This window comes from Balearica regulorum, chromosome 16 (assembly GCF_011004875.1).
Source record: "Balearica regulorum gibbericeps isolate bBalReg1 chromosome 16, bBalReg1.pri, whole genome shotgun sequence".
In the NCBI taxonomy this organism is placed as follows: Eukaryota; Metazoa; Chordata; class Aves; order Gruiformes; family Gruidae; genus Balearica; species Balearica regulorum.
In genome coordinates, this window is record NC_046199.1 from 4,949,690 (window position 1) to 5,021,778 (window position 72,089).

Genomic DNA, 72,089 nt, shown 5'->3' on the forward strand with positions numbered 1-72,089 from the left:
TCTTATTACCTTCAACCCCATGCTTCTGTTCTCTGAAGTGGCTTTAGAGTTTTTTACAGATAGTGGCTCCTTTTAAAGATTTTTTTTCAAATAGTGCTGGCTGAAAAACATAAAGTGTGTTCATGTAAAAAGTTGACAATCTGCATATTTTCACTACAAAACTAAAAGCATGTTTTGAATTTTGGATTTCCCCCTCTCTTTTCAATTGCAAATGGAAAAGAAAAAGTATAGGATGATACATGATAGGGGGGAGAAGGGAGAGAGGGGAAAGACACTGGAGAAGGTCTTGAGTAGTGAAGGAAAGATACTGTGCAAAGAAAACATCCTGCTCGGCTGAGCAAAATCTGGTTTAGTAGCGTTACTGCAGGTCTAAGCTGTCTTCAACACAATCTGGGCAATCCTGAACAGCAGCTTCTCCTAAAAACTATGAGAAGTCCTAGCAGCCTTCAGTCAGACCAGAGAGTGTTTGGTCGATGGGATGTGATGTGCTGCTCTGGTGGGCTTTCACGGGCCTGTGTTTGACACCGGCACCCACCCCATCCGCTGTGCCAGACTGGCTGGGGGAAAACCAGCTTGGCTAAAGCAATTTGTATCAGTGCTTCCTTCTTGCCCAGCCACTCAAACTTTGGCAGTGTTTGAGCTGGTATTGCCATCAGAGGAAATATTTGGGAAATTATGTCCTTAACCTTGAAGTGAAGATGCAGCCTGTGTGTTGTACTGTTGGGCAGAAATAGCAATATCATTAAGCGTCAGGGCTGGTGAGATGCAGGCAGAGGGGAAGCACAGGCTCAGCACAATGACATCTTTAAAATTTGAACAAATGAAGTGAATTGGTTCTTTTTACAAAGATCTTGCTTTAGACAGAAAATTGCTCTGACTTCTAGAAGGAGCTGGATATTCCATCGCATTCCTGTGTTTCGAGAAATGGAAAATACAGTGATGATGACACTGCTTGTTTTTAAAATGAAACTGTCTGTAGTTATCTCTAGAGATAATAATCCCCTGCTGGTTTAGTTCTTCCTTGATTTTGTTCATATAAATCTGGAGGATGAGGCATCGCAAGACTGCGTCAGCTCCCCCACGCCACCTCCAAGTAACAGTGTCTCATCTCAACCACGTTTCAAAATATATCTTCTAAATCGATTCTGTAAGGCTTTGCAGGGATGCTTTTGCTCTCTTCTTTTTTAATATTGGGCCAAAAATTTGAACATAGCAATTTTTTCCCCCCACTGATTTTATCTAATTTTAGCTAATTAACTTTTCACCCTCTGATTTGCATCACCCGTGAGACCCTATGGGATGTCTGCATGTCGGGGTGTTTTAGCACCTCGGAGGAGAGATCGGATGCTGCCTGGCACCCAGGTATTCATTTACCGCTGTGCAAAGTGGGTGTGAGTGGACTCTCTGTTGCTTATAATGACACCAGATCTAAACCAAGTTTGCCTTGTTCCCACTCTTGCATAGTTACTTTGAGACAATAGTTTTATGTGAGATTTTTGTGTATTTATTTCAGGCATGCCTTGTGGTTACTCCAATTTGGTTTGGTTTTTTTGAAATCAGTATCAGCTGAATTTGCTGTTAAAAAATAATGTATAGAGCTGCTTCTAAAATGAAAGAGTTTGATCTGATTCCCACAAGTTCATGTAAAAAAACAACCAACCAAACAAAAAATCTCTCTGTGTTTGTTCACAGATTGGACGTACATTTCTAATGTTGGCAGTAGGAGACGTAACATAGCGTGATGGGCATCACATTAGGAAAACATGTGGTGTTACCCCTGTTAGGAGCTGGGCCACCAGAGGATGACAATTTGCTGCTGCCACCAGCTGATGGAGTTGGTCCTTCAGCTGAAGTGATGGATGTCGGCAGAGCTATGCTCAAACTGTGCATTCACAGGTTTCTACTGAGGCAATGTGTATTTGAAAATGAAAATTTTGTGGTTAAAAAAAGTGCAGCCATGTATAGGATGGATTAGATACTCTCTGGAATTGTACTTGTAGAGGTCAGTAGGGCTCTTTTCTCCAAATTATGTCAGTAGGACACAGCTGATTTGAGGGCCTAAATACTTCACTGCTTCACTGGAAGAAGCATTTTCTCCAAATATCAAGTTAAAAAGCTTGAAGTGTAATGGATGGGATTGGTCATGGGGAGGAAACCCCCCGGGAGCCTGACATGTGATCTTCAGGGTGTGGAAAGCCACCAAGGGGTTAATCATCCCCCACTGCATATGAAATGACAACAAGCTCTTGGCAGCTTTCCCCATTCTTTATATAACACTTCCAAGCGCTGAAGCTTGTATCCTCCTAGTAATGCTTTTAATTTGTGCTCTGTTGGGGAGAGGCCAAGATTTAATCGAAATCATTAGAATGTCTTTGCTTGAAGTAGCTGAGGGCTTGTAGTGAGCTGGAGGAGGTTACTTCAGAATAATTAAAAGAAATACATAAGGTCGTCGTTGGTGTCTGAGCTATTCCAGACACCAGGTTCAAGGGAGAAAGGTTGAGTTTAATGACGACTCCTCTTAACTGAAGTAGGATGCTTGCACGGCCGCATAGTTTTAATAATTAAACTTTGCCTTTTTCTCTTCCCACACACCTACCAAAATGGCCTGTGTTTCCAGCTCTATCTCAGCACAGTAAAGATGGGCTTGAACCAAAGTTTGAAGCCAGATTTCTCAGGGCTTTGGGGGCTCTACTGCCTAGATACAAACCTAAATTTTGTGGTTTATCTTTTTATCTCTAAAATGGGATGAATTTCAATGCGCCTACAAGCATGCAGGTGTGTGTGTGAGAATGTGGTTATGTGTCTGTGAACACTTTTGTATTTGTTTACAGTCTCAGCTGAGGTCTCGTCTTGAGTTTTGACTCCATTTATTTAAATGAGACTATCAGAATGCTGGCGCTGTTGCTTTCAGTGTGATATCGATGCCTACATATGGATTTCAGTCCTATATGTGCCTGAAAGGCAATGCTATGCTCTGGCTGTGTGCACAGGAAAATAAACTGCTCCGGTAATTTTGAGGCACGATACATCTATTAATTGCTTAGTGTAAATTAGAACGTGCACGTTCTTTGTTAGCTGTACGTTAAACGAAAAGGCACTTGAAAAAATTAATTTCATATCTTTTGCACTGTACAGTCCCAATGTTGTATAGGCAGTGATGGAGCAGACTGGCAAGCGATGAATTTGTGTGAGAGACTGTCTTCCTTGACTGACTTTTCATGCCTACATTTGAATACAGCCTCTTACAGCAGAGTAGGTTCAAATAATGAACTAATAGCGAATGTTAAAGATTTAGGGAATTGGCTGTGAACTTTTGACCCTGGGAATATAAGGAGGTTTGCTTTTCAGGAGAATTAGTCTAGCTGGGCTAATGGGTGCCAATAAGGGCTGTAAGCAGTGTGTCAGGGACCAAATCTTTTAATTAACCGCTGAGTGAAAAGTAGTTTGGGAAATGCAATAAGTCAGATTCAGGTCAGATCAAGCAGAATAATATGTGGGCAATGATGAAATTAACATACTAGGAAATGCAAGCTGAAAATCTCCAAACTTTCCTTATTAGACTGATAGAAAATGGGATTTACTTTGATTGCTTCAAGAAAACATTGCACCTACTTCTACTGACTCATTCTAGCAAGGTTTAGACTGTCCTGGCAACATTATCTGCAGATGAAAGAGATTAAACTGGAGACATACCATGGTCCAGCTTTGAAAAGCACCATGACCTACAGTACGGGCTGGCTCAGAAGCATCAGTTGTGCTCCAGTGGTTTTGCTCAAGACTGTCATGCCCACAAAGTTACACCAAGGATTAAACTGGTGTTATGCTACTATCTCTTGTCTTCTTTGACAAATAGTATTGTTTCTGAGCTTCTCTACAGTCGCAGTTTCTCTGAGTCTACTTTTGTCTGTTGCTCTGACAGTGGCATTCTAGCTTTCCAAGGAACAGAGTTTGTCTTTTGCCCTGGGCTTACATCACACCTCTCTCAGTTGTGTCCTGGTCCGAGAGGTGAGTACCGCTAAACACCAACACAACTTGGGTAATTATATTCAGTATTGTCCTTGTAGATGTAAGGATCTCAATTTTAGTTATAACTCATTAACAAAATGAGTAGGATCAGAACTACATCTAGAGAGTTTAGAAGGTAAACTTGTGCCTATCAATGTATCATTTAAATTATTAATTTAGTTCACATCTAATAGGATTTTAATCCTATTCTGATTGTTCTCTGTGCACATCAAAAAGTATGATTTTAAGGAAGACCCATGCCTTAAAGCTTTGTCCAGAGGGCTTTGAAATTAATGGAGAAACTCCAACTAAGCTTAGTGGGCTTTGAATCAATCAGGTTTGAGTCATTTGCATTGACTCTAAAATTTAAACATGCTTTGAAAACTTTGATCGTGGGTCCCTAATTTCCTAAGAATCATTATCAACAATGACATTGTGGTATCTGGTCTGCCAAATAACTAACTCAAACCTCTACTGATGTCTCAGCCATTACTAACTACTCAAGTCATTTACTTAATGGGGAAGTGCGCTAACTTCACTGTTACATGCAACACAGAGTAGTGAGGGATACCATAAGATCCGCAACAGCTTCCCGATGCCCGCTGCATTTCCTCCGTGCTTTCTGACTGGCTTGATAGTTGCAATGCTTAGCTAGAATAATATTTTCTCCTTTCATAATTGTTGCAAGGTGCACTTCTTGCCAAAAATCAAAGGGCTAAATTGCATTCGCTGACTTAAAATCAGTCCTGCTGCCAACTACGATGTATGTTTAATTGTCCTGCCTGTACATTGTTGGGCTGGAACAGTTGCAAACAATCTACCAATCATGAGCAGAAAAAAAATCATTAGAAAATCAATTTTTGCTTAATTGAAGAGCCTTCCTCCAAATGGGAATGAAGCGAGATTTATAACCTCAGATTCACTGACTGTCTACTGATGGCATTTGAGCTTGTCAAGCTTTTCATTTGGTTGCTGTGGCATGGACAGCATTTGCTTTTTCCACCCGCCGTGGGTCAACACAGCGTGGGCCCTGGGGAGCAAAGGGCTATGGTATGTACCAGGTGGAGCACAAGAGCCTGTGTTTACAAACCCAGGGTGGAAAAAAAAGGCATTATATAGGGAGGAAGCAAAGTAGTAGAAGGGAATTTCAAATGTGTTGTTTATTTATACATTTTGTCTGAATGCTGCCAGTGGAAATTACACTGACTGACTCATGGAGACATCCCTTTGGCATCTGACTGGTGATGTGAACATTGATAAAGTCCTGTGCCGTGGTGCCCCTTGGGTAGTTCGCTCTCTGCTCCCAGAACAAGGGTTCCCAAAGGTAAAATCCTGTCTCTACTCAAAACAAGGAGAGCTTTGCTGTTGATTTCGATAGGGTCACAATTTCGCTTCAGTTCTTTTAAAAGCTTGTAGCCTAATTTTCTTCTGTTGAAAATTGAGGAAATCTACTGGATCGTCATGTGGTTAAATGGTAGCAGGCAGGGAAAACATAGAGAAATAGAAAATGATAGGAAAATCAGACTTCTTATGATTATAGTCACTTCCCCCTTCTTGGTTTTTCCTGCTGTGCTGAGAAAATGCAGCACCATTCTCCTTTAAGTTCAAAATGAGTAGAAGAGGGAGTCGTGGTGTAAATATCAAGCAATAGCTAAAAGTGAATTTACCAAAGTTCAATAAACATAAAAATGATGAATTTAGATGTCATGTAATTAACTCAGAATTACACGAGCAATAACCAAGTAATTACACCTTTAATAATGCATTAAACTTGTCAGGAATACTTAGTCATTCAACTAGAATTTAACAAGATAGCCTATAGCAAGTTACAGTAATTAGATATCACCACTGAAAACATTGACAGTTCCTAATTGATACCTTTTATTATAAAGTTAAATGCCAAACATTTCTTTTGAGTGGATTAAGGAATAATATTAGCTGTGTTTAAGACCATACTGCCTACTCTTATAAATTGCACACAGGTATAAAAAAGCAGCAACGACAAAACCCTAAGAAAAAAAAGTATACCAGCTAAACCTATCAATCACTTACACAAATTTGGTTCAAGTTCTCACTCTGGTGATTTAAATTACAACCTAAGAGAGTCTGCTCCCTGGCAGGTCTGTCGGCAGGAAAGGAGAAGGGGAGGTGGAAGGGAAAACTTTGTGAACCAGGTAAAGAGAATAACAATTGCATCATTTGGAGGATGCAGGTCTTCAGTGTAAGGCAAGCCGCAGCCTTTGCAGGGGTACAGCAGGAAAAAGAAACAAGCTCAGGAGTTTGTAAATTAGATATTAAGGCAGGACTTGGGCTTGCTAACAACTAAATCAGATTGTTTAGACTGCAGGAGAAGGTTTTTTTGAGAAAGAGGGAATAGAATTGAAACTATGTGTTTACTTGCTGTTTCTAAATGTGGGAGATATTTCTGCTGGTTTTATGTTGTTTGGTCTATGCACTTGGCAAATAATTTTCTTTTTTGTTTTGTTCTTCTAAACAAACCAAAAAATTAAGTTTATTCCGCGGGAAACTGAAAGGAGAATGTAAAAAAAAAAAAAAACAACCCCAAACAAAACCCCCACACCTTTTTGTTCATCTCAAAGTATAGTTTTTCTGAAATAAAAATGTTCTGTTTAATTCTATTTTTAAAAAACTTTTGAATCATTTTCTTATTTATAACAATAATTCCCATATTTGGCCTGAATTCACAAATATTTTTGTTTTTCTAGCCTTCATCTCTTTAGCAAATTTCTTGGGGAGAAAGCGTGCAATCTTATTCTGGACATGTACTGGAATTTCCGATGCTTAGTGGAACTATCTCTACTTGAAACTCAACTAAACAGAGATTAATGCTGTCTGTATGAAACGGTAGAGATCAGCTGGAATGATCACATACATCTTTTGTCATTTTTTTTTTTCCATCTGTATAATTACAAGTCTTATCAGGCTGCATGCTGAGCTATGTCTGATTGTCAATAAGACCTCTCTTGATTGCATCTTATATAAATATTCCATGTCAATCTGTAGGATGCCATTCCGGGGTCCAAACAGCTATACCTTAGTCCACAGATACAAGGTCCTGGCCTTTTTTGGTACACTGATAATCAAATTAATTCCTAAAATGTAGGCTCCCAGCTACCGAGCAGTTAATTCCCCTGCACCTTTAATGCTAGCCCTCTGCTCTGATGTATGGTGGCTCTGCTGAGCCCTCCTCTCCAGATACCTAAGATTATTCATGAAAATGAAACTACTGCATTTATGTTTACATGATTCTCAGCCAGTTGCGTGGCAACTGGAATTGTCTTTACTTTTATGCATATTAAAACACTCAATAGATACCCTTTCAATAATTAATTGGTAATGAATGTAGAGGCTGTAGAATGCTTTATCCAATGTGTTTAGGGTTTATCCAGCGGTTAAACTGGCTAAAAGAGCCTTGTTTTTCTGCGTTAGGACTTCTTTAACAGAGGATGCTATACACTGTTGTCAAAAATAACAGGCAGTAAACAAAACCCTCGAGGAGCGGCCTGACCTGAACAGTATCAGGGCCAGCCAAATGTCTGTGTTTGTAATGCACAGGACAGAAACAGCGTATATGGCCAAGCAGACTGCAAAATATATACTGTGAGGTAGGCAGCAGCAATTTTCAATCCACTTTCAACATCTCCGATGCTCTTGATGCTCACCTGGTGTGCTCCTCCAGCACAGCTTTCTCCTCCAAAGGCTCAACAACGGAACAGCAATGCTGTGGCTTGAAATATCCCCACAGGACTTACTCCTCCCTTAGTTGACTATGAAATAAAGGGTTTCAATTGCATATAGGAAGTGAGCGTTTGTAGATTCAGTAAATATTTCTCTTGTTCCTCCTTGCTTTTTTTTCCTGGGTTGCTCGGGGCGGGGACGGGGGGGACAGGACAAAAAAGAGGCATCTCAGCTGTGGCTAGACTTCCCCATTTAATTGCATCACTTTGGCATCTCACCTCCCCATTGTACCGGTGGATACTCTCTTGATTGACAACTGGGGACTCCAAGAATAGCGGTGGCTGGGACTGGCCATCATTTCCTCCTTATTGGAAATGTGAACAGGACTTTTGATAAAGAAAAGGCAAGGAAGCAAATCTCTGTCTTCTGAATGGTTTTAAAAACTGTTTAAACACAAGATGGAGTAAGAGGTTTCTTTACTCTCCAAAAGTCTCCTTCTGACTCATTTAATTAGACTGAGCACTGATGGATCCTCATGCTTTGTAGGAAAGTTGTATACAAGCTTGTTTGGCCTTGCTCTCCTTAGCACTAGCGTTGCATGGCTGTTCATGCAAATGAGTTCATCAGTGAAGTGCAGCGCTGCATTGTTTCTCCCCTTGCCTGGAGCATATCTGGAGTTTAAGTGTCACCACTTTGTCCAAATGCCTTTCTTCTTATATATATGCATGTGATGCATGGGTGCGCAGCAGTGTCCTCGCTGACCCTCCGTGCTGTAGCAGCATGTTCAAGGTATTTTCTTGATGCTTCTTCCTTACTGGCACCACTAATGTAACAGATTAAGTCAGTCATATTGGTTTGTTTACATATGAGTATGTCTCTGTGTGTGTGTATTTTTTTATATATGTATATGTGAGGCACTCAAACCAGTTTGCTGCTGTGAAGGCTATTCTGTAGAACATGCCTTTGTCATTCAGAGTTACTTGAAACCAGGTATTCTCAGCAGCTGGGCTGGGAACTCGCGCAGCAGATACATATCTCCATATCTGTTCATGCGGTTCCGCAGGTGGGTGCACAGTTACCATGGCTGCAAGATGCAATCATGGTAAGTCATATAAATGAAGGATACTATTGATTGTTCATTTTTGCACACACCATTACATGCACACACTTTTGAAAATAAGGCTCGAGGCATAATTGGTTGCCAATGGAGCTTCACCAAGTTGGCTGCATACATTTGGTTTCCCTTATTTTTACATTTTAGAGAGGTATTCATGCTGATTCTCAGAACCTTTCTTAGCGCTTTGAATTTCCTCCTAGATGTGTCTCTCTCTCTGCGTTGCTCTTGTGTTATGCACCTGAAACAGATGATGTGTTTAACCTTTGAGATATGCTGGTTGAGTTCTGCTTTCTCGCTACAAAACGAGGAATTAAGTGTTCCCCAAAAGGCTTCCCAGGTTTGTTCCCAGAAACAAAAGTATAGGAGTTTGTTTAAAGGCTGAGACAAGAAATGTGTGGAGGCAGATTTGACAAAGGAGTTGACGAGTGTACTACTGAACAAGTTGCTGGGGAAAATCAGACAAATTGCCTCTTGAGATGCAAAGATTAGACAGTGTATTGAGGACTCTCAATATTGATCCTGAGGATGGGTGCTGCCGGTGGGTGCTTCCCTGGACTCTCCTCTGGTGTGAGCAACCTCATGCTGTTGAGCACAGAGGAGGCACCTGCGTTCTCCCAGGCTGCCAGCTAATGAAGTGACAATGGGGTGTGATAACTCACCAGCCAGTGCTGGATTATATAGAGTCACTGCAGCCCATTAACACTTCGTAAAAATCCTGTATGGCTTAGCTTTGCTGAACCTGAAAGGCATTAGAATAAAGACTGAAAAGCTGAAGCCCATATGAAGTCACAAGTGTTCCTGGGGCAGCAAAACTAGAGGCTTTCAGATGAATTTTTTTGAGCCTCGTTGAGACTGGGGGGCATACGTCTGAACAATTCTCTGTATGCGTGCCCAGTACGTTGTATTTGGGGGCTTACATGAGGGCAGCTCCTCTGGGCTGCTACACAAGTGTCCTGCTCATCTTCCCTGGTGTAGACAGGAGAAGGGCCACACTGAATTATTACTTAAGTATTTTTGTACTGACTTTCAACTTCCTAGAGAATGTGGAGTCCAGTCTGTCCTTGCAGGTCTTGATCCCGCAATGGGTCTGAACCTGGTCTGCCTTTCCACTGAATTTCCTTCAGATTCCACTTGAGGGTCATGGGCTTAGGGTACAGCTACTGAAGAAAGGGTGATCTGACCTGTTTGCCGTTGCAGAAGGAAGGAATAGGTTCCCTAGAACAGGTTGTTTTGGGCTAGTTAGCTGCTGGCGCCTGTTAGTGGGCTCAGATAGCCCAGAAGAAGGTCCCATGAGCAGCAGAGCTGGTGCAAGGGCAGGGTTGGAGTTGTGCAGCTGGGAGTGGGGAAAATGGGAGGACAGTAAAAATTCCTGCCCTGTATCAGATTTTGTGGGCTGAGTAACATCATGCACAGACCTCTCTCCTGCTCCAGCAGGCAGTCTTTCTTCTAGGTGCTGTAAGCTCTCAGGTCTGTCCTTTTCTTGTAGTAATAATTCTGTTAAAAATCATAGTTTAGTGATACTTTCTTAAATATATTTTTAAACTAAACCGCTGTTCGCTCAGAAATAATCATAAGTAACGTCTCTCCTGATTCCTACGTGCAGGCCTACACAGCTCTGCAGTGTGGGCTGTGGTGCCACAAGAGGAAGGCTTGGGTGGCTGTACTGGGAAAAGTCACGTTCCCCCAATCTGCTGCTCGTTTCCAGGCATTTGCTGCAATTGTGCTGACCCTTTGGGTTTTGGTGATACATCTGTGTGACTGTGCTGCAAATCAGGCAAGTAAACGTCTTTGAGTTGAAAATAACCCTGCAAAAAACGTTTGGTTTTAGTCCATGCTAATTAGTTGCAGGCAATTAAAGGGTCAACATGAAGAAGGGAACAATCTGAGGGAAGTAAGAGATAAATGGGGAAAGGATGTCTTAATTAAGACATTTTACCACTTCTATCATTGCAATCATGAAAATGGTGCATAGAAGAGTTTCTCTAGAGCTACAAAAGTTAGTCCATAATTTTTGTCATATATTAACTGGATTCTAGCTGCTGCATAAATTATCCTTTCATGATGTGCGCTGTATAATAACCTAGATAGATACACCTTAACTATTATCTTTCCCAAATGGTGCAGGAGCACTGGACCGGTGCATTACACCACAACTGCAAGTAATCACACTGTAGATGTTTAGTCTGGAAAGCTCCAGAGAATATATTTCTCATACCGCCTACTTGCCACAAAACATTTTCTAATGACTTATTTAAGACCTAATGAAAAAGGCCAAAAGGCTATAATACACTAGAGGAAGAGAGCAGGAGAAATTCAGGTCATCAGTGGTGTCCTAAGGTCTGGGAACTGCAGGTAACTTGCTGAAATTCCCAGGTAATCCTAGGATGCTGATGGTGTAGGCAAAAAAAATCTTCAGTGATTGCTGTCAATATGGCTTGAAAGAAAGTTCCTTCCTTTTTAATGCAGTATCTTGTGATGGATTGAATTCTGTGTACACGATTAAGACGTACCAAACAATAACCAATGGCTCTAATGCCACCGTAGTGCCTGATGTGCCCATCTTGGTGTCCCTTTTCTAGTTATGGCTGTCTTCAGTGAATTAAGGGAAAGCATTAAAAAATCCTAGTTTTTTCCTCTCTTTTGATTTATAAGGGCTCTGTGATCCTTGCGGCAAACTGGTGGAAGCCCTGAAATAGGGGATTGACACAATATGCCCGTGAGGTGGGTGTGCTGTGGGAAGATTTGAAGCAACTTATTTATTATGTCCTTATTGAAAGTATTAACCTTTTGTGACAGGATGAGGGAAAATGAAGTTAAGATGACCTGGCTGTTTTATAACCGTGTAAGTACACAGTCTGTACAGATATCTCTGTTTCAGATAGCAATGGGAGTTTTCAGTGTCCACCAAAATCTAAATTTCAGTCTTTGTCTTATTAAAGCCCTGACTCAGCAGATCCCTTCAGCATCGTTTTGCTTTCAATTACATTACACACAAACTGGCTTAAATGCTTTGGACTCCCCGGTTTGATTCCAAGTGAGAGAGAAAATGGCAAAATTTAGAACATGGAACCAATAGGTGCACTAATCCCCTGATGTTCTTGGTGCCAAGATGTGTTTCAAGTCTGGCCCATGTGCAGAAGATCCTCTTCCTTTTTTATAGTTCATTTAATCAGAGGTGTTTTTGACAGAAACCAGCAAAATATCCTGGAATTACCTTACGTGCTCCAAGTGATTGTCCAATGGTTTGTGTAGCGTTCCCATGCAGAGGTTACATAAAAACGTTCTGTTGCTATGTGAACTGGAGGTTTGTTTTGATGTAGCATCAATACCCAGGAGGGGAGAAGGGGGTGGGGGGAGGGAAGAGAAGACAAGACACTGGCATAGTGCCAACTTCTGGAGTTTTTTGCGATGATAAATGGTTCACAAGGAGTCAGCATGACCCGCCAAGTAAACCCAAATGCTCTCAAAGAGCCGTGGGCTTCAGATACTGCTGACAGACAAGTACTCCTTATCAGCTTTTTTGTTTAAACATACATGCAGAGCGTGCACATGTAGGATATCTGCTGTAGCAAAGAGGAGGCCTGCCAGCAAAGTGGACTGCACTGGCAGATAATGTCCACCCAGATGTCCAGCTCTGGGTTTTTTGGTGTTGGTGGGTTTTTTTCCTTTCCCTCCTGCCCCCCCCCCCCCTTTGACTTCTACAGAAACTTTGCATTTCCTTCAGCTAGAGGCACAGATCACAGTAGATACCCTCTGCCGTTGCATGTGATGGATGAGTTGTGGAGTACAGTGAAGGCCACATTGGTTTCTAAGGGGAGGAATTCACATTTGAAATTTTGAGTGAGCTAAAGGGACCCATGTTTCTGTTGCAGCTGGTTCAGAGGTAGAGCTTCATTTGGGTTGGGTTTTGTTTTGTCTTGCTTTTTGGTTTTTGTTGTAGTTGGCTCAGTTGAAAGGTCTGGGAATATAGCTTTGAAAATGGATTTTGTATTTATTTCCCATATTATTTTTCCCTATTCACTCTTTCCTAGAAAGTGTCAATCTTGTTCTGATGGGCAGGTCAAGGCATGAGCTCAATGGTGGTTTGGGGAATGCTTGTGCACTACTTAGAAACCCTGACTGATTTTATGGAAATGTAGCTGTAACTGCCCCTGCGATGCATTAAGCAGCCTTTTGCTAGCAGAGACTGTAAGGCACACAACTTACTCTTGCAGGAAACAACTACAGGACAATCAAAGGTATAATTAGGTGAAGTAAGTATTCCCTGGCAGAACAGACTTAGGGAACTGACCAAGCTGAAGAAAACTGCTTTTCGCCGGTTACTTTCAGAGCATAATTTTGGAGCAATGGAAAATATTCAGGAGAGTATTCAAATGTAGGAAGACACGTTGGAAACATCTTGCCTTTAACAAAAGGGAAACCATTCAAACCCTCTAAATCTAAACAAAATGAAACAAGATAGATTGAGAAATATGAGATGTAAACCAGAGAGAATTGATAAAGGGATTGAATTGTGAGTCTTCCACTGTTTGAGTGAGTTGAATCATCTCTTATCCACTTTTCCTGTGTACACAAAGGGCTGGCAAGAGGGAGGGGAAGTAAGAAGGATATTACGAAGCACAAGTAGTCACAGGACATTTGAAAATACAAAGTGTTTTAATAGTAGTAACAGTAAGCAGAGTGGATTAAATCAGTGCTTTGGTGAATAGCTGAGTTAAATGATCTGCAAGCCAGGAGCCGTGAAGATAGAGCCTGGTGTCGGCGGCAGTAAGGCTGGTGGTGAGCAGGGAGGAGACATTGCTTAGGGGAGTGAAGGGAACAGAAGAAACACTTGGAACAAGCTGTGCCGTGTATCCCTGAGACAGCTCTGAGTGGGCTGGAGTGTCTGCACTGTGCAATGAAGTGTTGGGAAGAAATGCTGGTGTGGGCTTCGGGAGTGGTGTAGCTACACTAGCTTTGTGCTGGAGATTAATAGCTCAACAAGCTAGTGAGGCTGATTAGCACCACGCTGGGAAGGCTCTTCTCTTTCTGCACTGGAATTAGTTTCTTGAGTGTTAGTGACTTCCTGTGCTGTGCTTTGCTGTAAGGTGTCGATGAGCCCTGAGGGCTTGACCATGAACTTATCTGATCAAGCTGAATCCTCTGTGGTTCCCATAAAGCGCATGGAGTTAATGGAATAATACGTTATGGTAAGCACAGTGCAGACACAAGAGTTGACACTTGCAGTCCATACCTGGCTTTCAGCTTGATTGACTTTGTCGTGATGGTTTATTTATTGCTTTATGCATCTGTAAAATGAGGAGACGTGGCAGTAGGTATCACCTTTCTGTTATGATTCAAGAGAAATGGGAATCGGATATTGAAAAGGAGAGTCTAGGAGATAGGTTGACACAAGTGGGTGCGGCTTCCAGGGATAAGGAGGTGGATTACCTGAGGGGGTAACCAATTGTTCCCTCTCTATTTTGTTATTGTTGCCATCAATGGGAAGACCCAACATCTGCCATACATACTTAATTTTGTGAGTGGGACTTAAGTGGACAGAAAATCAAACTGGTGCCAAGAAACAACCTGAAGGCAGGCACATCCTCATGCAAAATTTAAAAAAAAAAAAAAAAAGTATTTGAGCATTCCCTGTGGCACAGCTTCCCTGTCCTGCTGCCGCTGATGCAGCATGGACTGGTTTGCCCCAGTTTCCAGGAAACCAAAGAAATAAAATACTGCTCTTTCAAAACTGAAGTGCCTTGAGCAGATGAGGAGGGTTTTGGAGTTCTCTTCTATCTTTTATTGTTTTAATTTTTTTTTTTCCTTCTCCATCCTGCATTTGCACTTTAAGAAATTGTCTTTGGGGGGGAAGAAGGCAAACAAAAGTTGACTTTTGTTGAACGGCTGAGACTTGGCAGTTGTGTGGAGGTCATGGTGCTCAGTCAGTGTCAGCCTCCATTCCCCAGAGTTGTATCCTGTAATGTATTTATTTATCATTACAGACGGCCAAAATTTTTTTTTTCCCTTTCAGTTTGTTCTGTCCAAGGCCGCAGGGTTCCGACAGAGATCAACAGCGTTCCCGCAGTGATGAAGCAGCTCGTCAAAAGCTGAATTAGATGTTAAATCTTTCTGAAGTGGGGAGGAGGTGGAAGGAGGGGAATCACATTGTGCTAAGAATTTATCATGTGTTGTTTCCTGTGAGATAATGTATAGGAGAAGATTTGTTATGGTGCAAGTTTCAAACTGCTGTTTCAGGGCTACAGTGTCTGCCAAGCTTATGATGTATTTGATCTTTTCTGAAAGTCCTTCTTTTCCTTTTCTACGTTTCATTAGGCAGTCTGTCTTCCAGGAAGGTGAATACTTAAAATACTCCACCTACTGAAATGTGTACAGGTAAGCACCAAAATTTGCATGGATAAGAGGAATAAGCAGAAATCTGCTAGATTAGACTGTGAGATTCAGTGATGCTCCAGGTCCCGGACAGAAGGGTAGACACTCAAATTGTCTCTTAGCTTTGGATATGTTAGACAAGTTGTGTAGGCATGCCTTTTTGTAGAGACTGTTATGAATTTTGGCACAGACCTAGAAGAAAATAAGGCCTTACTTTTCAAAGCATGCGCCCAGCATTACTTAAAGCCAAAAGGAGCAACAACTTGACGGTGCTTCTGAAAGCGTTTATTGAACCATTCTGCATCAGTGACCAACTTTTACAGTGCAGGTCACTGTCTCGAGCTTGTGCACTTGTAATATGGTGGAAATACCCTTTGTGTTCTTTTGCTTTTTCATCACACACCTGTTTTGCTCAGAAGGAAGTATAAATGAGTCTTGTATTCATTGATGCTTTCTGATATAATTGTGTTTGCTATCTGCAGTCGTTGAAAGGGGCCCGTAGGCAACTTGTACCTTATTAATGGACTATAAAATGCATCCCTTTCAATCTAAATTGAGAGGGGGAGGGTGTCAGAAAGATGTTTGTCTCTGATCTATTGGATAAATATGTTGGTGTAAGAACTTTTTGGGTAAAATAGTTCTGCTCCAATTCTTCAATAAAATGTCAAGTGAACTGGCAATCCTGAAGTTTACTCAAGATTGTTTTGTTCTCAATATCTAGGTTAAGATATTTCTGGTTTGCTTGGATCAGACTACATTTCCACAGATCTTAAATAACACTGTTAATATTATAAGTGGTTTGGTTATTGGGCAGGAAGGAAGCTTATTGATCAGCAGGATAAGCACTGTGTGCATATGAGCCATCTTTTCCTGTCTGGCTGTAATGAATCTGAAGACCAGAAGCAGGCATGACAAGTCTGCTCTGCTGAGGGGTGTGGGAAGGAAGCAGAGCTGCTGGGGCTTAAAACGTACCTGTGTCCTTGCCTTAGCTACTTGCATGGTCTTTACTAGAGGCACCTGAAAAACCTTTATTATAACTTTTCTGTAAAGCAATCCTGGAAGTAAGCGTTACTGTGTACTTTGCAGAAGAGGCAGTGAGGGGTAGAGAGGAACTCACAGATTTACCCGCTATTGAGTGAATTTGGGGCTTGACTTTGGACTTAAACCTGATCTGCTAACTTCTCCGTACTGTCTACGTGTTGGTTTGGCATCTGGAAAAGGTTGATGTGCTTGTCAGATGCTGGTTCTCACTTGAGTTGTCCCTATGGGGAAAAGGCATGACTGGTTCAAGCCACTAAGCTCAGAAAACAAGCAGATACCAAAGGTGTCATGGGTGAGAGATGACTTTGGCACTGCAACCGCTAACTTCGTCCAGGATTTGGGACCTCAATCAGCTACCCAGGTTGCCTGATTTGAGTACAAGGAACTTAGAGGCGAAATCTTGTCTCTTCCAGAAAAAAAATGTTCTGACTTTTCTAGGTTGTTCTAAAAGGAGCTTTTGTCTATCCTTCCTTTTGGAGGTTTGTGATGTTGCCAAAGAAATCCAAGGTAACCTGCCTTTGTTCAAGCAGAAAGGTACGTAAGTTGTGACATTATCTTTCTTAGGAACGGCTCCCATCTTTCAGAAAACAGCTCATAGGGCAGTAGCAAAAATCCCTGAGTGAGCATCGTGGTCGTGAGATGAAAGATAAAATCACAGGTTTCCTCTGCCAGTCACTCAATGAAACTTGAACTCCTTCCGGGAAGTTGCAAGGCTTCGAGAAGAGGAGTTTGAGGGTACCTCCAAGAACAGCTGGTATCCGGGGAATTACAGCATCCTTCTGGGAAATGAGATGTTTATTTGAACCCCTGTGGTTGAGAAGTGGAGCTTCTGCAGGAGTGCAGGAGCTGCTGAGTAATTCAGTGAAGCAGCAGTGGCATCTACATGGTGTGGTTTGGCCTGAAAGGAGGCTCAGACAGCCCGCTTTGGGAGGAGCACGCCCCACCAAGGAGTGCTTGGCACTCACCCGCGGGTCCTGCAAGGGATTTAGGTAGATGAAAACCTGTTTTGTGAAGCCCAACCAAGGCTAGGCGTGAGCTTGGTGTGCGGCCCAGCTCAAGTGGTGACATGCGTGGATGCTGAGCTGTGTGTGGAAGGCTGCTGCTGGAAACAAAGATGCATAAAGGGTTAGGGAATTAGGGAATTAGGCACAAGACCTCTTTCAATGAAGATGCCTGAGGGGCAAGTTGTGCAAGGTGGCTGAGCTGCTCTAGCAGTTCACTCCTGCCAAAAGAGGGAAGTCTCTCTTTACCACCCAGCTCTTGTTAGATCTTTGCTGAACCAGTTGCCCACATGGACTGCAGCAGTGGTGAGCTATCAGAGCAAGTATCTTGTGGGGCTTGATCCTGTCAGGTGTTTGCAGAAGTTCACGATGAAGCAGAAAATCGAATCCTTGCATCTGGAGTACTATGCTAGTACCTTCTCTGCCAAGCAATTTTATTTATCGTGCATTCCTGTTTACAGTTTCTGAAGGACCTGGAAGCAATGACAAGAGTGACGTTTATGAGAGCGGACGTACTCCGGGTTGCCAAGATTGGTTTGTGCTTTGTTATCACATTGCTTCTTCCTAGTAAAATGGACGTGCCGATGGTATTCCCTGGCTTTCTTGAGCTCTCATGTTAACTCTGGTAAGTGTGTATAAATGGAAGAATGAACATAGTACAGCAAGTAACATTTTAGTTTTCAGTTTTTTGTAGAAGGCCTGTGTTTCAGCCTGGAAAATGCCTCTGCAGCCCACTTAGATGGGAGTGTTGCTGAATTGCTTTTCCTAGTTCTTAATTTGCTCCGTATTCCTTTACGTTGTACCAAGCTGTGCAGCCTGTGTTTCAGGGAGGATCTGATCCTCACTCTGACACTGCAGGTCACATAGCAAAGCCCCCTGGTAAAGCAGTGTATCTGTCACAATAATGTGCTTCCAGTGCACAGAAAAGAAATCCAATAGAAAAGTGACACAATAAAAGATAAGCTGCGATAAACAAAGACATTTTCTGTGTATCACACCAAAACATGGTGTATTTCATAACACAGCAGAGCACACTTCATCAGAATCCCAGGGAAGAAGCAAACCTGCTAAAAGAATAACATTTTGGTGCCAGGGAAGTTATGCATTTAATAGATCTCCATTGTATTTTGCAGAGAGATTTGCAGCTACGTTCAGCCTTGGCTAAAATGTAATGGCAGCATGTTGTAGGAGTCAGTTCTCCTTAGGGCTTCATGCTGCAACAATGGAGCTATAAATGATATTATTGAAGTGGTAAGTGTCAGAAAGCAAGCAGGATGTAATTTCAGTTGGGAGGTGCTTTTGATTAATTGTCCCATTTAAATGCTGAGCTGTCCAGGAGAAAATCTGGTCAGACTGCTTTTTAGACCCTTGAAGGGGAAGAAGTTTGACTGTGCTCTACAAGCCTGGTTGCAATGGATCCTGCTCCTTATCCAGATCCACTCTGGCTAGAGCAGAAACTCCGGGAGAGAGTTCCTTTTCCTGCCTGCAGCCTCCCCTAACCACTGGCAGCTGCTGCGGTGATGCATGCCTTGCCGAGAGGCAGGGCGGATGGATGGGACGGAGATCGTTGGTCTTAGCTCAACCTGTCTCCTGCTGGCACTTCTTGCCCAAGAGAAACCTCAGCTCTGTGTTGTAAATGGAAACCTTTCCTAATGTTGTCGGCCTCTAGTGAAAAAAAAAAATGAACCTGGTGTTTTGTGCTTGCATAGAGGATTTGGAAAATATAACCTACAGCGTGTCAGAGAATGACAATCTGTTGCAACCTTTTTTATGGGCGCTTCCTTTCTCTGCAGCATTCAAAAGAGCAAAGAGCTGATCCTTTGTTACTTTTGTGTTTACTTTGGAAGGGATCTTTCTATAGCAGAACTGAGATTGTCTCTAAAGACCAAGCTGTAATTAAAAGTCTCATGTATTCTGACTACATGAGGAGAAAAGCCAATTGTATAAAGATATGCCTCTCTTCTCTGCCATTGCCTCCCCACATCTGTCTGTCCCCACTCCAAAAGCAGATCCAAAGGGAAGAGGATGGCTGAGAGGGACAGTGAATAGTGCTCTTGGCTGGCGCCAGAGGGGACCGTGCCAGCAGTAGAAGGACAGAACTTGGTCTGCAGGGCCCTTCTACCTTGCGGTAGAAAATCCTAATAGGGATTAGTTTTGTTTTATACTTTGAAGTCCACAGGTTGGTTTTCTCTTCCCTCTCCTATTTTTGGAGTCATAAATTTACTGTTTTCTGACCATGGAAGGAGGACGTGGTTGAACGCAGCTGCTCTGTAACGTACAGGAGTGGGGGATCTCCCTGGACCTGGGGGGGGATGGCCGGGGTGCACGTGCGGCGTGTGGAGGGGAACATGGGGCAGCGGTGGGACGCGGGTCTGCAGAGTGCTGTCCGTGGAGTGATGAGTGGGAGATTTCACCATCGGCACTTAACGCTGGTGCTCCAGGACCTACGCTGTGTCTGCGGGCTTGCGGGGGAGGCTAAAATAGATTCTTGGCAAAAGGTCTTGGATCCTCTTTGCTTAATGGATTGCTCTGTCTCCCCAGTGATACCACTGCAGCTGCAAGCCACAGAGGCATTTTGGCTGAAGTCCTCTCGGTTTAAAGGAGAGAATACTGGATAGATCTCCTCGGAAGGAGGATGACTGAATGCTCTCTTTCCACTCCAGCCTGGGAGAGTCCAATTCTGTTGACCTGAGGGACAAATCTCCTCATGTCCCAGGCTCTGGAGAAGAGAGAAATAGTGTGTGCAGAAGTTTTTGGTTTATATAGAAAGATTTGAGGTCTCTGGCCAAGAGGCTTTTTTGTGCCTTCTTTGGCTTTTGGAAGTTGCTGAGTTTATTTTTGTCTGTGTGAGTTGGCCTGTTTTTTTAATATACGGCAAAGGTGGCTAGAGTCCTGGATAGACACTTTTTTATATTTCGTATAAACCTAAACAAATACATTAAATAAAGATCCTTTCACCTCCAGGTTGGTGGTTCAAATCCAGTCGTGCTTGGGAACAGAACTGTTCAAGCAGTAAAAATAAAACATCTCCTGATTTATGAATAGAAGTGTCAAGTTTTGACTTGTTCTGATTACTGGCATCACGTTATTTGTGAACATTCAGACAACTGCCAGAAATTCATGAAACACGTTTGCGAATCCCAGAAGTTTCATAAACTTCAGCCTGAGTGATTATTTGCTTTCTGGTGAGTAAGTAGGCTGGCTAAAGCGGTATAAAAAGAACAGCTAACTAATGCTCAGGTCCCATAGTAATAATAATGAGATGCAAAGGCTCTTGTTTCTGTTACACAGAAGAGGGTGGCAATTCGGCTCCAGTTTGCACCAGGCAATTGCCATTTTCTCTGGGGAACTGTTACTGGTTTGAGAAAGCCAAAGAAGAATGGATCCAGCTTGACTTTCAAATCTTACATTGTTTGCTGGGCCAGCTGTTGGGGAAGAAAAAAAAAAGTCTATTTTTTGCTTGAAAGCTGAACTGTTATATTGAAGAAACCATAGCAATAATAATGCTAGGTAGTGGTTGTGGAGTACGGGAGGTGGGGAAAAAGCGGGGCCCTGGTTCAGAGCTTCATGCAAGGTGACAGAGAGCTGCTTCCCGACGCACGAGCAGATCAGCAACTCTGTGAATTTGTACTAGCATTAAAATGCCTTAAAAAGCATGGGCATTTGTCAAATCCCTATGGATTTCACACCAGGAGTAGGGATGCCACAATTACAGCCTACATTCAAGGCAAAGCTGTGCTGAGATGACTCTCTCCCCAGCAGGCCCTGCCATACACCTATTTGTTGGGCGTTCAAAAGCTATCAGTGAATACCAGGCTGCGGGAAACTTGGCTAAAAGCGATGGCAATATGTGGCCTACAGTATTTCAGAGCTACTCTGGGACTAATTGTGTATGACATTTTAAACATTTTTTTAATATTCTTTTCCTCCCTCTATGTGAGTCTTTATATTCTCTCACTGCTTTCTCTCCATCTGCAGAAAGTAAAATTTAGAAAAGGTTATGATAGCTGCTTTTTCACAGTATGTAGTACTTGCACGGGGAAATTGCAGGATAGGGATAGCATGGCATGGTTTGCTTCTGCTGCCACTTTGCCTAAGTGTGACTTTAAGACGTGACTTGTAATTTCTATTGGTATTATAAATAATAGATCAGGTCCACAATTTATTTGCTAAGGGTTCCAATAGATGCAGTGTAATTAACAGACTGTAATCATTAGGTTTTGGAGAGAGGGTGACATATCAATTTTTTAACTGCTTTTCCACTTAGAAATACATCCAAGTAGTGATGCCTCCAGAGGGATATGCACATGGATGAATGTACTTTGTGCATGCCATTTTATATACATTCTCACTTTGCTTTCCAAGTATTAACATGTGTAAATCCCTTTGGCATGTGCAGATACGTGCAAGTGGGTTGTGCATCTGTAGCATTTATTTGCATATGGAAGAAAGCATATGTGGAATTGTGTGCGCTGAGTTATGCTTGCACTGAAGTCCTTTGAACGTTTGACCTCATGTAGTATCTCCTCAAATCTGCAACTCGGTCATACAGTTCCTTTTGCCTTAAAAATAATGCATGGTGACTTTGGGTGGAGTAATAACAACGTTATTTTAGGAAATAAACCTTTGAGGCATATTGTCCAGTTACATCTCCTTTAATGTAGTAACATGCAAACCACAGAGACGGAGAAACTAGTTTTGGTGGATGAATACAGGTGTAGCTCAGTTTGAGGCATCAAGCTGATACCCAAGCCTCCAGCGAGCACATCCCATTACGGCCAGGGAGATTGTTCTTTCTACCCACAAAAAGCATAACCCTGTGGCTGCAGCACAACTCCACAACCTCTTCGTTCTTGTAGGTCCCACCTGTCCAACCGCCTTGTTGAATAAGTTGTGTTTAGCTCATGGGGTCCTTGAGCAGGAGGGAGACTGCTGTGCTGTGATGCCCGTTCCCCAGAGGAGTGCAGGATGTGGCCCAGAGGAGTGAATCTTGTGCAGGTGATTTGGGGTAGTAATTGTAATTAGCTGCTCATAATGTTAACGTGTGCATTTGAGTTTTGAGAGTGGTTGAAATGTGGAAAAAAAGTTCTGGGGAGAACTGCTTTTCCTTTACATTTTGGGATGGCTTCTAATGTTTTTGTCCAGTAGCTCCTAATTTCTGCTAATAAATTCTATTCTTTGTGCATGGAAGTAAAGATGATGGTAATATTTGAAAGCATTTCCTTGCAATGCCTGTTAAAACCTAGGAAATTTTACCAGGGAAGCAGGTGAGAGCCTTGTGACAAACTGTCGGGTTGTCCACCTCTAAACATCTACCCTCTATTCTTTAATGTTTCTTTTTTTCCCTAAACAATGAGTAAATGAGAGTACTCCTGATTTCCCCCCATGCAGGCAATTGTGCCTACCTGGATTTTTTTTTTTTTTTTTTACTTTTTTTGAGAAATCACAAGTTTCATTTTGTGTCTTTTAGCTGCTCTAATCCAGTTTTCCTACTGTTATATCACTTCATTTAGGGACAGTGTGGGAGACAGGAATCTGAACTGACTGCCTGATGCTTAAGAAGGTGAATAATGACTTGGAGAAGACCTTGTGCGTATCTTTTGATCTTTGGGCTTCAGACACCCCATCACCCATAATTAACTTGTGTGTTGACTGATCACCTGCATGATCAAGGGAGACTCAGTGTGTCAGTGGAAACCAGGAAACTATTACTCTATGGCAAAACAGCAATCAAGCCAACTCGTCTACGATACAAATCAGATACCTGCAAGAACAAGTCACGTAATAGCAAGCTGTACTGGAGATGGATGATATCCTAAATCATTATCTTCAATAGCATCAATTATGTTTACAGGGTGAGTAAGACCATGGTATCTTCATGGCAAGCGCTGCATCCAGATAGCAGTAGCAGCAACAACACAAATTAAAATTACAGCATGAATTTCAGGAGGGGCAGTGCACTATACACGACTAGCCAATAAATCAAGACCATCAGTGGATTAGATGGAGTGGAATGGTAATGGTTATCATTCTGTTGTATAAAATGCACAGCTTAGGTTATATAGATCATTGAAAATATGTATGAATTTGAAATCAGCCAAAATATATGTCAGGCATTTTTCTTCTTAGAATTATGGTATGTTTTTAAAGCATAAGTGCTTTTCATGACAAATTTTAGCATGTTTTGCATTCAAATGAAACATCTACGATACGTGTGAAGCCCTTGCATACACTGCCTGTGAAAGTGGAGGGAATCATTGGATTTATAGATTCTTTTGCACATTCTGTCAAAGTCAGCCTTTCTGCCTAATGTAGCACACAGAATAGAAAATGCTTTCATTGCACAACTTTCCATAAGAGAGATAGTGTTTACTGTCTGACACATCGCAACGTGTAAACAAAGACTCAAAATAAGTCTGTATTAAAAGAAGGAACTCCAACTGGGAAAAGATTAAGTTAATAACATTTTCTGTAATCTTTTTATCAGCATTTCCGTGGCCAGTTCATGATACTAAACAGGCAAAAAAAGATCATGCTTGAGATGGAAGTAAATTTCAGTCTGATATGAGTGATGTACCTCATAACCAGTTATAATTAGAAGGGAGGCTTCTTACAGCACTGTTCCTCTATAAATCACAGCAGATATTACCCCAACTTCTACAACAACTATGAAATATGCTATGAACTCTGAAACTCATGAAATAGGTTCTTTTGTTGCAATTTTATTCTACAAAAAGATCTAATTTGACTCAAGCTCATGCCTTTTTTTTTTTTTTTTAGGGGTTACGTAAAAATAGGGTAAACAACCCCAATTCCTTAGAAAAGTGTATTAAAATTTCCATTTAGTAACGACTATTTTGGTTTTTATAATCACAGTTTGTGCAAACTGAAAACATTGCATATTTTGGTACACAGCATCCTTTCTTGGAAGAGTCGATCAAAAAAACCCAAACAAAACTTGTCTATGGCACAAGCTTCGTATTTTACACTGAACAAGAAGTCAGAAATACAGGATGGTAAGTAAATAGATGTGTATTTTCCTTTCCTCTTCTGACAGAGTCAGCTTTGACCTGGCCTGCTGCCCACCCACTTTATTCCAGATGTGCCCATGGGCTGTCCACAGGGGAGGCAACCATAGGGAAGAAGGCCTTGCTGGCTTGATGCCTAAAAACAAAACAAAAAAACCAAATAGTAAGATTCCTTGAGTATTTTCTTGTATTAAGGTCTAAGTCTTTTTCCTATGATATTTTGTTATATTTTTAATGGGAAATGCATGGGTTTATTTCAGAAGCGTGTTCTTTGAAAACCTGTGAACCTCTCAGGACTGTTGATATGGTAGGGCTGTAGCTGTCTCTGTTGATCCTAATTTAAAGCTGTAATTGCAAATAAAAACATCATTATATCCCCAGCTACCGTAATTGAAAGGATTGATTCACAGGAGCAAAGCATGATAAGAACTTCTACATGGGCCAAGTGTTTATGGACATTTTAACGCCTTCAATTTGGCATGGCCTGCGTTTCTTCTTGTGCGGAAGAATGTTATAGGCATTGGGGAGAAACCCTCACTCTTCTAGTATCTGACCTTGTTTCTTGGGCTCCACTTAAAATAAGGCAGGGGACCTACCTAGGACATTGTAGGCAGCAGGAGGATCGCTGGCTTGGTCTCCCAGCTGGCACAATCACTTAGAGAAGCCACAGGTATATCAATGTGTCAAGGATATGCGCTCTAGTTGTGTGAAAGTACTAACATAACAGGTTCCTATAAGCGTAGGACAAATAATGTTATGACTATGAATCAACTTTGCAGTGTGAAGTGGATTAATTATTTATATCTTTACAAACTTTTTTCTCTCAATCATCTCCCCATAGATAGTATTTGAATTTTTTAACCTTACAGTATGGTTTTCTCTTGATACAACATAGAGTAGGATAATGTCAGGTAATTTTCTTCACAGCGTCAAACTGCTGTATTCCAGAATTACTCATTATATTCTATAATATTTTGGGTTCAGGCCTGAAACCCAGGTAGTCTGCAGAATCACTGTGTACACCTTTGAACCATATGAGATGATCCTGTTAGTCTGTATGTCAGCCTCTTGGCTCTAGCTTACCTGCTGTCTCATGCCAAAACTTTTCTGGGCTTAACTGATATTACAGTTGATTAAATAGGTCCTTCAATTATAAAATAGCATAAACAGGTAGAGTATTTTGCAAAGTCCATGTCTGAACAGAGAAATGAATCTCAGCAAATCTGAGGTGAATATAGCCCCAATATAAACAGATCAAGCCGGAGACGTCGTAGTGATGTATTGAGCCTCACAGCAAGCTGGTGTGACAGGTTTTGCAGCTACAGAGCTTAATCTCTCTGCCCCCTTTCAATTCCTTTTTAAATACCTATTTGATAGAGCAGTTTATCTGAGAGATTTGGGGAAGATTCAGAAGATGACCATGTTTCCCCTCCTCTCGGCAGTTTTTGTGAATGAATGTGGTTAGAGGGTCTGAGGAGGAATCAAAGTAGAAGATTGTTCCATCATAGTTTCTCTTTGCATCTGCCCATATTACAGGATTGGGGGATGCAAAGCATATTAAGTATGCCAAGGTCTTGTATCGTGACTGGTCTTCAGAGAAGTTGAAAAAACCCCTTTTCCTTAAAGGAAATGGTGGAGGCTTAAGATACTGAATTACTCCTTCAGAGTAGGAATCTGAAGTAGAACAGAGGGCCCTCCTTGCACTGGCATTCCCTCAACCTGCAAGAACATGACTACTTCATAACAATTCAGGGAGGTGAACACCCAAGACCTTCAAGGCACCCAAAATGCTTTCAGGGATCTCAGCCCAAGAGATTAGCTCTTCTTTAGAAAATCAGATTATTTTATCTTCAGAGCCAAATAACTCTACTTATGGTACAGTATAACAAGCCAGCCATGTCTGCTTAATGTACTCAACTTGGAGGAGTAAATCTGTAGGGCAAGAAATATTTGTATAAGTCTTAGATTAGGATCAATAGGGGGGGGGGGAAAAAAAGGTTTACTTTGTGATTGGCTGGAAACAAGAGTGCGATGTCATTACTCAAGGGAACGTATTCTGTCAGGCAGCGTTCAAATATGTGGAGCAAACTTAGCTCCTTTAAAAATAAATGAGCATTTTTAAAGAATTAAACAAAACTCTTGTTTATCAGATGAAATTATCAATTGTTTTGTCTTCCAGAGGTAAACAAATTGCTGAGGGAGTCTCAATCACTTACTCAGTCTTATGACCTTATGGTCAGTGTCCAAAATACCAGCGGTAACGTTCTATGCTGTAGAACTAAGAAGAAGAAAAGCAGATACTCAGCAGGGTTAGCCCAGTGTCTTTCCAAGTAATCCCTTATTCTTGCAAAACATTTCCATATGGGAAACTCGATCGCTGAGCAGAAGCACTGAAAATAGTGTGGCCAGTTCTTTGTGTAGATACTGATACTGGCTGTTGAATACCTATAGGCTTTAGCAGTGCTGCTCTCTGTGTCTGAATGTAAAACTCATGTCTGGGGCTGAAAATTGATCCTTAGAATTAAACTCTAACCACAAAATGAGTATCACCGTTTGGAAGGGAAGCAGGTAGCTGGTATTAGTTCGTCTGGTGAAGAGGAGTAGCTAGAAAGGGTCTGAAGAACTGTTGCAGATATGAAACCCTTACCCCGAACTTTGGGAAAAATTGGTTCAAAATGTGAATTTGCAGCTTATTTCTGTAATGGGCCTGAGATGTAACCCTGAATCTAAATTCTTTCTGCTGGGGCAAAGGTGGGATCTGGCTCTTCACTGGCCCTGCAGGCAAGCCTATCTACGGTTAACTAATCCTAGAAAGCAAACAGAGCAGACAGACTTGCTTTTAAGAACAAGTCTTTTTTTTTTTTTTTTTTTTTTAAGGGAAAATGTGTTGCAATAATACAGAACTATCATGCTGTCTCTGGTTACAGCTGAGTGGCACTACATCAGCAGCAGAATATGTACAAATTAAACTGTAACAGTGTACCAAGGAGAGGCACAGCAATATCATAAAAATTATCCACAGTACAATATGACTAATGTTGTGTGAAATGCATTCATTGGCGAAATGATGTCTAGGTGTATCTTAAGGAGTTATGCTGATGGAGGTAATGGTTATAGAACGGAGATAAAGGAAGGAAAGGCGAGTGAAAGACAAAAGGTTGCAGCAAGGGCAGCATGGCTGGGGTGGATGCTCAAGTAGGCGTATTTGAAGGAGGAAAGCTGTGTCCCTGTGGCATGGAGAAGGGCGCGATAACAACTCGGTTGCACCTTTCCTACTCGCGCACCTGGTGTGCTGTTCCAGGCACGCAGACGCGTTCCTGTGTTCTTTCTCACCTCCTTTCATGTGGACTTCTTGCAGTCAAACATTTATCTAGAAACGCAAGCTGCGTATGTGTTAAACATTCTCTAGCAGTGTTACTTGTAGAAATGGCTTTTGTTTTCCCTTTCTAAGTACAAAAGCAAACAAAAACCCAAAGAGAAGGGACTGATTTTATTAGCATGTCTAAAACCATTCAGAAGTTGTCAGGTCTGTCCTTAGTCTGAGACTCTTTTTGAAATGAGTAAATGTTTTGCCTGAAGAAGGAGCTTGTGTATTGGTAAATTAATTTGATTTTCCTCTCTCTCTGTTTAACATAGATTTGGAAAAAATCTGTCCAATGACCCATTGTGCCAACATGCTTATCCACAGATGCTTATCTAGTACATGAACATTTTGTTTTTGAAGGAACTTAGGGATTACCCTAATAAGTCTTTTTTTAGAGCTAAATTCCATTTTCCAAAACAGCTGAGGTGCTCGAGAGCTCACATCTCACTGAATGTCTCTTTAAAAACCTCTCTTTAGTACTTTTTAAAATCAGAGCACTGGACAGCAAAGTGGACCTCTCTGAAGTAAAATCAATCTTTGTGTAGTGTGCTGCCAGAGGGCAGGGCCTGGTCTCTGATGCAGTCAGAAACTCTCAAATTACTATAAAAATGAAGCATTTTTATGGTGTTCTTGATTAGTTTACTACCTGGTTGGTTACAGAGAGACAGTTTAGGCCAAAATTGTGCAACAGATTTCATTTCTGATGTGTTGGAGCTATGTTAGCTAAGTTTTTTTCCTCATTTTTTGATATGTATGAGAATGGGAGGTAAGCGTAACCAAAAATGGTGGGATTCAACTATTTTCAAAGTCCTAAGAGATCTGGAGGTGGGAGTTTGTTTTGTCTCCTGGTGAAGAAAAGGTCCCTAGGAACATTTCTACGGGAGGCAAAGCTCTCCATAGACATTGGGTGTGCTGGACTGAGCATTTCTGTTGAGCTGCAAAGGCAGAGGGAGGGATGCGATAAAATCAGTGTTTTCAGCCCAAAGTCTGACTTGGATCTGGGGGTTCTTTGTGAACCTCATAAAGCTTTTTCTCCAACTGACTACCTCCACTCACCGCTGAGTACGTGCCCGGAATTCCCTCCCGAAGGAAGGTGCCAAAACTCATGGAGCTGCGATAACCCTCTGCTATCGAATGGCGTAAAGCTCCCCGTCAGCGCTGCGCTTCCCCCGTGGGGGCATGGCGTGGCCAAACTGGAACATCCTGAGCGTGTAGCCCAGGCTCAGGGATTTTTGCTCCCTCTCTGCGCTGCAGTTTCCTGTTTTTACAGGTCCGTGACGGCTCTGTGCAGGAGAATTTCTCCCTGCCCCTCTTCATTTGGGAAATAAACTTCGGCCGTTCTCTCGGCACGGGAAAGCGCGCTTCTCCTTCGCTTTGAGAGGAGTGTGTGCAGTAATACGGCAAGCTCAACCTTGAGAAGGAGGAGAGGCACTCGGGGAGCTGGGCTGGTTTATATCTCAGCTGATTCTCTTCTTTCTCTCTTCCGTATCCCCTTAATAGCTTGACAGGAGAAATATAGGGAAGATACAGCCATCTGATTAACAGTGCCGGGGGCTGGGGGGGCCGGGGATGGATGACAGGGAAAGGGAGCGCAGTGTGGCTACCAGCCAAGTTCCAGCGAGAAACAGAATATCTGGCTTCCTCTAATCTCTGGAGGAAAATTAAGTTACAAAAACCTTTAGTGGAAACTTTGCATACGTTCAGTACCATTGCCATGCCTGACAGAAAAAAAACTGATATATTATTTAGTTATAGTTATAGAATTAAACGCATAAGCTTTCCCACCAGGAATGAAGAAAAAAACAATTCTCTCCAAAACCAAAGACAAAACCCCTTAAAACTCCCTTAACGTTTTGTGCTATCAGAGTTCTTGAGAAATTCTCCTTTTCGTGTTGATGGATTGTCGGTCCTGTGTGTGAATTGTGCGTCTGAATATCTTCCCCAATGAGCAAGATGAATTTTCGCATTGCCCAGAGAGTCCTTCTTGTTTTCCCAGCCATTTGTGCTGCCTTCCGCGGGAGCCCAGTAGGTTCAGGCGGGGATGGAGGTCGGGAGGAGGCTCCGGATTGCCCCGGACAGATGCCACCGGCCGAAGAAGAAGGAGCTTAAGCTGCTCATGTCCACCGAGCCAGAGAGCCAAGGCCATTGCCTCAGATGAGTGCTCCTCATCTCGGCGTTCATCAGAAACGTGCGTGTTACAGAGAGAGAGGAATTTCTTCCCCTCTTCCATGTCTGTCATCAATGTGTTGATGAAAAATAGTGGAGTTTTTGATTTTTTTTTATTTTTTTTTTTTTTTTAAATTGCATAGGTGTTAAGTGAGCAACGAGTTGGGACCTATGCATATGAGATAAATCGCCTGATTAAAATTAAATAGCCAACTTATTGAATGTTACATCTAAAGCAGTTTCAGTAACCATGATGAAAGTATTACTTACATGTTATTCAGTTTTATGAGAATGAAAAAAGAAGCTGGACTGGCTGGTTAGATCTTTCCTGCATTTAGTCTTATGTCAGGTTCATATGACATGTGCGAAGTGAGATTTCTTTCACGTCTGAAACACTGACCAAGGGTCTGAAATAGCATCATGTGGTTCAGCAGCGTGTGTTCCTCTGCCTGGCTGTGCCCTCCTCGTGCCGGTTGCTCAGGCAGGTAGGAAACAGGCTCGGTTTGCTCAGAGAGCAGAAAGTACAGATGCATTTTGCAATATTTCCCTCCACCTGGTTGCAAGCAAGCTTACTCCCAGCCTGCACGCTTGCAGGCCCTTTCTCACGTGCTTCATTCACCAGCCCCGTCTGAAGGGAACATTTTTCACGCGGGCGAACATAAGAGCCGTGTTTACATGCCGTTTCCCCTCTGAGAGCTTTATTTCTCTTCAGCCTCAGGGACCCCAACACCAGCCAAAACTCAATATGGGGCTGAAATTGTACACTGGTTGTGGCCATCCCCGTCCCTGGCCGTCCCTGCAGCAGGAGAGAGGGTTGTGTTTGTGTAAGCGTGCACGTGCGTGTGCGCGCACACAAAACCAGATGTGTGCTGTCTAGAATAAATGAGGCTATTCAGAATGTCACAAAATGGACAAATTATGGCCAGTTTCAGCAATTAGTCAGACCAAAGAAGTGAGGTGGGTCAGTATTAAAACCTCACTGTTTTGTTTACTTTAAAAAAGCAACAGGGAGTTCCAGCTGATGAGCAAAGATACTGAGAGAGGGTAATTAAAGAGAAACAATCTTTGATGTTTGTCTTATTACAGTTTCTCCTCATTTTGTTGTGCTCCCCTTACTCCGTCTTGAGAAACGGAGCTGCTGCTTTCTTTTCGGGAGGACGGTGCGTGGGTGGCTGCATGGGCAGTTCCGGAGCAGGAATTCGTTACTCGCCTCCTGCCAGGCTCTTGCACCTTGTGGGGAATTAAGGCTCTTTGTACAGACGTGCTGGCACCTAGCAGAGCTTCTAGGTGTCAGGCTATAGGGACCATCCACTTCTGTGACTAGTTTTTATTGTGCTGATGGGGGAAAGGTTCCCCTGAAAAATATTGATACCTTCTAAAATACCCCCCCCCAGCCCAAGAGTAACTTCAGCTGTGTAAGTTAAACCTTGAGAGTGACCCACGTCCCATAGTTAACCACCTTTTATTTTAGCATAAATATTCTGTTCCATTTGGATTAACTATTTTGTCTACTCAGGCCCCAGTTCTTTTGCTTCCAACACTTGATTTTGTGCCGCAGTCATAAGATTATGGATTTCAGATATGTTCTGAGAAGCTCCTGAGCAGCCCAAAGCTTTTGGGCTATGTGGAAGCAGGCTCTAGCCCTTTTAACTGCAGGTCGTATGTGTACAGTAAGGAAGTAAACTTTGTGTGACTTCTAATATTTCCTGGTCCATGGACAGCCTTGCAGCCTTGCCTGACTGGTTGGCTACGCAGCACGGATTGGGAAACCCACTTTTTGTTTGCCACTTGCTAGTTCTTTATGTAGTATGTCGGGGATACAGGAGCGGGGACAGTCATCTTTTTGTGGGTTACCATGATGAGTGGACCCTCTGAAGCAATATAAAAAAGCAGGGAGGTCTTTTCTGACCTTGCACATCATGGTTGCGCTTGGTGAAACGGGGTGTCCGCTTGTGGATGCTCTCTCGCGTGGGGATGAGGGTGAGAGCTGGAACGGAATGGTTGGGAGTTATTTAATGAAAGTGTTTTAATGAAGCAAAAGATATTTAAAGATGTGGTTTGTTTCACTGCAAATTTTTGGCAGTAGATGGGGCCCTTACTGTAATAAAATTCCATTGAGTTGGGAAGCCTTTTGGAGATGGTGCCCAGATGCAGTATATTGGCACTGACTCCTGGAGGATCAGCTCTGACTTGACTCAGGCACTTTGTTGTTTCCATGTAACTGTGCAGTGGGGGGGGGGGGGGGAAGATGTGGGGGGAACCAATGTTCATACACCTCTGTACCTCTATCTTTTCATTCCATTCTGCCCTAATGAGTTATTTTACTTTCTTTCCAAAAAGCTGCAAACCCACATCTTCAATTTGCCTGGGCTCCCTGGCTCTAGTCCTGCTGACTATGGTCAGGACACTGGGTGTGATCAAGGATGGGCAGGAAGGGAAACACAGGCATGAAACAGGATGGGGACAGAACCAGAACCTCACCTTCTGCCGCGACGCTGTGGATTTGACGTTGCATTCATGCAAATGCACGTTTCCTGGCAGTGCTGGGGCTGGCCTGGAATCCAGACCTGGTCTGCTCGAGGTAGAGCCATTATCCTAAAGTGCTTTTATTGATCTGTTGACTTTCTGTCTCCCTCCTTCTCTTCCTCTCTTCACCTGCTAGCCTCCTAAAGACTCATAATCTTGTCTCATACAACCAAGGTATTTTAAGGGGCGAACAATGATTTTGAAGTCAGATTAGACAAACTGTACCTGACCGGTGAAACGAGATATCCCCTGAATGATGTCTGAAGAAGGATCTGTCTACATTCACGCACAGTCCCTCTTTCTCTTTGCTTCTTATTCCCCCCCCCTCCCCCCCGCCCCCTGTATGTCTTGGTGATCTTGGAAAATATCAACAATTAATTTCAAGGCCAAGTACGTTGTCTTTGCAGCAGCCTATTCCCCAGAGCAGCAATGCCATATTGTCATATTTTATTTTTGGTTGGTTAAAGAGAGCTATAGTAGTAAATCTTTGGATGTGCGGTGATATCCAGCAGTATTAAAGGCTGAGATTTAAAGAGAGGACTGAAAGACTTACTAGTTGATGCCTGTAGAAAGCCAAAAAGAGCTGCGTGCCTTACTGGAAATTTCAGGCGAAATGTGTCAGAGTGCAGTATATTACAGTGACCCAAGCTGCAAATCCATGTGAGCTGGAGGTAAAGGGAGAAAGACTAATACTGGAGACAATGTTTACAACCCTGTGTATTAACAAATACTAAGAGAGGGCTATGAAGGTGGTTAGTTTATTTTGATTTCTTATTTCAGTGTTCACAGTTTCTCAGGTTTCTGGAAAAATTGCATTTCCTTCCTACAAACATTGCTCATTAATGAATTGGGCATTTAGTTAATGATCTGAAAAATATACAGGTAAATACAGAACAGTTAAAAAAAAGCTTAATTTGGTTGTAAGAGTGTGTTTAATTTTAAAAATCTAAACTCCAAGGTCTTTCATATAGCTGAATACATCACTATTCATGAATGCAGTATTTGACAGATAAAGAAGTTATCAGTAGTTTATAGTCAGGTAAATGTAAATAGCCATAAACGCTTTAGTAGGGAATAGTTCTCTAATTTTTAAATGTGGAAACAATATAAATAAAAACATATTTGAGTAAACCAGAAATTATCATTGAGCTCTCGTTCATTTGGCTGGATAGTACCTCACCCTGTGAGGAATGCCAACAAAGTGTTTTCACTGGAAAATATTAATTAGATTAAGGACAAAAAACTTCAATAGTCACATTTATTCCTTATCCAGTTTATTCATATCACCATTACTTTTCTTTTTATAGAAATTAATGGAAAGAAGATAAATTGATCAGTAATACTAATTAAAATGGTTGCCTGTGCACTGCTGAAACCCTCCTTTCAAGTACACGCGATCACTCGTGCAAGCCAGAAGCAGAAAACAGCTCTGTGAGACTTACGTGAGCAGTCGTGCAGCACAGGTCATGGGTCACGACTGGTGCTTTCGGTCGATAATCGATGCGAAGAGTTTGCGAGCAATCTGCTGCTGAAATATGTTCACGTAGAGCGTTTACCTAAGAAACTTGAATATAGCTAAATGTGGAGACAAAAAATATCAAAGCCTGTTTTCCTTATTTCTGGGGAGATGAACAAAAAATTTTGGTGTTAAGTTTCTCAGAGCATGGGATGCCCTGTTATGCAGTGAAGACAATCGAGCTTGGTTGATTTGGGCTTCGTGTAAAGAAAAGCAGTTAACGGTTCACTGCATTGCAGATGATTTAGGTAATTCTCATACTATGTCAGTGACAGTAAACTTTTTTTTTGAAATCACAAACAGGGAGGAAGGGAATGGGAGTCCTGGGGAAAGAGAATCTTGAAAGATCGAATCCTGGCAAACACCCCTTTGTCATTTAGTTTCTTGGAGAAACTGCAGCAGGACCACAGCTACAGCTTGATGTGTGCTGAACTGCATTGCTTCGGAGTAAACCACGTAAGCTTCGTGTTGTGCAATGAGCTAGTAAGATAAGAGCTGGAATTGTTTTTTTCTTCCAGACAATAGTTTGCATTGACGCTGCTGATGAAGAAAACATCATTTGCTGTATTCCAAGCTAGACCCAAATTTGCATTTCTTTGTCAAAACTCACACTCACAGGTTTTGAGGTAATGTGTTTGTCTAGTTCTGTAGAAATCGTGATTAAAGCACTGGCCAATCTGTGAGGTGCTCCTAACTTCTGCTGTAAGTAGACTGAAGTTTGTTTCTGTGTTTCAAAACCTAATTGCTAAGTGAAACTACCTGAGTAAACAGGTTTCACGGCCAGAAAAGGTTCATAATCGTGCTTGCCTGGTAAGAGATCTTACAAAGATAATGCTGATGTTAATCCTAATGAGTAAATATGTCTTTATACAGAGCAAGGTCAATTTGTGGACTTCCCTCCTGCAAGATGCTATCAGGACAAGCCATGAAGTTGTATGTCTGAAACAGATCAGGATGATTTTCTGAACGTCGGTACACAAGAAAGCGCTGGAAGTAATTTGCAAACTAGGGAAAGTGAGCCAAAAATCACATGTCAAGACATAAACGATGCCCGAGCAGAATTATGTAAAACTCTGTCTCCTTGGATAGCGACGCTGACTATTGACAAGTGCGTTTGTGATGTGGCACCGCCGGAGTGTGACCAGCGCGGAGGCGGGAGCTGGGGCAGGTGAGCTGCTCCACTGTGGGAAATCTGTATCGACAGCAGTACTCTTGTTGTAGTCTCTGGGGCTTTACGTAAACGAAGTTTCTTACGTATTAGAGTGCAGCGTTTGGTATTTTCAATTACACAGATTAAAGGCAGTTCCAGTGAAAAGGATTATGAACTGGGAACTGCCTGTCTATTTTTCGATGAGTATATGCAGCCAGGTGAGCCAGGGCAGCTATACGCCTGGTCTGTGGGACGTAAGTATTAAATAAGAGGAAGAAGGAAGGTAAATATTCTCCGGTACTTTGGGGGGAGGAGAGGGGCGGAAGGAACCCCACGCACCTTCCAGCTTGCACAGAATCCAATTGCCAGCGGAGCAGTTGTGAGCTGTTAGGTGCGAATCCCACGAGAGCCTGCTGTAATTAAGCGTCCTGTAAGGTAAGGAGGGGTGTGAGCGCTACGATAAGCTCAGCAGCAGCGTCTGCATCAGCTCCCCGCCCCTCTCGGATACCCTGTGGAGATCTTCACCGTGGTTTGTGTTTGTTTCAGAGCCAGGAACAAATGCTGGCAAATGCAAAGGTGTTAAATGTTGGCCAACCTATCCCAACATGCCGTACAAGGCACTGAAGGGAATATTACTCTAATTGGATGATGAGCTCAGTTCAGAGGCTGTTAAGTTAAAGCTTATTACCCTCATTAAGAGATGTGTGTAATGTGGTTTCAGGCTTCTGATATGCGAAAAACAACATTTTCCCAGTGTTTTGTTGTCCTGTCTGTCCTGTCTGTTATGCTTGGAGGGGAATTCGGTTTCTGTTTTGCACTGGGTCAAATTCAGCCCAGAGATAAGATTTCTGCATAAAGTTTAAGAGTTTGGGATTGCACTGTGAAGGCAGAGGCTGAGTCTGTGTCAGAACCAGGAGAGGTTTCCCTGTGGACAGAGGGAAAAGCCGGAGCAGGGTACAGAGACATTCACGTGCCTCTGCTGGGAACCAGTCCTGCGCCGAGAGTGACGGGGCTACAACGCCGATCCACGCAGGTGTCCCTGCCCCGCGCTCCCCGGAGCTCTGCGTGCCGGGAGATCAGGTTGTACTGCTCCCAGCAGGCTGTACATGCGGAGACCCAGCTTGCGTTTAGCTTCCCGTGCAATTTTAATAAGCCCCGCAGAACCAGGAGCGCCGGGGCGGGCGGTGCGGGATCAGGAAGCAGCTTAGATTCACCAGGTGTTATTAGCTCGAGCTCAGGACTGGCCCTGCAGGACTGGGCTGCTTCGCACAAGAAGACTTGAGCGTCTCTGCCCTGTGCTCCTCATCATCTCCATTATCTGTGCTTTTTCCCTTCATCTGGGGTACCACAGCTCCTCCCAACGATGGAGCATCGGCTCTCTAGTCAGCTTTAATCTCTAGCTGTCCTTTGGAGGGTCAGGTCAGGAGAGGTTTAAGGTCCTCAGCCCTGAAGTGAAGCCCTCCCTGCTTCAGACAGGGCTGCAATTGAAACCAGCTGATCCCCAGTCCCCTTGCAAACATTTTCCATTTCAAACCACTGAAGTTTTATGTCTTCCTAGTAAATTTTTTCTTAAGCCTCATAAATCTCATAAAGATCTGGAACAGCTAGTAAATTTGGCCATTCAGATAGATGTTTTCCAGTAAAGAGGATAATGATTGCTGGTTCTGATGCCACCTCCCCTCCCCAGCCCCTCAGCGCAGGAGTTCACCTCTTGCCGGCTTGACTGCTGCTTGCACGCAAATTGGGCCACGCTGAGAGAGGCAACGCGAACAGGTCCCGTTGCACAAAGGATCGAGGAGTTGCTGGACCCCTGCTAGTTTGGCCACTGTCCCTGTACGTGACCTGAGAAAGATCATTTGTCCTCTTCGCATCTCAGATCAGAAGAAATAAGCTGATGCTCGCCCGCTCAAAGGGTTGGGAGTCTTGCTCAATTCAGGCTGGACAGCATGAGTTCACAACCGGAAGCTGCAAAAAGTCCAGGTTAGGGATCCCCCTCCCAAAGTCCCCACCGAACGCAGACGGGAGAGGTCTGTGCTGTCTGCAGGGCCGCAGCCCCAGTGCCCCCTGCTCCCTGCCCTCCCCACAGGGTGGTTTGCGGCAGTGCCCAGGAGGGCCGCAGGGATGCGGATGTCCTAGTCCCTGGGATAATCCAGAGAGGAAGCTTCTGCATGCTCCCTGCCGCACCAATGGCAAGTCCAGCCGGGTTGCTTAAGCTTGGATTTCCAGGTGGACTTGAAAGAACAGGAACCTAAGGACAATACAAACCCCAAAGTTCTCAGACTTCCATTGGAAACGCCAGGCAAAAGTGCTGAAGATATTGAGAAAAAACATACTATAGAAATAGAAAATTGCAAGCATATTTTCCTTTTATTTGTTGTCTCCCAAATCCAAACAAGCTTATTTCCTTTCCTGCAACGCCGCTTTTTGATAATCTTGTGCCAAAGGCACTGAATCTGTTCTTATTGCTGTCAATAGCAAGATGCCTGTTGCTTTTAATGGTTCAGCTATTAAAACATCGCATCCCAGTTGTCTGGCTGTGAGCAATCCCAAGCTATCGCAGTGACAATATGGAACCTTTTTTCTCTCTGAATGTTTCTCTGCAAAGTTTGACCATTTTGGCTGGGGTAAAACATGTGTCTATCTGGGATTCTTTCCAAGGATGAGATTTTGACAGCTGTGCTCATGTTGGCAAAAATCCTGACAACTTGTGCTTCGTTGAAATAGCAGATTCTTAGTGGAGAGGGGTGGGAATCCGATTTCATAGATGAACACTTATGAATTGAAGACTGTGAGCCTGGCTTAGCTCTTTTCACTTGGGGGTGAAAAGTCTTCCCCGTCTTCTGGGCGGAAGGGTGGAACCTTCCTTTCTTCCCATCCCCCACCTGTGGGCACAGATGGCTGCTGGGCAGCGGGGCTGCTGGGAGCCCTCTGTGCCTCTGCCAGCTTCGTGCAGCAGTTTGGGACATGCCTTGGACTGCGCCCATGGGTGTCAGCCTGTTTGGAGTACATGCCTAACGATTTTTATTTACATATTAGATGTTTGGGCATGAATGGGTGGGCGGCGTTAGCGCACTTTCAATGAAAATCCACCTTTTGCGGCCGTGATCGAAGCTTGGCCTGTATTTATGCCAGATTGCCTGTGAAAAACCAGAACCTTGGTATAGTTTTGAAATAGCCCATTTTGGGCTTTTTTATTATTACTGTTATGATGATTGAGTGGTTTTTTGTTTGTTTTTTTCCTGGAACCTCCATCTTGGAGAACTATTTCCCACAAAAGCTGTAATTATTCAAAGCCGATATATTCTGCAGTAACCTTCAATCTGATGAACTGTCATTTTTCTGGTGAAAAATCACTTATTTGGAGACTAGAATTTTCTATTACCTCCAGAAATAGGGAATGGTGGCACAGAAAATTATGTCACGAGGTCATCCAGGAGCTCCACATCAGAGCCAAGGATAAACTGGAACAAGTTTGGTGGAAAGTCACCAAAAAGTTCAGAAAGTATTTTGCAAATATTATTTTTATTTCACGCTTTCCAGTGGCCAGGTAGTTCCTTTATATTTTACCAAGAAAAATAAATAAATAAAAAAATATAAGGTTTTAAAACATGTGGACAATAATTTTCCATTTCTGGTATTTCACTGAAAAGCAAGGAAAAATATTTTTTAAAACGCAAACAAGGTAGTAGTTCAAACAACAAAACCCCAAACAAAAACATACCTCTTGATGAAAACAATTCCAACAATTTTGCTCAGGAAAGATTGTAGCTTAGGGTTAGCCACACAAAATCAGATATTCACTGCTTTCGTCCATGGCAAATGCGAGGTCTTTTGTGTTACTTTGACTTTCAAGGAAAAACAGCTAAACTGGCTTAAATTCACACTTGCTGTGCGTTAAGTGATGCGTGCAGACGTTTACCACACATCAGCCAGCACCTGGGTAGCCTTTTCCTGTGTTGAAGCCCTCAAGCTTATTTTAAGGTTTTGGGTCCCTGTTATAGGGGGGACGAGTAAGGTTTGAAATGGTTAAATTTGGGACAGTCCCAGAACAAGATGTGATGCGTGGTGACGTGACGCTGTGCTGCGGTTGCAGTCGGGCACACAGGCAAGCTAGAGGTGAGCTCTGGACATCTATTGTTTGTCTGCACGTAGCCTGGCTGTGTCAGCCGAGTGGCCAGAAAGATGACTGGTAACTACAAAATTATATGGGGAAAATCTGTAGCCCGTACGCTTTGCTTATGGGAGATGGAGGGTAATAAAGGGACAGTCTGTATTACGTGGGATGTTTGAGCGTGGTGCTGACCCATGGCCTTAGAGGCCCTTTCAAAGTCATGCCTTAATGAACAAGCCCTCCTTTCCTCTCCCACTCGTTTCTTGAAACCCAGGACAAATATTAGCACATCTGTGAGTGCTGGGCTGCTGTGTTCAGAGTGCTTCTAGCACCCGTGTTAGCTTCATTAACACCAATGTACCATTTCTACACTGAGAAATGCCAGTGGCATGTCTACCATAAATTAAACTGAAATTCCAACTTTAAGTTGTCTTATAGTTCTGCAGCAGATCTGTTTACTCTGGAATAGCATAAGGCAGATGTCTTCATCTTTGCTGGTTCTTAACAGGTCACAGGCATTGACTTTAAATAACTAAAAGCCTTTAAAATAATTTTAAAACATGCTTTCCCCTCCTCTACAGAGCTTAAACTTTAGTTGGCCTTAACCAGAAATACCAAGGATAATGTGATTCTAAAACAGACCATCATAAACCGAGCAGCAGCTTTAAATATATAGTGCAATCATTACCTGAAACCAGTGAAGAGGTTGGAATAATTATTGCTCATGTTTACACTTCTGTATCTCAGCGGGTTATGTTCAATCCCTTAATGATGATGATTAAAAACATACTGGAAACACTCAGTAATTAGAGAGAGCACTTACGGTGATTCTGAAAGCAGAGGGGTAGCTTTGAAGTGGAACTGGACACAGTGTCTGCTGCCAAAACATTGCAAGAGTTAGGAGCGCTATGCAGCAGGTCGTTGGTGATTGTACGTACGACATCACGTCTGTTTTGGCACATGCAATATCTGCCTTCAGGACCAACCTTAGAATCGCTTCTTGTACGTCAGCAAGGCTTTTGCAACTCGCAGGAGGAGCAGGTTGATGGCGGGTGAAGGATCGTATAAACGTTCTGCTTTTTGATTTACGTAAAGCCAAAGTTGAACTTTGGTTTGTTTCTCTGCGGGGGACTTTTTGGAGGGTGAGGCAATATTTAGGAAGAGGGAAGGAGGAGGAAGTTTGGGGTGGCAGCAGAGAGCGGGCACTGGTTCAGGCTCTTTGCCCTGCCAAGGTTTCAATGTGGGTACTGACATGAAAGGGAGTTCTCAAGCAGCGAGCTGTAAACCTCGTGTTTTAGGAGTGTTTCTGTGGGTGAGGGATAGGGGCGTGTATTGCGGAATGTATTTCTTTGTTTGGTTTTCCCATTTAAACAAACAAAAATACTCTTATAATAAGAGAAGAAGGGAGGAGTGATGAGGCTTGTGCTGTAAAATCGTGTTTGCTGGAAAGGTTGTCTTGTTTTCCATTGCTTAATTTCAGCTGAAAAGGGAGGGCACGAAGGTTGGAGAGAACACAGCTACTTTCTTGGGAGTATTTTTATGAGCACTAGAGACAAGCCCTCTCCCAAGGGAGCAGCTTGGCAGCACGTAAAGAAAGCAGAGGTAGAAACAAGCATTCCTCAGCATATCCTAGTGTTCCTTTGAGGCTCAGAGGGACTTACTTTTGGTCATTGTCCTTTAATTTTCTACGCCATATCTGTTGGTAATTTTCTCTGCAAACCCAAATTCAGCTTCTGTGCTGATGCCACGGAGACCTACCCGCTTACACCACGTCTCTCCCATTCAGTGGTGTTCCTGTCCCCCCCGTGTCCCCTAGCAGATGACCGGCTGTCAGCTAATGCTCAACACACCTAAACCAAGGCCCTTCCCATAGATCTGCTCTTTCTTAAGCACTGTGGACAATATTACTATCCTGCCTGTCACTCAGACCAGTGGATGTTATCTTTGACTCAGGTGTCTCTCTTGGTTCATGCCTCCAGGCGATGTTGAACTCTTGCCACTTGTTTCTGCGTAGCCTCTCTAAAATACTGCCACTTCTGTCCCCTGTCATGGCTCACACAGTTGCTCAGGCTGTCATTATCATCCTCCTCAATCATTATTACGACATTGCTAATTCTGGCCTTGGCAAATCCAATCTCATCCTGTTCACACATGTTCTTTATGCTGCAAAAAATGATCGCTTGCCTCGCCTGCCCATCACCCCTCTTGCTGCATCTCTCTTGCAAGTCTCTGCTCATGATCATATCAAGCATAGTCTGCTTGTCTTTGCTCCCAAGGTCTTTCATGGCCTTTTCCCACCCAATATGATGTTTTTCTTTTGCAGTTAAGATGTCAGTTTTGGCCTCTGATCAGCCTGCTGTGCCACTCTCACCCAGATTTTATAATTTGAAATCACCCCTACATGTTAAGGCAGCTTCATTACTCTCTTCCCTGTTACTCTTTAAAACTCTGCTTCTGAGATGGCTCTCAAACCCTCACAGCAGTGAAGTTGTTAGCGTGCTGAGCTCTGTGACGACTATGCAAACTTTGGTGGTTTCCATGGACTCCCCTTGTCTGTAACATCATCTGTCGGCCGTTGGCTTGGGGTGAAGACTCGCTGGTTCAAGAACCATCTGTTTGTGCTGGCTTTGCATGGTGTCTGTCACTGTGGGTTACTGTCCCACAAAGGGAATCCACGGGTGCTATGATAATACAAAATAGTAACAATAATTTAAAAAGCAAGCATCAATAGCACCTTGTGTCTCTTGTTGCCTCCATGACACTGAACAAGCAGTCATTCTGGAGAAAGTTGATGGGTCTTACTCGCTTCTGGAAAAATGTGGAGGAGTGGATTGCCCTCCCTGCTCTGTGCCTCTCGCACAGGGCCCTTTCATTGCTCCGTTGTCCGTTAAAATGAAGGTAAAAGGCTTAAAAAGCAGGATGGCAAGTGGTGAGACCAGCATTATGCATTTACGCTTTTTCGTCTCCTGATCAGAAATCATTGCCAGTTGGTAGATAGTTTGGGGGACTTGCAGAAAATGAGCTGGAGTTTGTTTATGAGAAGAAACAGAGCAATGTCATGGGTCTACATCCCATTCCACTCTTTATTCTGGTGGGGTGTTCATTGGAGAAGCCTGTCATTGTATGTGGAGTCCATGGTGCCTTCTCTCTGGTCCTGGCCTGTGCAGGATAGGATCAAATACATACTGACAGGGCTTCACAGCCATACTTCAGCCCACGATCTCCTGAAACTGCCAGCCATGTGAAACCGGTATGAACAATGGGCTTAAAACCATTTTCTAAATAGAGTTTTCCCTGTGAAAAAAAATATCAGATGCCAAAATGTCAGGCTGCAAACCCCAGCTGCTGAGTGGTTCTTTTTCCTGTGAGAAGGAAGAACTCTGGTGAAAACCAAAAAAAACATAAAATAAAATAATCCAGCCCTGTGTCAGGAACAAAGGTCGCTGCCTCTGCAGCAGCCAAGTGTGTAGCCCAAGGCCAGTCAACATCTTGAGCCTTCTACTGTGGCTTTGGGACCTTTTACAAAAGCTGGGCACGTTTCCAGCGCTGAGCTGTAAGGACAGTTGACCCATGTTGCACCTGGGGCATCTCGGCCTTATTTCAGTTTCACATGAGGCTTTGTCTAGGTTTATTTTATTTAATGGGCTTTTTTTTTTTTTTTCTGGTTATACTGTCACAGGAAATTCTCACTGTTCTATTACTTTTTTCCTGTTGGAACCAGCCTTAAAATAAAATGAATAAATAAATATATATACATACATATAAAAATGTGCAGACAGGAAAGCTATTCAGATCTGGAGGGGCCTTGATAACGCTGCTGATGAGGTTGCCAGCTTTCCCTCGGTTGGAGCCGAACAATTCCCCACCACCTCCCCAACCCCTGAGAACTTAAGCGGTGGTAGTTGTGAAGCTTCTAATTCTGACTACAGGTGTTTGGTCTGAAAGACACTCCATGCCATGTTGTAATCTCATTTAGGAAAAAGGTAATTAAATAAAAATACAGATGTGTTACAGTCACAGTTCCTGAACATCTGAAATGCCTGTCGGTTTAAAAAAAGTAAAGAATAAATCTCTCTAAAGGAGCACTACCCTCTTGTCTTTTGTTATATTACCCAGTATTAGTATTTAAAAAAGAAAAAAAAAAGAGTTCTGAATGTCAACATCTGCTCTTAACCATCTCTTTACAGCAGGAACATTGTGTTTAAAAACAAACAAGATAGGAATGCCTGAACTCCCCTCATTCTGCTGCTCTGCATATCCAAATATTCCTGCTAGCGTTTACTTGTTGCACATTCTGCTGCATCATTTAGTGTTTAGCACCATTTTCTTTAGGTACAGTAGATTATCAAAACCATTCCTGGGGTGCAAAATAGTAGCTAGACCTGCTCTGCTTTGTCGTAACAAATCAGTAGTTGCTGATCTTGCTCTTCTGAATCTTTAACTTGAAATGTGTAGATGCCAGTATATTCTGGATAAAGTGCGTAAAAATATTATCGTGAAAAACGTTACCAGCTTTAACATGGACCGTTCTCTGTTCAGTAGTAATGATGATCGTAGTAACGATAACAATAAGCTGACTACAGAATTCATCTGATCTCAATCCAGCAAAATATTTAATCCCATGCTTAACTTTTTAAGCACGTGTGCGTTCCTGGTCATCAGAGTGAAGCATATGCTTTAGCTCTTTGCTCTACTGCTGCTCAAGTCCAGCGTGTGCTGCTCCTGTTGTTTGTTTGAGATGTGCTATTTCTGGTTTTGACTGGCCGGAATAAACCTTTGGAATTAGCAAATGCTGAAAAATGGCTAATATATTAATTATCCAATATAATTCTGGGGGGTCAACAACAGCTGAGTGCCCTTAGCCTGCCTTTTACTACATAGTTTACAAGCTTGTCGGTCTCTCCTTGTCACTGTTTAACCCTTTTTGTTAGTACTACCTGAGGGAAGGAGATCCTCAGCAGTGAGTGGAGACTGTTGGCCTTGGAGGAAGAGTATGAAGGTACCGAGCCTGGTAACGTTATTGTGAATATTTCCAGTAATGCTTGGGGGGTTCTCTTAAAGCCTGAGCTTTTGTAATCTTGCTGTTTCTTTGAACTTTCACTTTTAACATACAAAAAATAAACCACAGCACATTTCTTCTATAAAGAAGTGCAAAGCCACACATTTCTAGTCTTCATGGTGTGGTGGAAGAGAACATGAAATGCGTTGTGGTTGTTATGTTCTAGGCTCCAAAATCAAAAAGCAAATAAAAAGTATCCTACATTTCTTACTTTTTTTTTCCTCATGATTTCAAGCCAATTTCAAACCTTTCTAAGACCTGACAGGTTTTGAGCACTTAGTGCTGGCAATTCCTTGCGCCCCTGAAGCCTAGCTTATGGGGAATCAGATTTTTATTGAACTTTTCAGAAAATTCATCCTTCCTCGCTGTGCCAAGCATTATAGAAAACACCACATGAGAGAGGGTCGGGACTTTAAAGTCTATACCATCGAAAATGATTGCCAAAGAGTAGGAACTACAACCGCGACAAGTTTTATCGTCTCGGAGCCCATTTTGCAGCATTCGCGGCAGGAGCAGAGCCCTAATGCGGCGCTGAGCTCCCTGGTGCACAGCTAAGCGAGGCTGCGGGTCTGAGTTCAGGCTGCCAGGGGATTTCTCGGGGCTGCCACGGTGTCAGGCCAGTCGGAGATGCCACACGTCTGTGCGTGCAGCCGTGTGAAAACACCGATGGGGGAGCACAGCTTCCCAGCGGGCCCCCGAGAGCACCCATTTTCCACTTGGATTCTTTGGGTTATTATTAAATGCCTACAAAATACATGAGAATCCTGCCATTGTCTCAATTGGTCTTTGAATCAGGGACTCTTAAACAGAGGATATGCTATTCTTCTTTTGTTCCACATTCCCATAATGCTTTTAAAAGAAAAGGAAAAAAAATACCCCACCCCGAACCTGAAACGTGATGTCAGTTTTACCCTGAAAGCCAGGGGTGGAAGGGATGGTTAGCCAAGATTGAAGTCCTAGGCTTTGCAATTTCTTCATGTAAGTTATGGCTATATGTCAGTAGCAGTAAGCAAAGCAAAATGCACTAGCTAGACCGGTGTTCTGTTCAGTTGCCTGGGGCCTCAACTGAAATTTAATAAGCAAATGTAAGATTTTAGTGCTTTGGAATGGAAACTTTATGGTAAGTTCTTTCTGCAGCCCCTTTTAAAGTGATGTATCACATGCATGGTTTGGGCGCCGTACCTGGGATGCTGAATGCAGCTCTGCCGTGGTGCTGTCAGTCCCAGCCCTTCTCTCTGGGTAGGGCAGCGTGAGCGTGGTACCACACCTGGCTGTTGCAGTGAGGTGCCACACCGGACTGTGTAAAGCCACAGCCTTCCTCTTCCAGGCTGGAGCCAGGTGAATCTTCAGGTCGCAGAGCAAGATAGTGTTGAATACAATTATGTCTCCCCTGCAGCTCCCGTTCACATGGCTTCTGATGCTAATGGCTAAGGCAGGTGGGGGAATCTCTACTGGCAATTATGTTTAAGTTAGGGGTTACCGTATCGTGTTCAGGGATGGCTTACAGAGAGCATATCCTGACTTGAGGGATGGGAGAAAAGGGGCATGACTTCTCCAGTGCTGTTTGTTCTTATTCTTTGGGTCATTCTTCAGCTTTCAAAAGACAGAGGTCTTCTATGGTAATCTCTGATGGTTTGTTTGGGTTTTTTTTCAAGACACAAATTCATTTCTTGCCCAAGGAGTTGCCTGACACAGCATGTTTGGCTCATCAGTGAGGATGCAGAACCCTCTCATGGGAAATCAGAAAAAAAGCTCCTCGTTTTAAATATCCAGAGCCTCTGTTCCCTGCACAACAGTAGGTAAGGAATGCATGCTCTCCTCTGTTGCCAGCTTGTGTTTTGCTGTATCTGCTATTTACAGTTTCTTCATTATAATGGCTCATGGAGGCTTGTTGTAAGCTGTTCCTCATCTCCCTCCAAGCATGAAAATCTAGTCTTGAGGGTTGTGTTTAGAATCAGATTGTATCAGTAGCTGTTGGCAGGAATGCACCGACATGGCAAAGGGAGCTTTACTCTTTTCCCAGCTCCCTACCACCCTTTCCCATTAGTACCAGCTGGTCCAGCCCATTTGTCTAGGATTTTCTGCATGTTACTCAATACCTCCAATATCCGCTGCTGTCTTTAGCAGATGAGGAGGCTCAACAACTTTCAAGAAGTGCCTAGCATCTTGACTTCAGGCTAACCAGAAAAAAAAGATAAGATCCTCTTTACCTTGCACAACTGTCTATTCCAGCTTTATGTCCCAACAGCACATGCAGATGGTGTGCAAATGACGAGTCAGACACGGAGACCCCTCTCTAGAGAAACACATAAAAGCCAGTCGGGATTCTTATCCCCCTTGGGTACTTCTTGTATGCTTTTCCTGGTTAGGGACCAAGCTGAACTTGTCTCACTGTTCATATTTGGGCACGGTTACCGAGGACAGAAATTACGTACGCTTTGTTTCAAAAACCATGTCTCTGTATTGGTAAGTCTTTAGAGTTCGGCCAGTGAAAGGTCCCCCATGATAATAAACCACTGTTCATTCCTCTTGCCTTCTCACGCGTGTGTTTATTTCTGTTTGCTCCTTTCTTTTTTGCAGATGGCAGATAAATCTTGTCAGTGCTTTTTTGGCTTTGCAGCCTTTTCTCAATCATCTTTGCTTTTGTATCTCCAGCAATGTGCAAATCTGATGGTTTGCTATTTCTGCTAAGCATAATTCTTTTCCATGCTGCCTCATTGTCTAATTCTTGTGCTTTTTTACTGGGTGAAAGAAGAGACACATTTCCAGTAGGCAAAAAATAAACCGTTCCCAGCTCATGAAAGAAACGAACCCTTTTTAGTCACTGCTATAAAATGTAATAGTTTGATGTGAGTTCCTTGTCAAGGTTGGAAGACTGACCAATAGGTCCCTGAGAAGCATCTTTTTATGGGTCTGTTGGATCAATTGGATTTGTATTGCACATGAGGAGAACAATAGTGCACGAGCCCTTGAAGTGGAGCGAACGCAGATGATGTTTTTATTCATTCTCAGCCAGATTGCTTGGTATTGTGTCCTTTCTCTGAAAAATGACACTCTGGCAACAGGCCACTGACTGCAAAACAACTTGGCATGGGCCTTCTGTTTGTCTCTGCCTGAGCTGAGCATCACCAGAGATGCCAGACTGCTAGCCACAAGCTGAGAGTGTTACAGCACCGTCTTTCTTTAATCAGCACCTCTCTGCCATTTTTGGTGGAAAATACTCGAGGGAGGAGGGGTAGTTCCTGACTGTTTAGATCTTCGGTGGCATCAGTGGATGGTCCTTTGCTGTCCCCGTGGTAAGAGCATTAGGTGTCCTGGCTGAGAATAGCTGGCAAGCTTGGTGCAGTCTAGCCAACCCTAAGCAAGTTATTTTCCATAGCTTCTGATTCTGTGCTTCCCAGCTCCTTTTTCTTTTCTTGCATCTTCAGTGGAATTTTTGAAAGCCTCCAGGTGATTAGGAAGACAAATCCGATTGACTTACAGTTTCATTTCAACCACCGTAGGTACTGCAGTGGGTACCAACATAGCCAAAACCGCACAGATTTCCCTGGGACTTTTCAGAGAGCAACTCCACAGTTTGTCTGTGACTGGGAGCTTTCATGAGGTGACTGGGTATGCTCTGGACACGGTGACACTAAGCTGTGTTTGTATCATAGCTGAGGTCTTGGCATCAAAACTGGTGCAAACTGGGACATTCCCACCATTATCCAATAATCCATATCGTAAATTGTCTTTCCCAGGTCCCTGTTGGGTCTTTGTGGCTTCTAAGAAAGTAGTTTAGATGGAGAAAGCAGAGGAAGATTGTCTTCTTCAAAGCACAACAGCTTAACTATTAATTTTGTGGGATATCCAGATATTATATTTAAGTTAAACGTGGGGGGTTTTTTTGTTCCACCCAAGTAGGAGCATGGCAAGATGTACAACAGCCACCACTGTGCACTAGGAGACGTTGGAGTGAAAACCCGGCTGTGAATTTCCATTCTGCCTGCTGGAAGCAGGCGCGCTCTCTGCTCGCTGCTGGGGAGTGGGTATCTCCCTAACTAAAGAGTCGTGTTTTTCTGAAGTAAGGACAATATCTTTGCTTTCAGCTCTGATGCAGTGTGACATGTACAGTAGGACCTGTCATAATTCATGAAGTCAGTTGTGTTTCAATGTTAATAAGTCCTTAATCAAGTCATTTGTTTCATCCAGGATGTCACATTCAGCAGTGGATTGTGAAATGCTTGAAAACTGGAATCACAGGAGTATTATTTAATGCTAAGTGTTATCCACATCATATCTGAAGCTGGAACATGCCACAAAAACAGCCTTCACATTCTGCAACTACTATATCTGAGCTTTCAGGATCAATTGTGAGTTGGCTGGGTACGTACACTATTTCTCTCCATTCACGTGTGGCATAACAACATGTGCCATATTCGGTAACTCATTCTCACATTGCTTATCCGTTGCCTCTCTTCTACGGCGCGTTCTTTTGCTTTATAAAATAATACTGTGCAACGTTGGACAAATTGCTTTAAGCCAAGATTGACACTCTAAGTCCAACAGAAAATAACTGAAATTTAAAACTAGTAGTCCTCAGTCTAGTCTGTTTGTGGTATGTAAGGAGAAAGAAGAGGTTTGAGCCAAGCAGCTGCTGGTGGGATTAAGTGGGAAGCTATCCAGAGAGACCGGGTTTATGATTATCATCTCCTGTTCTTGATGTTGTCTTCAAGAGGAACAGAGCTAAGGGCTAAAATTATATCTTTAACATCTAGTTCCTGTTAGTCTTTTGCATTTGCAAAGAAGAAAAGGAAGCCATAGTGAACTCACGGCAAATATTGTCCTGATGTATTTTCCATCTTCTTTAAATAACATTTAATGTTGTGCCATTTTTTCTTATAAGCCTGTTTCTGTCTGCAAATATGTACGTTACATACTGTCAGTGATGATAAAAAACATACCTGTATATGCGACGTACAAAATTTCTGCAGAGTGAAACACTGAAAATTCCTTTTTTGTTTCCTTAGGCAAGCACTTGCATTTATATTGTAAATCTGTCTTACTGTTGCATCCTTCTCGTGAACCAGCTGCCTCTTGGTTAGGTACTGTGAAGATACAGAAGAACAAGTCCTGGTCATATCTGTGAGGAAAATATTTTGGTTTGGGGCTTTTCCCATTTTGTGTCTTGAAATAGTAAAGAAAGGTGTAAAAAGGGAATTATAAAATATTTCTTCAGATTTTATTTTACATTTCCACAAGTTCTGTCAAAATTAATCCTTTCTAGTTTCAACCAGTTCATTAAAAATAGTAAATGTTTTAGGGATCCATGTTTTTTGCAAAAATTTTGCATTTTCCTGAAAGCTGTTTTTCACTATAAAACATTTTATTTGAATTTAGTCCAAGTCATAACGAGTGCTGGAGCAATTAAAGTATCAGCCACTATAAGGAGTCTTGGGAGCACAGGAGACAGATAGGATCAGGGCTTAAGCTACTGAAATACTTTTTATGAGAAATAAAGATTTTGCAAACCTAAGTTTCAACCAAAATAGTTGACATATGCTAAGCTCCAAATACTAAACTTCTCCTGCCCTCGCCCACTAAACAAATAAAGATCTATGAAATATTCAAACTTTATATCTCCAGGAAGAAAGAAAACACTTTATTTTAAAATTTTTGGCAGGTACTCAGATATTTATGATAATGGGATCATGGAATGACATAGAAAGGTTAGTGGGAAAGGTGCGGTGGGAATTTTGAGTATGACTTTGTAAACTGTCGCATTTGTTAAATCTTAAACTTCAAATTCTAGCCAGGTTATTTGTTCATTTACATGTGTCCTAGTGTAGATATTGTGGGTTAGGAAACTCTTAAATCAACGAAGTGTTTATGTGTAGGGCTGGATCACGCCTTCATATTCTGCAATCAATTAAATTCCTTTTATTTAATTCTTGTAAGCATTACCCTTAATAAAAAAAAAAAAAGAAAAAGCCTTTTAAATATTTTTCATTAACACATACTATTAAGTGGGTAAGTGCCCTAAGTATATTTTAATTTAATTTAGATTAAACAGCAACATTTTTCCCATACTAATTAAATGCCAGTTTGTTATTAAGAAAATATTTATTGAAGTTGAACTTGGTGATAGATACATATCTATCACATCACTGTTAAACCTCATTAAATAGTGTTTTAATTGCAATTTGTTTTTAATTACCATTCATTAAGCATATTATTAAATCTAAATTGCGTGCTTCTGAAAGACGGGTTTGCCAATATAAGTGGCTGAGGCCCTTAACTGCTGCCTTATTTCTAAGTTCCCGTAATTTGATGTGTGTAGGGTGAAAGTTTGAGCTATTTACATTACTTCTAACAGTGTACCCTCCCTCCCTCGCTGCCAGGGTCTCCCATCTTTATTAAATAGAATTAATAGCATCTGAGTCAGTCAACAGATATAAAAAGAAAATAAAGAATGAAAAATGGTGCAAAACAGCTCTTTGGGCAAGCAAGCAGGGAGGAAACTGAAGCAAAGAGGGAACATAGGCAAGGAAAACAGAAGTTAAGCAGGCAATGAAACCAATAACCTGAATTAAAAGAAGTAGAGGATGGGGACTGGAGGATGCAGAGGGGTATGGCTAATGATTTGCGGAGTTTTCTTCTCTTTGGCGAGTCTGGCCAGGGTCAGTCACCGTGACCATCCAATGACAGCCGGGTGGCTTTTCAGCAAAATGAGTGCGGTCTTGGTCCACGTGGGTCACAGCTGCTGGTGCAGGCAGTCATCGTCCCCGAGATCAGGACAGAAACGTGCTGCTTGGTGGTTGGCAATATCAGTTCTCAAATGCTAGTTACAAAGAAAGCCCAGTGCCTTTAACTTTTTAATTTTTTTTCCAGAGGCAGTGCTGCCCCCCTTCAGAAGTGCCACTCAAATGAACAAACAGCCTTATGGGGTGCGTGAACTTGCTTTTCTTAGTCATGTTTGCCAGACTTCTTAGTAGTAGTCCACGAAGCTAAGGCAAGCTGAAAAATCCTGAAATAGAAGGGTTTCCTTTCTAAGGATAGTTGTTCTTTTGACAAAAAGACCCTATTGAGTTGTCTTTTTAAGGCTGGCTGTTCATTTAAATTTTAAAAGAAAAGAGCCTTTTGGAGCCTTTCATCTAGGAATGATGCTCTCTTTTTGCCAGAAAGGAAGAAAGGCTGGCAAGAAGGATGGGAGGATGCTCTTCTGGTGGAGGCCAGCTCACCATCGCCAGCTAGCCAACTGGAGAGCCGTTCCCACGGCAGATGGAGGGGCGATAACAGACAAAAGGCATGGTCCCTTGTGGGCTGCAGTGTTGGCATACTCAAGGATGCCGGTGTCTGACCCTGTCGGAGCACTCGGGGAGGAATTTACTGGGGACAGGGGCTCTTGGGAAATGCCATCGGGGTGAAAAGACAGTTGTATGTTGGAAATAGCTGAAGTAGCCTGAGGTATTGCAGACTTTCCCATGGGCTAGATAAGGAAACATGGTAAGGCTCTGTGCATTGATGCTCTTTGGCTCTGGTTCTCCTTGCATTGAGGATGGTTCTGTGCCAGGTTATCTCCATTGACTCCAGTGGATTATCTCCAGTTCACAGGGCAGTGTAAATCAGATGCAGGACTTCTTTTCTCCTCTTTCCTATTCATGAAACTCTTTCAAAACCTTCTGTACCAGATGTTACAACTGTAAACAAATCATCCTGGCAAACCAAAGTATCTTCTCATATGTCTGTGTCACAGTAGGCGAGCTCCTAGCATCGGTGCCTCTATCTGCCTCTGGATCTCCTGCTCATAAAACATTAGTTATACAACATTTTTTTTGGCAGATGGGTGTCTGCCATGAAAAATCCATTTCCATTCCAATACAACAGTGCTTTTATATGGACTGTTTCAGTCCGTATTGCGCAACCCTTTGCACAATGATTCATTATGCTATCTTGCTTCTTGATATGCTGAATCATGGGATGACACTTTGCCAGCTTCTTTGTATGCCAACAATAACTCGCTCATGTTTCAAAGATATAGAAGGCTGCAGAAATCACTACAGCGCAGGGAGCCCGAATGTTTGGCTGAGGAAAGTTCTCAGCAGGCTTTAAACTCCTCCACATGGGTGGGGAAGTTACCTTGCAGCTCCTGCTCTCTTTGGATGGCTGTAGGAGACTGCACACGGCTTCCACTTGTCATTAGAAAGCTGGAGAAGGCCCGGACTCCTGCTCCCTCTAAACTGATAGCAATCAGCCCCATCTGCGCTGTGGCCCCTTAACTGAGAGAACAAAAATCAGTTCACCTCTCCATGGACCACCATCTGCATGCAAAGGCCTTACCTAGCAGAAACGTGGAACCGTAGAGTAGACTTTGGAAATAACCACGTAGATACATCAGGTGGTCGCTGTGGGGTTTCCTGACATGCGCTGCGGGAGCCTCCACACCGTCTCCAGCATGTCGGCGTGAGGAGGCAGCTAGGTTAAAACCCTTTCCCACTGCAGTATCCCCAACAGTATACGTTTCTCCACGTGTTCTTCCATGACTCTCGGGTACAGTGGGTGCTGGTTACAGTACAGCTGTTTATTTTCCATAACTCAGGGGTCTGGCAATGATTTCTAACTTCTATTTTAAAAATTAATTTACGTTTGTTCGGTTATGCGCAGGATCCTTGCAGAGACAAACGATGCTTTCCCTTGCCATTCTGGAGTTCTTTTTGTTAAGAGTTTGTAACTGTAAGTATTTATCTGATCACAGAGAATTCAGAATCAAGAGTATATTCACAGCTGTTCTGAGAAAAGGGACAAGATTTTGGTCTGAAAGGAATACATGATACTGCTTGAAAACAGGGTTTTTAAAGGAAATGTTGTTGTATTTTTTTAAAATGTATTCTTATTTGGATACCGTACTTTATTTCCCAACATACATCAGTTTGCAGCACAGCAGAGTACTACGTATCTTGTGCACTTTGGGCAAGCATTTGAAAAGCCATTGGTTTTCCTGTGAAGGCATGAATCCCAAGGAAAATATCTGGGTTATGAAGGTGGTGTCCTAACGGACTTTAAGAGTGCATTTGCACATTGGATTCTTTAAGTGTAATTATTACAGCAATTTCAAATACAAAAGTATCCACAATTTTAGGTATTATTACCTGACTGGAACTTCTGTAAGACAGGCAGCTTTAGTGCCTTTTTTTTTTTTCTCCCCTGTGTTTATTGCATGCTCATATTCTGTGAGAATCTCTCCATGTGCAGTTAGGCTTTGATGTGAGATATAATAAATATCAGATTTTTACAGAACAGCATGTACGTATTTGTCTGACGTGTACGTATAGAAAAGGTCAAGGGACTTACTGTTAGTGTTTTTATTCAGGGTTGTGGGTATGTGAAACATTCTTCATATGGATGCTATATTTTCTATGGTATTTATCTCTCTGCTTTGGTATTTCTAGTTCAGTGCCCCAGCCATTTTTAAGTGTCCTGCATTATTTTTCCATGTATTTATGTGTTTATTAGCTTACGTCTTCATTCCTTGTGTGTCCACCTCCTTGTCTACCCACCTTCTCTCATGCCCAAATGATTTTGCAGGGCTGCCCTGCCACCGAAACGGGTCAGCTGAGTTACAAGAACTGTAGATCAGTTGGATGGGGATCCACCTAGCAACACCACCACACTAATGCTGGATTGGGAAATTTGCCCTACAGGAGTTTGTCTTGATTAAAGGCTTCAGTCTGTCTTTGCAACACAAACATAGGAGCCCCCATGCTGCTCTCTGAAATTTACAGCGTATTTTCTTTTTACTCAAGCATATTGAAGCAGAACAGAAGAAAGGATCAAAGGTACCGTAATGTTTCTATAAACAAGTACTACTTAGTTTGGTTTTTTTTATCTTGGGTTTATTTTTTTCCAAACAAATCTTCTAGGCACATTAGGCTCAGATTTCATTTTATTGCCAAATCACCAGCTGGCAACAAAATCACATATGTCTGTGTAAATAAAGTAGATGAGAAACTGAACAGGAGATTGGGAGATGATTCAAGCAGTCATATTGGCTTCTACACCTTAAAATTTGACTGGTTTATCTGTCTATTCAGCAATGTCCTGTACAGACCCCTTTTCAGCATGAAATACAGAATTACCCCAAGCTGAGATTTTAGTCTGTGGTTTTCCTCCCTTCGAGTGAATTTACAGGAAAACAGATAATTCTCTGGGACTATAACCCAAAAATTCATTTTTTGTTTGCTCATCGAGCGATGACTAATCCACTCCCTGTTACTCAAATATAGGTGTAACTCTTGTGATGACTGATATTATTATGAAGCATTTTCACTTTGAGGGCCAGATCATCCTTCCTTTGAAGGTAATGCAATTTTGCAATTGGCTTGAGGGCTCTATTATTGCCTTTCTGGTACGTTTGGCTCCACTTGGCAATGAAACCTCAGAATCAATTACTTTATCTTTTTGCTCAATGTTGCTATATAGTCCTTCCCTATTTGTAGAAAGACAATGGCATGGTCACCTCAGTTTATTACCTTAAATTATGCTACTCCATAATTGCCAAGAAAAACAAGCTCTACCATTATTATTACGCAAACATTTAAAAAAAGTTAGTAAAAGCAGATGACCTAGAGCATCTTTTCAGACCTGGGTGGTAATGAGACAGTTTTCCCCATGCAGTCATGAAAAATGGGTTCCTTTTGCCTATACTGATGCTCCTTTTTGGTGAAAGAAAATTTGAGTTTTAGATAACTACTGAAAAAATGAGGATATTTGGTCATATTGCTCTATTCAAATCTCTCTCATCCAGGGGAGATTTTCCTTGACAGAACTGGATAAGGATTCCCTTTGTCAGAGCAGTGGCACAGAAACGCTGCAACAGCTATCAAGGATCTGTTTGCAGGGGCAATTTTACCCTCAGTCAATAAACTCTAAAAGAATTTAATTAATGAGTGGGGAAAGAGCTCCATTATCCTGGAGGTGGAGAACAGAAACGAAAGGGGTTAAGCAGTAAATAGGCTTTGTTTCACGCTAAAACTTTTTAATCTGTGCCTTTTCCCTAACGTCCTCCTCTTAGGAGATTTCGATCCCAGCTGACTTCTTGAAGCTCTCATCACTACTGCAAGTTGGGGTTTTTCTGCCAAGGGCTTCCAATTCTGCTCTTTCTTCCTAGTGTTTCCCTCTAGTTTGTTACACAGCCTGGGCTGTAATGTGGGGGAGAGGGGCTTCAGTTTGGGAAATATCAGTGTTTATACTCACTAGCTGACATTTTCCCCAAACTGGACAGAATAGAGAATGCTTCCTGCCCACTCAAAATCATCTGCATAGAAAGATAAAATGGGAGTTAACAAGGGTCAGGTTTATGACAGGGAAAGAAGGCTGCTAATGACCATTATCTATGCCACAGGTTTAACTTCATTACTTTTGCATTAAGTTCTTAATGCCCAAAGCAATAAGCAAACTGAGTCCTGTTGAACTGTGGTAACCTAATCTTCTCTCCAAACGAAATAGAGGGGAAAGCAGAGTCATTTGACATGGCCTTTATTTCATCTTCTCTTTTCCCATCCCCCATTCACATATTAGCCGTGTTGTGAGTTTCCTTTCCTCCTCACAGCCTTTTTCTTTTTTTCTCTTTCCTTCCTTCCTTTCTTCCTGATTTTTTTCTGGCTTTCCAAAGTAGTATTTGGTGCAGGTTTTACCCGGATCAGAGGGTTTTGGCCTTCTGTAATAGTGGGCCCAGGGTTTGTCACATGGAGAAGTCTATCTTGATAATCTTTTAAAATACAGAATTACACGAACTATGTCCAGAATCAAAAGCTTTTAATTTCAGAGGTAAGACAAACTTGAGATGGCCATGACATCATGGGTCCCAGTAAGTCAGAGCTCAGATCTAGGACAGCACATTTGCTGGGTGTTTTGAAGTGTGATCACACTTTTGCAAGGAGAGTTGAAAGTCTTGGATGATTATATCCCAATATGACTTGTGGTCATATGCCAGTCTTGACTTTAACCAGTAGTTGATCTTCTGCCCATTCTCTAGTTACGACCCCTGCTGATGTTTTTGGCTCTGAACTTGCCCCACTAGATGTGTGAACAGTTTAGGGTAGTGAGCAATGAAGAAAGACCAACAGAAAATTAAATGTAATTCATGATTTAGAATGAGATCAGCATTTCCATTGTTTCAGCTCTTTTCCTACTCACCCCCAACTTTGTCAACTAAAAAATGATTATCCTCTTCTGGTGTGACCTGCAGTCTTTTGCTCTATGGCTGGAAAAGAAGAAGCCATTGAGTAAGAAGAGGGAGCACAAATGGATTTCCTAATACGTGCAGTTCGCAGACCAGCAGCCTCAGGCTTTGGCAGAGGATGAAATCAAACTGTGCATCTTTTTGGGTTCTCCAACAGAATGAGAGGGAAAGACCAGTGTTGGCAGGTACTGGTGAAACCAAGTGTCCAATGTGTAAGAAATACATTACTGCTTATAGAAAGAGGATCACAAAGTGATAGTGCCTGAGAAATATGATAGATTAGATAGAAGAAAATAATATAAACTACAGAGAGCTAGGCAATGAACGTGAAAACCTATGAAAAAAGCCTATCAGCGTCGCAATGTAATATTTAACGTAATCCAATATTAAATGGTAACCTCCATATGAGAACCTTGCACTCTGAGTAATAAGTGTCGAAGGCTGAACGTTTATCTTATGAACCTGTTCCCTGTTCAGAACAATCAGGGCTACCAGGTATTCGGGACTCTGAGAAAATTGTGCCTCCATAATAACATTTCCCTGCCATGTAGCACAAAGAGTTTTTGTTTCCTTGCCCCTTTCTGTCTTGGAACGGACATATCAATGGTTTTCTTCTGTAGCCAGGGAACTGTGGCTACAGTAAAGTCCATGACTATTACAGCAAGACTTGATATATCAGTCTGACAGCCATTATCTGTTTTAAGAAGTGCTATCTCCTCTCTACAGACCTGTCTGCCTCCTGGTGCTTGGCTTGACTCTATGGCTGCTTTTTTGGCTTGTACTGGTCACAGATTCTTCTTCAAATTGCTAACATCCTCATCACTTTTTTCCCAAATGAGGCGTTAAATGTTAAAATGAGAGAGTCAAGTGAACTACAGGGCATGTCAATGTCAATTCAAGCACCTGGGAATGCCACACGTGGAAAAGAGTGAATTGTGGATCCCACTCAAGGTATGTGTAAATGCAAGCAAATTAAATGGTCTCTACTGTGTCTTTGGTACTGACTTGCAGAGCTTCTGTGGAAGGGAAGGGAGCGTACTTTATCCATGCACTGGGCTTTTGACACTGTTGATTATCAAACTCAAATGTCTCCCACTTTGATAAGTTTCTGGCCTTTCCCACTTCTCACTTTCTTCATGCTTTTTCCCATCAGTAACATCTCTTGAGTAACAACATCTCTTGATGTTTTTCAGCTTGCCTGAGATTCACCAAGAATCCAAGTTTATTACATATCATTACTGAGTTCTGGCAAGAAGCAAACAAAACCAAAAAGCCTTCCACTCTGGTAAACTAACCTACTCCTTCTGTAAAAAGAATGGAGAAGAGATTCATGCTTTTAAATTCCGATTGTGGTCTCCTTTCAGACAGGGGAAACAACTTCATTGGCTTCCAGATTGGGTATTTAGCCCCTAAATGTCTACTTTTTGAACAAACAAGCTGCCACAGTTCTGAAGTTCAGGGTGAAGAGGGCTTAGGGGAGAAGCAACGCTATTTTCTGGGAGTGCAGAGGAGATCAAGGGCCTCTGTGCAGTGAACTATATCTGATTCAACACAGCCTGCAAAATTAAATTTTGTTCAGCTTAAGCATTTAATTACTGCAGATGTTCAGGAGATACTCTGTGAAGCATCACCTACTGAGGCCCTTTGGACAGATGCTGTTTGCTTTGACACTCCATCTGTCACTTTGAAATAATCACTGAAGCTCTAACTAACATAACCCTGCAGGGCTGGCATCAAGGCATGGCATGTAAGAGGTTAAAAATAAGTTCAAGGTCATTGTATGCCATGCATGCTACAGGGTCAGTGAATGATGGTTGCCACTTCTTCCCCTCCATGATTTTCAGCAAAGAAATGTATGTATGATTTCACAAAAGCTTTTTTTTTTGCTTTCTGGAAGATCATCCAATACCAGTGATACTGGCCCTATAGTTTGTTAGAGCTTTGCATTCAGAGCGTGTTTTGGAGATGAGCAAGAATATGGCAGCAAATAATGGGTATGGCTTAAAGCAAGGGAAAAACTTGGTCATTTTATACCAGGAAACGGAGATACGTAGTATTGATATGGATATGGGACACCACTGGGCTCTACCAAAAGACGGCATGGTTACTAATTTGCCTCAGAGAAGTATAGTGCCTTTAAAAGGCATTTACTTTTTGTGTTGCCATTCCTGAGGTGTTTGTCTATGTCTCAGGAGAAGGAATTGTGGAGACATGAACTAGGCTAGCAAACATGCCTTACCATATTTGTGAAATCTGTTAAGCCCAAATCATTCTTGATTCTACTAAGTCTGAAAAACCTATCCACGCTGAGTCCTTTAAATAGCCTTAGTATTAGTAGTGGTGCTGCTGTAACGGAAGTTGTAGGATGCCTTGCTCCACGCTCCCTAGTTGATGGTGGCAGTCAGCTCTTCCACTGCACTGCTGTTCCCAGCCCTCTTGGTACCTCCTGTTATAAAGCCAAAGGGTACAATAGACCTATGCCTTTTGATCCATTGTGTAACACTCAATTGTGTATAAATCTGATTTCAAATGCCTCATAGAAATCTGATCATAAGGTATTGACTGTATTAGCTCCATTTATAATCCCTTAGATAAATAGTTTTGGTAGGCTGTGGTTTCCATAAACTCATGTTGATTGCTTATAGTTTTGTCCATTTCCATGCTTCGAGGTTCAACATTATTCCTTTGTTTAGTTTGTTTTCATCAGTCTTAGTATCAGAGTAATGTTCATTGTCTTTTAAGACATTGGCAGAACATCAGGTTTATTTTCTAGAATCTTCCTTCTTCCAAGGCGTGCTGAAAACATTTGCTTCCTGTTTGGGAACTCTTAGATGGCAATTGCGTAGGTGCATTGTCTTGAAAAGTGTCTTCCTCTGGTAGCAGTCTTTGCACTTCAATGATAGCTCTAAGCACAAATTCCATTTTAAGATTCCTAATAAACTTCAAATTTGGTCTATTTTATGCTTTGTCCTACTGGCTATATGTAATTTTCCTTGCCTTTATTAGGTTTCTGCAATTTGTTAGTATAGATTAGTTATTTGACAAGTATCATCTCATCTCTTGACTATGTGGTTGTGGCATCTAGGGCTTTTAGTAAGATGTTCATAAACAATTCTCAGTCATATTTGGTCAGTGAGACTTTTTCCTTCAACTGAATTTCCCGTAACAGTTTCACAAAGCTGAAAACTTTTTAGGGCTCCGAGATATGTCATTACTAGTTTAGATAGTTTGATCGTGTCGCCTGTAACAAGTGCGATTGACTCATAATTACCAATGTTTCTTGGGTGATCGGTTCCTCTGTTTGCCAAGAGAAGGTTGGAGAAGTTTTCCACAGCCTGGTGACTTCACCACCACCTAGTTCACAGCTAGGTTATTTAGTAATTCTAAGGGGAGTTAGCATTGATCTCTCATGGGAGACCTTCAGGTTAGTAGATTACTTTTTTTTCATCCTTTCTATCAGTCACCCTGCTTTCTAGCATGATGGTAGAAGATGTCAATTAATATGTCATCTTGTTGCCTTATCAGGGTCATCAACTAGGAAGTGTTCAGGTTTGCTTTTTTTTTTCAGTTGTTGGTGACTTGGTTATAGGTAAAGTCGTCTTTTGCACTCATTTTCTTCTAAGACCTGGGCGCTATCTAAGTAGATTACAACCACTGATTTAAACATTCAGTCAAGCAAATCATTCTAGAGGTTCAGTAATAGCAGCTAGGTCAAATTAGTGCTCATAAATTACTAATTCTATTTCCTCTTGTTTATTACCCAGGCTTTTGGCATGGGTGTATAGTTAATTAAATAATTTTTTCTTCCCATCTTCTCTTTTGCATTCAGTGCCTTCCTGACCATAGCCTCCAATCGAAATCAATCAAGGGCAGGGCTTACTGATGCCGCTGTTTGTAGATGATGGCTGGGTGCTCTCCTCATCTCTCTGGGGTCCTTCCAAGTGAGAGCTGAGCATTACAACACAAGAAGCTCCTTCCACCTCTGCTATTCTTGTGCATCTAAACTGAGAGCTGAGGGATGGATGTCAAAGGCTCCCTTTATGGCTTTTCTTTTGTCCTATAACATACAATCACGTCTCTGTCTCTTCTCTGTCCTCCTGAATTGGCAGATTATTGTGCTTTGACATTTTTGGTCCCTGCCCCCTGTTGAAAGAGATGTCTGACTCCAAGACATGTGCCTTATGTCAGGAGATCGATTAGGCTTGTTCAGTGTCCCTTCTGAGCTTTCTTATTTCCTGACTTAGGCTTCCATGTCTGATTTCTGTTACTGCCTGTGCTTTATATAGATTTTGTTCCCTTCTTCATCTGAACAAGAATATTTTTCCTATTAAGTGATAGCTGCTGCTGCTCCTCATCCCAGGATGCAAATAGACTAGCATTTTTTCCCTGTTTTACCAGCAGTGAATTCACACAAAATAACAGAAAACCAAGCCCATACACTGTCAAACAGAGACGCTCTCACAATGTGGTGACCCGCTTTCTGTCACCTGCCACATTTTTCATGCTCAGCCTACAGCTGTGAAACTGGTTTTTCCCCCTCTTCGAACAACGAAGTCCAAAGAACGCTCCTCAGTTTGATGCCTGTCTCAATTTGCAGAGCATCCTTGGACAGAAATGACACCGATAACAGCGAGAGAAGAGTCTTCGTGAAAGCAGCGGCAGCAGCTTTTCATTGCCAGCTCCTCCAGTAGGTCTGGGCTAATAACAGCCATGCTGCAAACTTTATTTAATTTGTATGGGCCTGTTCCAGAGCCTTCCTATTGACTTCAGGGGCATTGGAGCAGGCTGCATGGTAGCTACAGCTTTGCTTTATGACTCAGTATCACTGCCTTGGAATGGTCTCTGCCAGATCAGTCAGATTTTCCATTAAAACATTCTCTGAGGAGAGAAATGAGTGTTCAGGCTTGCTGCCATTCTAGCAGAAATGTCTGATTTTTCACTTGTGTATTTTTCCCAAATAACTTTCTCCTCTACCATGAGAAACTTCTAGGTTTCAGGTGGGACAATTCTGTGAATGTTTTATAGACCACTGAGAATATCTGCTTGAATCTTTACTAGCCAGCCCTGCTTATAATGTTTAACTGTTCTTTTTGTCTTTTCAATACATTTCCATGTTGTAACCTGAAATGAGAGGAAACTGATTTTTTAGGAGTAAAATGTGCAGACCATATTTCCAGTTAATCTTCCGTGATAGCACTTGGTATTGTGTGACTAATAGCCCTGTGACTAAATAATTATAATAGTAAAATAATTTTAGCCTAACACCATAAAAATCCAAACTAAAGCTGTGACTCTGTAAAGCAGTATTTGTTAGGAGCTGAGCACTATACTCTTAGAGAAAAGGAGACTGCATCACCAAGCTATAGTGTGTACCTGCCTCTTCCCATGTAAGTGATTTACAAAGGTTGCTTTTTTTGGCTTGTATTTTTTCTGTTTGTATTTTGTTTTCCTGAGGGAGAACCAGACCTGAGTTTTGTAGTTTGACTTGTGTTTGTTTTGGTTGTTTTGTTGCTGGAAATGATTAAGGGTGTGAAGTTAATCTGCCCATGTAACACACCTACTGCCACTCTGACTGGGTTCCTTACCTGCTCTGGGATTTTAGTTGCTGACCCATCCGTACTGCACTCAAAGCAGTTCAGCCCCAGGAAGGAAGGGGATTAATTTCTTTTTATACAAATTAATGTGTTGGTCACAGTTGCTTTCCAGCCTCTTGCTCTAACAGGCAGGGAGACGTGCAGAGCTATAGAGGGACTTCAGCCAGCTGGAGAAGAAGTGCATATGTATGCGAGAGCGGTGGCTGGAGACACACAAATGCTTAGAGAAGCTGCAGAGGAAGGTAACTGCACCTAGAAATTCAGGAGTCATCTCCTGATATCCGTCTGACTATCTTGCCCCCTAACGATAGGGAAAGAGAAGATGCCTTGATCTGAGCAAATATAGGTAGTGATAGAAGCGGACGTGTCTTCATGGGAGCCAGGAGAAGCCCTGCTAGTCACCCCTGGGAATGTAGGTCTTCCCTTCTGAGCCAGAGTTGCATCTGAACAAAGAAAAAATGAGAGGGATGGACTGAAGTCACAGAGCAAACCATGGCATGCTGTGCTGGAAGTCAAGACAGGAGTGGAAAGAACTTCCCGCATCTCAGTGCTCAGAAGAATTAAAAAAGTAAACTAAAAATTATTAGCAGTGTGCACTTTTGCTGCTGTCTACTCCTCCTGTTGGTTTTCTTCCTCTCTGTTCTAGGAATTCCATAGTAGTGCTATGAAGAATAATCAATTAATGCTTAGAAAGCAATTATAATGATTCCCAGTTTACACATGAATAAACAGAACGCAGCTTAGGTGACTGAGTCACAATCATTTTCCAAGTCTGATAGGGCAGGGGCAGTGACAAAGAGCCGGCTCAGCACTTGTGTTCTAATTGTTATTTTGCCAGAAAAGTTGGGGCTGGAGATCAAACAGACAGAAATGAGTTATAAAGCTGTCTGAATGTAAATTGCTATGCACTGTTTAAAAAAAAAAAAAAAAAAAAAAAAAAAAAAAAAAAAGAAATCACTACACTCTGTAGTGATTTCACAAGTACTATATAGCCAAGACAAGACTTGCTTGAGGTCTCACAGGATGACCATGGGTCATACCAAGGACAGGATCCAGGTATCGTGACTCTTAAGTGCTTAAGCACAAACCCATCTTTCTCCCTCTACAAACTTGATATTTTAATATAGAGTACCTTATCATGTAAGTCCATATCTGATACTTTCTCGCGTGTTCAGCCTGAAACATGGTTAATGTAGAAATGTCCTTTTTATGTGCGTCATAGCTCATAATGTCTTGCTTTTATTGGAAAATTCACAGCTTTGGTTCAGAACGTGTGGCTTGGTGCTGTGATCACTCGTTGACGTTATTCACAGTTCTGTATGTCCACAGAATCAGTGCCTTTAGTAACTATACCTTGAGATAGGAGAGGTTACGTTATAGAGATCACTCTTTTCTCCTCCAGGGATGAAGGTGTTACCATGATGTAGAAACCGGGTCAGGATGAAGTTCCCCTTTCATATCTGGGGACGTACTTTTTTTTATTTGAAAAAGCCACAGAGCCCATATAACTGCAGAAGAACAAGCACAAGCCTCGCTATCCTACTTCATATCCTATCAGCCAAACGAGCAAGCCAGCTTTTGAGTCCTCTGGGGTCATTTTATTTTTAGGGCTGGTGCCTGAAGCAGGAAGAAAACAGCTTGATCTGTAGGTTCTGCTTTGAGCTTCCAGTGCTGGCAGCAAAAAGCAACTTCTTTTGACGTGCAAGCTGGGTTAAACCAATGGAAAAAGCCGTATGGGCCAGTGAGTTGCCATATTTTGAGTGTTCAGAAGCACAGCACAGTTCCTTGTCTATCACAGAGCTCATTTACTTTTGATCTCTTCAGTCTCTACTTGACATTCCAGCTGTTTTTCTGTCTATTTAGTATCAGCCTTTTTCTCTCCTTGCTTTTTCAGGTTTTTCATTTTTCCTTGTTTGTCTGAAATCCGTCTTGGAGACACTTGTTGCCCTGTTCTCTGATCTGTTTTGAGCCCCTGCCAGCTGCTGCTGCTGCCAGTGGATGAAATGACTGAGTCACCACTTTGTGAATTTTGCATTTGCTTGTGGGGTGGCAGAGCCAAGGCCATCATGAAGAAATCAAGCAACCACAACAAAGGTCCACAACACAAACACTGGGATTTAACCTCAAAGCATATGCTGGAGCCCGATGAGGTGACAGCCAGCAAAAAGCATACCGAAGGACCTCAAAGCGTTACTCAATCTCAGTCCTACTTTAACCACATCAGAGGCATACACCTCACACAGCTCTGGATCAGGAGAGAGGGTGGAAGGGAAAGGTAGCAGTGACCAAAGGACCTTTTTCTTCCTTCCAGAATGAATTTATCAGAGCAGCAGATGGAAAGGAAAAAAAAAATAAATTAGAAATGCTCAGGGTTATTGAACACAGCAAAGCTGCAGTTGAAGAAGGCAGCACTAACTGCACAAGAGAAGGCCCAGCTTGGCAGACTGGCTCCTTCTCTGCACTATCTTGTGTGGCTGTAGACACAAATGACTGTTTTGCCTTGCTTCAGCTGAGTTGGGCTGGTTGGGCAGCTCGCTTCTCCGAACCTGCACCATTTCCCTACAGCGATGGCAGTGTGCCGTCACCACGGAGCTTCCACTGGTTTGGCTTTGATCTGTACCTGCTCTCATGAAATTGGCCCAGCGCTGACTTGCTCTCAGTAGCTGTGTTTCCTTGTTTCCCATGCTTTCTGAATGTCCTGCTTGTCAGCTTAAGAAACATTATATCAGGGGAAAAAAACCGGTCTCTGGTTGACCTGAAGGGCCAGTGGGTGTTTGGGCTCTTCACACCTCTGTCTGCTGGGACTAGAGCTTGCCAAAAGGTGATTTATACCCAGCAGTGATTAACTAAACACAGGGTTAATCAGAACGGTGATGCTGAAGCCAGTGGAGGTTTTGTTACTTAATTTTAACATGATCAGGGTCACCCCTGTGCTGCCAGCAGAGATATGGGGGTATTTAATATAACCTGGGAATCAGGGCTTTGTGGCTACCGCCAGGTTTGGTCACTTCTGTTGACGGTATGTTTTATATAGGGATAGACACAGGGAAAGGCCGCAATGCACTCATCCAATCTGCGAGCGGCGGACGGGACAGTATCAGTGTGCTGTTTAAAATATCCTGGCCGGTTTGGCTTGCAGTAGCCCAATAGTAAAAAGATTTTGTCGTTCTTTAGCCCTGCTGCAAAAGGGAAATGGGTTCCTATTTGCATTGTCCCCACAGTGTTTGTGTAATTAATGTACGTGGGGGTTCTCCCTCCCCCACCCTCTCCCAAGGTAAAAAATGACCTTGTCAAAACTTAGATTACAAAACCTTAGTTACTAAGCAATGGGTAGGGCCCCACTGGGATGGCATCCCGGCTCCTGAAATGGTATGTATAGTAAAAACTAATAAAAATGGTGTCAGAGGCTCTCAGGCTTCCAAGTCCCCTGCTGTGTGACCCCCTGATCCCAATTTATTAGCTGAAACCCAGGGAAGCAGACAAACCCTCGCTGGCTCCAGACTGCAGGCTCCAAGAAAGGAAATAATAGGAGCTCCAGAGCAGTGGCTCCAGAGCAGGAGGGAAGGAAGGAGGGAGGGAAACCCTCATGGAAAACAGGAGGTTGAGAGTAGGGCTGGAGCAAGCTGCTGACAAGAGCCATCTGAGCAGGATAGGGAAGGGAAGCTCGCTCTGTGATATCTCAGTACCTTGGCGTTCAGATGCTTTAAACGTGTCAGAGAGGAAGGGAAGGAAGGGGGTGGGGAGAGCGGGGCTTGTAAGGAGGCAACCAGCCAAAGTTCTTTCCTTTCATGTGTTAGCAGCGTGCTTCGGTCTGAGATCACCTTGTGCTGGTGACGGAGGATTTAGCAGCTGGGGGTGGCAGATGGAGTGGCAAAGAATGTGCCCTGTGGGTCAGAGGGGGATGTGCCTTCCCCCTTCCCGCTCCCCAACTGCAAGAATTTTCTCTTTAAAGCATTAAAGGCGATGCAGCTCATCACGTTACTGCTAACCCCCTGGATTTCCTCTTTGGTGTGCAGTACACATAGCAATTAAAGCGTGTTGCACGAGGGGAGTGTGATTTTTCTTTCTTTTTTCTTTTTTTTTTTCTTTCTTTTCTTGAAAAGCTGCCAAAGCAAAGTGATATTGATGAGGATGGCTCGCTTCGATTAGCAGAGGCCGGCTGAGGAACAGTCACCTCCAGCCCGTTTCCCTCCCCCTCTTCTGCCTTGGACAAGAAACCTCAGTATTTTCTCTGCTTTCAGCAGTAGTCTGTCTGATCTGCACTTCTAATCTATGCCCAAATCGAGCTTAAGCAGGGGCAAGAAGAGTAACAATAACTCTCCTTGTTTAATGCCAACCGTTGCATTTGAAGTGCTTTGGCTTCCCAAGGGTGATCTTACCAGGAGAAGGCATTGCACTTTTTTAAAGGCATGATTATGCAGTAAAACGGCTAATGATGAAAATGAACAGATGAAGGCTATGTGGAAGGTAAGCGTACGGCAGTAGAACAGGCCTGTCCCATTTGCCAAGTCGTTATACTTGTGTAATTTGCTGTTTGGAAATGTATCTGGGGTTTCTCGAGGAGGGACTGGCCCAGCGTTTCTCCTGCTCGGTGACCTTACTGGTTGTTTCTAAGAGCAAACAGAAGGGAAGGCCCATAGCTCTGGCTTGTACAAAAAAAAGGGTTGTGGTTATACTCCCACTTATCTGGAGGTATCGTGGAGAAATACCCCTGGATGGAAGACCAGTACAGATGACAAATATGAGAGGCTGGAAAAACATGTGTACAGACAGGTTTTCTTCTTTATGCTATTAGGAAACAGGCTGCAGCTCTATAAATCTGGGTTTTCCTGGCTCTGCTTTGTTTCTTTTTAAACCACTGCCAGGGTGATCAGTTTAAACAACCACATCATTTGTGTTTTCTGTAGTCGAACACAGGAATTTTGAAGCGTTGTCTAAAGGAAAGAAATGTAATGTACACCTCCTCTCTCTCCCTCCTTAGCTGTATCAGTGTGAGTCTGACGGCTACAGAGGTCCTTGGTAGAGGATCAAGATGTACTTTCTCCGCTGGATACACTCTGCACCAAAGAGAGCTTAAACCCGCATCCAGACCTGGCTCAGGCATTGCTGCTGATACACAGAGGGAACCTGAAATGCTGCTGGTGATCTTCAGCTCGGTGTTTGCCTCTCTGCTGTGCAGTGAGATAGGTGTGATCCTTTGAGGGAAAGGTGGGTGATGATGGCCGGGGATGAAGAGGGGCATGGCTGGATATGATGCTGTGCCTGCCATTCCTAGGGCTGGGGGTTTCCACATTTCCCGGTGAGGCTATGGTCCTGGCTGCTCTAGCTCCTATGCCTATCTGCTGTGTCCATGCGACTGAAAAGAGAGGAGGAAGCGTGGTTCCACACAGGTAGGCTTCCCACCTGTTTGGGCTTCAGTAAGAAGCAGCCTCAAACCGTACTGATAACAGTCACCCTGCTTTGGGGCACGTGTTAGGCTTTCTGCTGCGTGTGGACGCGTCATCTGGATACTGGTCTGGGATAGCTGCACTGTGCAGCCATGTCCTACAAGTGCTTCCTGAGGTTTGGGAAGGGGAGGGCAGCTCCCTTGGATGAGTGCTATGGTGCGGTTTGGTTGTGGTGAAGCCTCAGTACCCACAATTTAAGGGCAGCGGTCTCTTTGCCTCACTTGTGTGCTGAAGCAGCGTAGGGGTGGCGAGTCTGAGTTCTCCTTAATGTGGATCCCTCCAGTAACCTTGGCAAGTTGCATTCACTGCATGGCCCATTGCCGTTTTGGGCTGAGGTATCATTTTCCTCAAGACAAGCTGAAATTCTGTGCATTATTGGATGACTTTTATCTTGGCATCACAGGCAGCATGCACTTCAAATGTGAAAGGAACTGCTTTGCTTTATAACTGGGATGTGAGGAGGGGATTATTTTGCAAGAGGTCATGGGAGAGTGAGAGAAGTTATGATCAAGTTGTGTTCTCTGGAATATGCTGCGGGATAAAGATGCGGAGTGTGATACCTTCACTTTTCTTCCTTTCCCTTCTTTGCTGATGATTCAGAGCAGAATTGACCTGGGTCATTTTATGTCAGAAAGGATGCTGGGCTGATCTGAAACAAAAGGAGAAAAGCAAGTCACTGTTTCAAGTGCATTTGTGGTTCAGTTGAATGAAAGCCCAGTCTTGCCAACTCATGATTTGATCATCAGTGCCGCAACGCATAGTCCTTTCTTATAGCTCCAGGTCTTGAGTTATGGAAGGTCTTAAAATACATTCTACCCACCCCCTCCTCTTCCCCTGCAGGTTTCATGATTTCAAAGAAAATATAGGAAACATGACCTCAGTGTACCCTCCGGACTGAGGTACTGGAAGGCAATGGATTAAAAAACTGCTCAGATTGTGAAGTGAGAAGATGGTGATATACAGTTAATCTAAAAAGATAAAGAAAAAATGGTTTTCAGTATTGCTAGCTCAAGCTTTGAACGATACACGAGAAATTCCAGATTTGGGATCTGAAAAGGAGCTTCAGATCACCTATTTGTGGCTCTGTGGATTGAGCTAAGTGGGTGGGAGTTGAGTTTGTAGCAGTGTCGTGGAGAATCTGCATTGCAGATGTGAAGGCAGGAGAGCAGCTTTTGCGAATGTTTACCAGCACTGTGTCTTGAAAACGCATTTGTGTAAATCTAGAGGAAATGTGATTGTCCTGTGGGAACTGATGATTTCTCCTATATTGTGGACCAAACAAAAAAAAATGTGAGAGATCCCCTTGTGCCTGCCTCTGACTCAGTGACAATAAGGTTCTGGGGTTTTTCCTCTTTTTCCCTACTTTTCTTAAAACTAAGATTTGATTAAGGAGGAAAAGAAGAGTTTAAATCTCTGTTCGTAGTGGGACACTGAAGTATCCTTACTGGGACCAAAATAGGCTTGTTCATACACATAGTGAATACTTTGATTACTATCAATGCCGTTGGATAGTCACGTTGCAGTGAATGTCCCCACATAGAAAGTGTATTAATCAAGACATCAGTTGCTGCTTTAAGCGAACTGAAAGTTCCATATGGATTTGGAAGGCACGGCAAATGCAGTCATACGATGCCAGTGAACGAGCTAATACTCCAGCATGAATGAAAAAATCTCCTACTCCCATTCCTGACCTTGAGAACAAGCTTGGGAGCATGAAAGGTGTTTAGTCTCTTCCTGCTGTATCAGTTGGTCTAGTAAAGAGATTTCCTTGGAAAGAAAAAAGAGGTATTCTATAGTCCATAAGTTATGGGCTGGTTTCTGGATGGGCGGTGAAGGGCAAGGTTAGGTTAGACTATCGCAAGGATATTTGGCAGGGTGTGTTTGCTGACAGCGGTTGGAGCAATCAGCAAGAATGACACCAGGGGAGCGTCCACCGATATCTTAAAACCTGCTCTGTGAATTGGGATGAGAAGCAGGCCAGAGAAGATATGAAAGATGTGAAAGGAGTATGGGAGCTTCTCCCTAAGGTGGAGATTTTGGACGCAATAACCTGTTTCTGTCAGGCTGCGTTAGAGTAAATAGGTTAATAACTGTTTTGTTTTTTACCATTAATTCTGGCTCTGATTTCCACTTTGTCTATTTGCCAGTTTTTCCATATAGTTTCAAGAGGGACTGGTCAGAGGCGAACTTAGCAAAGGGGAAAAAAAAGTAATTCAGTGAATCCACCCTAATTTCAATGTCACCTGACCAAAAGTTATACAGAAACATTGCTGCCAACTACAGAGGCAAGATAGCGCTGACCCCTCCTGCCTCGCTCATGTGTTAAGACACTGATTTGGGGCATGGAAGCAACTGGGTGTCATGCTCCTGGGATGACAGTAGCTCCCCAAACCCTGCTGAGTTCCTGCAAGTGTTGCAGAGCACGTGCTGCCTCATGGATGGCAAAAAACCCTCTTTTACTTGAGGTGTGAGGCACAAAGGTCGAAGGGCTCTACCCTGCTCTGGAGGGTTAGTTTCTGCTGCATTTTAATTTTAAATACCAGTTTCTGTTTAAGAGAGAATAACTTTCTTGGTTTAGAGTTGGCCAAGTTATCTTAAATTGAGCCTAATTTATGAGAAAAATCAGGAACCCCTGACCTACACCATGTTTCCTCTAGTTCAAACATAAGGGATAAAACCAAAGGGCAATGCCGATCCTGGGGAGAGAGAAGAGCGCTTTCAGTGTAATCATATTATCTACACAAACATTGCACTTCATGGTCCAGGCAGAACCTGCCCCCTTTCTAAAGAGAGTGTGTCGGGAGGTGTAGAGAGCTGGAAAGATGAGAGGGGCAGAAAAGCCAAGAACAGGGCAAGAATAAATTGAACAAAGCCTGAAGGGGAGGGGGGAGTCTAGTGATTGGACTATCGAGCCTTGGATCTATAAATAATGGTACCATGTTTATTCCCTCCTGGGCCCCATTGGTCAAAAGACTTTTTTCCCCTTGTCAACCAGAGAGAGACAGACATGGTTTGTCTGAGTGAGAACAAAGTACGTGCCCTTTCCCAGGCTTGTCATAGCTGTGGGGATGTGGGGTATGACAGGGAAAGGTGGCATTTCAAATGGACCTTTTCAGGAGGTGAACTCATTGTCACTTAAAGAAGCAGATGATTTACAGTGTCTGTTTATGGGCAAAAAAATAAACATCTTTCTCTATCTTTCTGCAGTATGCTTAGGAGAGACATAATAGCCTGGTCATGTGCTGGAAAGAAGTGACTCATTTCACATTGGGTCTGAGTGAACTAAACGTGGTTACTCATTTTTAATGCAACTCTAGTAATTGTACTTATTAAAAAGGGGTGGGTGGTGTGGAGGAGGGGACAATTACCTAAAGTTTATCCAATATCTACTAGAAAATTAATTTAGAAATATGGTTGACCTCAGCTTCCTCATATGAAAATCTGCTGACAAACCTTGTGATTTTGTTTCTCTCTTTAAAGCAGCCCTCGTGGTTGCTAGTAGTTCAGGTGTCGGGACCAGCTACTGATTCAAATCCTGGCTGGCTGATTTTCCCATTGTTTCTTCCAAAGAAAGACTCCAGAGTCCGTCTTCTGGGCTTTCTGCACTGCTTGTTGCCAAAAGGATCCGAGTCCGACCCCACTGCTGAGGTCTGCCAGTGGTGTGTGGAAGAGCTTCTGCAGGCTGCTGAGCTGGGCATGGGCTTTAGTGGCTCTGAACGTAGTGCTTGCTCGTTCTTCTGACACTAAAATCCTGTGAGGTGGCCATGCACCAAGGTAGGCTGGTCCCTGCCTCATAGCCCCTCAGTGATTTTTGCTGACTGTCTTCTGCTTAGAGCAAATAATCCAAAACCCATTCTCATTCCCAGCACTATTTATCATTGAATTCTGATTAATTGAAGCCACATGTCCAGAGGAGCTCGAAAATGGCAGCAATTTTCAATTAGAAATATCCAGAACAAACCTTGTCACCTCTTTCATAATCATTGCTTTTATTTTCAAAGGTTAAATAAGGTCATTTTTAACAGCACGGAGTGCTATTTTTCTTCAGCCATGCTTGCAGTGCGTATGAGAAGTCCCACGCGCCACTAAGCTGCGGTTAAGATCAGAAAGAGGGCTCTGCGTTCTCTGATGTCCCATTTTTTCATCAGTGATTTCCATTCGTATCTGCTGAGTTCACAGAATGGAAGGTCTGTGGCACCTGGGAGAAGCATCCGGGTAGTACCTTACCTTCCTCCTCCCCCTCTCTCCGTGAAGTTCACGGGGTTGGAACGCAGCTGGTGACTCTGTCGCTGGCGTACGAAATACCGCGGCGTCTCCTTTGCTCTCCAGCAGCTACACCACAGGGTCACCGCGCTGGGAACAATCTAACTTCATCTGATGTGGATTTTGGTGAGAGTTTGACTCAGGAAGGGACTAAGGAGAAGAGATATGATATATCATAAAAGGGGATTTTTTTTGCTTGTGTTTTTTTATGGGAGGTGTGTGTGTTTATTTTTTAAATCACTCTTCTGGCCATTTCTTTTCACAGATGAAAAGGAAAGGGACCTGGGAAAAAACAAAGCTACTGAAGTAATTGGAGTGATTTTTAAGGGTGGGCAGACACTCCTCTGCAACTGGAGAGGTCTAATCCTCGCCCTGACGTTCAAGTAAGCTGTAAAAAGCACTTACGCTTC